The following is a 60948-nucleotide window of genomic DNA, read 5'->3' on the forward strand; positions in this document are numbered from 1 at the left end:
ATAAGCTTCCATCTCCTCCCTTCTAATTGTTGTTTACATGTGTTTCATTTCTTTTCTTCAGTGTTACATGTTGAGCAGGATGAAAAAGCTAATCACTCTAATTTAGTACTCTTAACCGGAAGAAACGGTCAAAGTTGACCTCTGTTTTTGCTAAGGTTGTGTTGCTCGCCTTATTGGGGTAAGAATCTGGACCATCACGCCATAATTAAGCTTTTGGTCTCAAGCTTTAAAGTTCAACCAAAACATTTTACTTTTTTTTTTTTTTGGCTCAGTTGGATCACAGTACTTAATTGACTTTTAAGTTTTCATTTTCTCCTACTCAGGCCTGTTATAAACCAGAACTTGTTCTACACCGGGATGAATTATACTACAGCAACTTTCTCAAGTATACTACAGCAACTTCCTGCGTTTGCATTTTCAATGGCTTGGATTTTACGGTAATTCTCTTTAGTCCCATTGACGTTTGTGAATGCATACATGATGTATTAAATATACGGAGTGCTTCAAATATTTCTGAATGCTTTTGTAGTCTTGAGAAAGTAAATATTAGAAGAAGGCGTGGCCAGGCAAAGGTATTGGGGACCATATTCACGGTTGGGAGAGCCATTCTTAAAGGAATTATGTTGAATCTGCCATGGACAAATGAAAATGCCCATCAAGTATCTACTAATGCAGCAAATAAGCAAGATGTAATCAAGGGTGCTCTCATGATACTAGCAGGTTCGGTTGGCTGGTCTGGTTTCATTATTCTTCAAGTAAGAGTCTAATCGGCACTAATTTAATTTGCAATTTCAGTTAAAAAAGAGCACACGCACACGCAAGTAATTTTTAAATATTTTTAGAGTACGGAAAATGTTATTCTCTTCTCTCACATTCATGATTGAGCTCACTCATTAAATTCATGGTAAGGTCATCCTGAATATTAGAAAAGGAAGTACCATTTCTCCATGCTCCAAGAATACTTAAAAAATTCTCATAAAAAAAAAAAAGAATACTTAAAAATTTTCCCGCAGGAACAAGTTGATCAGGTTAGTTATCATTGGAAAATTTAATTTAAACCCAAACAGTCATGTAGGGGATTAATTGAATAAAATATGCATGTTCCAAACAGATATTCCAACACAGGATTTCAATCATAGTTATAACGTACCAAATTTAAAGCAATTGTTTGTTCGTTTAGACCCTTTAAACCAAATTGTTTAACCTAATATATTAACCAAGTGATTACTTAGATTAATTATTTAAATCTAGGTTAAACACAAATAAATCATATCATACAAAATAACGGAAAATAAATAACACCACGATATGATGACCTAGGAAAACCGATGAAACGAACCGTTTCAAGGTAAAAACTTGGGGAGGATTTGACCTAGCTATCCTTAAGGTAAAGTAAATCCACTATAAGAGAATTGAAATTTTTACAATTAGATTTAACTCTAAATCTATTACTACCTCATGTAGTAATTTACTAACATGACCACGTGCAAGCTCCGAATCCCCAAACTCTTTCTCTTCTCGGATTTACACCAATACAAGCACCCTTACTTGTGACTTTGAGATCCCACTAAAAGCTTTAGACACACAAACTCTCCAGTTTGTGACTCCAAGACCACTCTTGAAGGTTTAGATCATTAGCAATTGTTGATCTTGTTGCAGCAACTTCAAATCTACCGGATCTAATAATATGAGAATGATTTTTGGCGGCGACTTTGATAGAGGAAGGCACAATACCTTTTTGATCTCACAAGAGCACCTCCAAAGTCTCTTAAAAGCTCTGAAAACATAATTAGGGTTTTCCTTTATATACTATAAGTGTTTCACTTGAAACCTAAAATGTTTAAGTAGAGTTTGGGCTTAAATAGAATTCTGTAGAAATTTTCGATCGGTCAGATCTAATTTTCGATCAGTCAGATTTCATTGAATTCAAATTATTCTTTCTGCAGCTTGTATGTTCTTGTGTTTAGACTTGTAACACCTTGAGCATTGTCTAATAAACTCTATAGATCTAGGAATCTATATTTAGACAAGTTTGTGCTCACAGTTTGCTAATTGTTCTAAACTTTTAGAACCTAATAGCAATAATATCATACCCAAATAGTCATGTAGTTGATAATGAAATGGAAAACAAATAAATAAACTATTCGAAAGAAAAATCCGCTAAAAGAAATAGTTACAATCAATTAGGACATACAAAACCTTTGTAACCTAGACACTCGATCTATGCAATCACAGCAAATATCACGCTCCTGTTTCCATTGTTGTGGTTTCAAAACCTCTGGAATTCTTCTACACGAATGAACCTTTTTTACAACTCGAAACTCTAGAAACCAGCATCAACGACTCAAACAGAAACATTTGCAACCATCTTTGACGCAAGTTTTGTCACATAACATTTGTCAACATCTAAAATGTTATAGTAATCAACTTCATTATTGTTGTAGCCAAAATTATTGTGAATTTTTTTCCTGGAGTTTACTTCCAAATCAATTTGTAGGAATATTTCTCCAGCCCAGTATGTGGACGATTCAAAAGATAATTATTGTACTTTTAGTCATATGACTTTTTTAATGAATTATATGATTTGTTTATATTATTTAATGAGTCATGCAATCTAACACATATGAATGGTTTTATAAATTGGCACATAAATTTGGGAGAAAACTCTATTCATTTTTTTTTATAATAAACAAAATTAGAGTATGATACGTGAATCCCATTTTAATGTTTGTTAGATTTTTTTCCTTTTGGTTTTATATTTTGATAGTTACAATCGTACGTTTTTAGACCCCTTAAAACAACCAGTTTAACCTAGTTATTTAACCAAGTTATTAACATAGGTAAATTATACAAATCTAGGTTAACACAAATATATCATATCAAGCAAAGCAGCGGAAATATAAAGAACACAATGATATGATGACCCAGGAAAACCAAACCGGTAAAAAACCTGGGAGGATTTAACCTAGCTATCCTCAAGGTAAAACTGAATCCACTATGAAAGAATTGAAATTTACACAATAGCAACTTAGACCACTAACATCCTATTGCTACCTCGAGTAGGAAACTTACTATCACGACCACGTGACAGCTTCGAGTCCACGAACTACTTCTTTCTTGGATTTCCAGCAAGCACAAGCACTCCCACTTGTATATCTTTAAGCTCTTAATGCAGCAACTGAATGATCATCAAGTTCTTGACATAATCTTGATCCTTGATAACCCTAAGTATGTATGAAGGCAAACACCTCTAGATCTTACAGAAGATTCACACACATAGTATCAACAACCTCTAAAAACGTGGCCAGGGTTTTTCCTTTTATACCTAGGGCAAAACATAAAACCCTACACGTAAAACGGGCTTGGTCTGAGTTGGAAAATTCTGCAGAAAAAACAATCTGCACAACTTTTGATCGGTTGAGTCTAATTCTCGATCGATCGAGCCAGGTAAAATTGCACAGTAAATTATGCAGCAACTCGATTCCAACTTTACATAAAAGACACATACTTTGAGCAGTCTAAACAAGACTAAAATGTTTTGATCATGGTTTGTCAATATTACAAATTAGTGTTCTAATACATTTAAACCTAAAGGTCTTATAACCTAATAAACTCCCCCTTTGGCAATTCGTGACAAAACACAAACATAACAAAATGCTCAAAGTTTACATATAAATAGCTCATTACAAAAACATAGCCCAACATAACAAATTTAACCTAACTACTATCCATCAGTTGCAAGTGTAGACAGCAACATGACTGAATCAACCTGTATATTCTTGTAACACTTAACAAACACATAAACGCATGTGTGAAAAATACAAGTAAAACAACATAACTTCTTGATTTCACATAAACATAAACTAAAAGACATATATCATGAATAAACTTATCACTATAGATCAATAAACAATGTAGCACAATGTGAAACAAGAAACAGATAAACAAAACAAAATATATCTCCCCCTATCATGGAAAATCCAACACAAACATCATGAGCCAAAAAGATACATACAAAGTGAAGCACCTAGATACAATCTAAAAACTCCACAGCTCCAAACACCTCAAAAATCTCCCCCTAACTACAAATACTCCTCTCTACACCATATATGCACTCCCCCTTTTTGTGACGAATTGCCAAAGGGCACTCACTCATTAGCAAAAGGAGGTAGCGGTCTAATACTCTCCAAATCTGCTCGCAAGGCACAAAGCTCAACAAAAATGTCCACCAAAAGCTGACCATGAGCTGCCTGAACGGTCATGACAGTCTCCAACATACGTCGAATGTCTGAATCATTCGAAGTAGAAGGCGAAGGAACATCAGCAGCAGCAGCAGGATCGTCAAACACCTCAGTAGAAGTATCACCTGTTGAGGAGGGAGGAGGAGGAGGTACAACATCAAAAGAGTCAACCCTAGGACGTTTAGAGCTTGCTCTTAACTAAGCAGCCCTCTGCCTAAGAAAGGTGGCACCTATAGGAGCGATAATATGAACAGGCTCAGACGTGAGAAACTCCTCTAAACCAAGATGTAAGAGAATCTAGTGAATAAAAACAGGGAAAAAAAGAGCGTGAGCAGTAGAACTACTCCAATGAACCTTGTTCAAAGAACGAATAAATATATGAGGAAAACTGATAGGAGCATCAGTAACAAGGGCATACAGAAACACACATCGCTCAATAGGGATAGTGTGCAAATGAGAAATAAACCACAAGGAATGGCAAGCAATTCGAAAGAAAAGATAGTGAACCTTAGAGAGCTCAGCAGTAGTGATTCGAGGATTAGAACCCCACTAGATAGAAGACCCAGTGATGTAAGACATGATGTCGTCTAGGGGAGGAGACTCATCATAAGGATAGACAGGATGCTGAATAAAAGGCACCTCAAGAGCAGCAGCCACTACTGAAGGGGTAATGGTGTACTCATCACCACGAATCCAATTCCTCACAAGAGTGCCAGAATCATTGGAGTGGATAGAGAGGTTCAAGTAGAACTCTTTGATCAAGGTAGTGAAAGGGGGGTGAGAAATATCTAACAAAGGCAACCAACCCCTACGCTCAAAGTTCCTCCTAATCTCGGGATCTAGCTCATCTAAAAGAACCTTTCTCTCAGCCCAAATGTTCCTCTTAAGATTAAGTGTCTCAAAGGTCTCTTGGTGCTTGGCACTCAAGAATCTCTCACTCTCAAAGGATGGAGTAGAAGAAGAGGAGGATGTCTTATTGACTCTAATTTTCCTAGGCATGATGCGAAGGAAAGAACAGACAAATAAAAAAGAACCAAAAAAGAAAACAAGAGAAAACTAGGGGCAGACTGCAAGTTAGCACAAAACAATATAGAAAATAACAAATCTATATGATGCATGAACAATGTAATCAAATGATGCATGCCCTAATGCAGTGAGAATAAGTTCAATGTAACTTTAAAATCACAAAATTGGTTTAAGCATAGAGTTTATAACAAAATCCCCAAAATTTTGAAAAACCACTTGTACAATTTTCAAGAAATTGACCAATTGATCATTACACAAGATAGATAACACATTAAAATGATCAAATTAATCAATCCAACAAGCCAATTTCATTAAATTAAACTGAATTGAAAAAAATCCCTAATTTAGGTAATTTCAAGCCCTAGAATTTCAATTTTTTTCACAAAACTCCAAATTGATCAAATTAAATCACCAAGACCCGTTGTATATCAACCCACAACAACTACCCATTGATCCATTGTGAAAGAAATAGCCTAAAACAGCAAAAGCCCAAAAAATTCTTAGGTTCGAAATTCCCCTCTAAATGCATGACTTAATGCATGAAAAATGAAAATAAATGAAAAAGGAAGGGTAGAATGATCTTACCGGCCTTAGAAGATAAAAACCTTGCAAAAGAATCGGAGGAAAACAACAAAAAATAGCTTTAACCCTTAGACCGGTTGAAAAGAGAGAGAAAATGTTTGAAATTTTTTGAAAAGTGATGAACACGTGAAACTCAAAGCTTTTTTAAAAAACTTCCTGTGCGATTTTCGATCGGTCGAAAATTAGGTTCGATCAATCGAAAATGCCTTCGATTGATCCAACAACGATTGAGTATCGATCGAAATAGACAAAAGTTGACCAAAAATTTAATCGCAATTTCGACCGGTTGAGAAATAGTTTCGATCGATCGAAATTCTTGAAAAAACAGATTTTTGAAAACCAAAACATTTTTTATGCAGAAACTCCTCAAAGCAAAGAATTTTAAGAATAAAATGCATGAGTATGAGATGAAATGCTTTTGCAAAACACATGATTTAAGCCCATATTTCCCAAAAATTAAGATTTTCACTCAATTCACCTTAAAGTCTCAAACTTCAAAACACATTTTGCATTTAAACTCAAGGAAGTTTCAATCTTGGATGGCCAACACTAAATCACACACAATAACATGTACAAAGTTTAGCAAAGAGAAACTTGTGTAGTGTGTGCAACTAGCAAAAGCTTGAGAGACATGTGAGGTGATATGTGAATAGTAATTAAGCACACTTTCTACAAAATCCATCTCATACATTTAAAAGAGACTATATTCCTCAAAGAGTTACATCATATAACTCTCACATCTCCTAGAATAAAAACTTGCAATCATGTAAGTTTCTTGATTTACCTCATAATGTACACACTGATTTTATTTTATCAGAAACTTGTTAAGAATAAGCCGGGATAATGTACACGTCAATTTTAATTGATAGAAATTATTCTAGTTCAATAATGTACACCAAATTTAGCATTTAAACCGAGGCTACACTTTATGTTCTTTTTGTGCATGTGCTATACTTTCTCGAGTACAAAATCTTACGATATGCACTAAGGTATTCATGATTGGCTAATAAACAGTGGTGAGATGGTTATTTATGCCTTTCTCATTAAGTTCAAGTCTGACAATCAAAGACATATGACTTCAAGATTAAGATCATATGATCAAAAACTATAAACATCTTCCCACACAACATGCACTACAAAGTTCAAACTAGTAAAGTGCAATAAAATAAGCTCATCCAAGCTAAACAAGGTACATAAACATGTTATGAAAAAAAATATGGCCAACCTTGATTCCAAATCCAAGACAAAAATGCAAAACACATTTTGCTTCCTTTTCCTTTATTTTATTTTATTTTATATATTTTGGATGAAAATAACAAAAACAACTTAGAATGAAATGCATGAATGTTATGCAATGCAAATCCTAGAAAAAACAAAGAAAACAGCAAAACAACATCCAAACAAAAAGGTCACCAAGAGTAGAGCAATGAAGCGCAAGGACCATGTCAAAAAGACTCACTTAGATTGAGCATTTTGCATCCAAAGCTTTTTAGATGTACCTTGAGCATTGGAGTTCTTATTTACATTAGAATGATTTCCAACTCCAGAATTGGAATAAAGGTTTAAAGCCTTTACCAACTCACCAATAGGTACCATAGGATCATGTGCTTGAGGCACATATACTTTTGATTTATTTGCTCGCTTAGCAGCTTGCAACTTGAAACAGTTTGGATGAATGTGTCCAGACTTTCCACAAAAATGACAAACCTATGCATGTCTATCATGCAACTTGCCCTTAGAAGGATTAAAAGTCTTAGTTTTAGACTTTTGAAGATCAACCCTAATCTTTCTCGGAGGTATGACTTCTACAGGTTTGATAACCTCACAGACAGGGGACTCAGAAGAAGGAACAAAGTTTGTGGAGTGTGTTTAAAAAACAGCGATGCTTTCTACAAAACCTAACCCAGTTTTGTCTGAAGGAGGCTTTTGAACACTCAGCATATGATCAAGTTTGGAACTAGCAGACCTATTAGTTTGTTCTCTAGCAACAGATAAATTATGTTCCAAATTTTTAACTTTATCAAGTAAAAGCATGTTCTCAGTCTTCACATTATTCAACAGTTCATTAGCATCAAACAATTTCACAAGCAAAATTTTCTTTTCAAGCTCAAGAGATGCAATTTTCTTGAAGCCTAGATCAACATTCATAGCATCCTTTACAGCAACTTTGCTAAGTTTATTGTAGGCTTCTTGAAGATCTGTATCCTCAAAGAGTTCCCCATCAGAAGGGTTCTCCTCAACAACAACATTTTCATCAACTACAGCAGTAGCAGTGAAAACAATGAAGTTTCCGTCCTCGTCACACCCAGACTCATCATCAGAAACTTCATCATCACTAAGGGTTACAGCCATAACTTTACTCTTAGACTTCAAGTATGTAGGACATTCAGATTTCATATGACCATACCCTTGACACCCAAAACATTGTTGTCCCATAAAATTATTAGAAGGTTGACCTACTTTTCTTTAGGTTTATCAGTGTTATTAACCTTAGTGGGATCATTCCTCCTAAAATTTCTAGGTTCAACAGTGTTCTTACCTCTTGCCCTTCTGTTATTGTTCCTATGAAAGTTTTTAAAGTTCTTGGCAAGATATGCAATCTCTGTAGCAGAGAGTTCATCATCAAATCCACTCACATCAACATCATCAACAAACTTAAGAGCCATTGATTTGGATTTGCTAGTCTTAGGTAGGTCCAACTCATAGGACTGAAGAGATCCTACAAGTTCATCAATAGGGATGGAGTCCACATCCTTGCTTTCAGTGATGGCAGTCACTTTGGGTCTAAAGTCCTCAGTCAAGGATCTAAGAATCTTCCTAACAATTTTAGGTTGATCATAGATTTCACCCAGATTGTATGCAGAATTAATAGTGTCATTAAATTTAACATAGAATTCATCAAAAGATTCATCATCAGACATCCTAATGCTTTGTAGTTAATTTCTGCAACTTATTAATTTTAACTGCCTTTGTGCCTTCATGCACAGTCTGGAAGATATTCCAAGCAGTATGAGCAACCTCAGCATTAGAGATTCTCTTAAATTCCTCCATAGAAACAGCATTAAAGATAGCATTCATGGCTTTGCTATTGAAAGTTGCTGCTTTTTTCTGAGAAGTTTGCCACTCACTCACAAGAGTAGTGGGCTTCTCCCATCCGTATTCAACGGAGTTCCAGACTCTCTCATTAATAGATTTCAGGAATGCTTTCATCCTGACTTTCCAATAAGCATAATTATTTCCATCAAAGTGATGAGGAATAACAAGAGAGTGTCCGTGTTCCATGACAACTGGGGTCAAGGATCAACTCAGAGATCAAAAGATCTTCAACAATAGAGTTACCCGCTTTGATACCACTCGTACATTTTTAGACCCCTTAAAACAACCAGTTTAACTAATTATTTAGCCAAGTTATTAATTTAGGTAAATTATGCAGATATAGGTTAACACAAATATATCATATCAAGCAATGCAGCAGAAATATAAAGAACACAATGATATGATAACTCAAGAAAACCAAACCAGCAAAAAACCTAGGGAGGATTTAACCTAGGGAGGATTTAACCTAGCTATCCTTAAGGTAAAACTGAATCCACTATGAAAGAATTGAAGTTTACACAATAGCGACTTAGACCACTAACATCCTATTGCTATCTCGAGTAGGAAACTTACTACCACGACCACGTGACAACTCTGAGTCCACAGACTACTTCTTTCTTGGATTCCCAATAAGCACAAGCACTCCCACTTGTATATCTTTAAGCTCTTAATGCAGCAACTGAATGATTATCAAGTTCTTGACATAATCTTGATCCTTGATAACCTTAAGTATGTGTGAAGCCAAACACCTCTAGATCTTACAGAAGATTCACACACACAACATCAACAACCTCTAAAAACGTGGCTAGGGTTTTCCCTTTTATACCTAGGGTAACACATAAAACCCTACACGTAAAACGGGCTTGGGTTGAGTTGGAAAATTCTGCAGAAAAAACAATCTGCACGACTTTCGATCGGTCGAGTCTAATTCTTGATCGATCAAGCCAGGTAGAATTGCATAGTAAATTCTGCAGCAACTCAATTCCAACTTTACATAAAAAAACACATACTTTGAGCAGTCTAAACAAGACTAAAACGTTTTGATCATGGTTTGACAATATTACAAATTAGTGTTCTAATACATTTAAACCTAAAGGTCTTAAATTCCCTAAGAGAACCAAAGAGGCTAAAAGCTCATTATTTTCTTCAAATCATACACTACAATCTCCTACATATATCAACAAGCATAACTCCCTTAAATAATTAAGTGAAAGACTCGTGGATCAAGAAGTCGAGCATTTCCTTTCCATAGAAGAAATCTGTCATCACGCCACTTGAAAGAGGTTGTGCATGCAGTGTTAGGACATATGTGATTCATGTTAGGACCATATGTCATTTAGAATTAGCTAATCTTTTGACAAAACGCACTTTACTTGTATTTGAGTTGATCTAGAATGTGTTTAATACTTCAAAGAACAAGAGTTCAAGTCTAGTATTGAAGCCATGTAAATCTATCCAAGAAACAAGTGAAGAAGTGCCGATTCATTAAAGCTCAACAGCTGCTCAACAAATACTATCTATCGAGGCTCGACAGATAGCTCGAGAGCTATATCTATCGAGAATTACGAAATTAGAATTTTCAGATCTGATCTTCGGCCTATGCTGACATGTATGTGTAAGGTTTGTTTTCTCACAATCCTAAACATATATAAGGTTTATTTTAAAGACCGTCACATATGAGAATACAAGGAGAACACATGCAAAAGGTGACCGATGCCTTATTCTCTCTGAAAGAAGTTATTGCATCTTTGCGCCTTAGAGTTTTGTAACCAAGTGTTTCTTGATCTTCATTGTTGATGAAGTGAAGAACTTTGTAGCCAACATCTTCTTCAAGTTGTTGAGTTAGTCATGTACTGGGAGCTGTGCATCATTGGTTAGTCACGAACTAGGATCCGTGCAAAAGGGTGGCATTCATATATTGAAGAGTTCAGAGGTTCTGAAACGATAGAAGGTTTCTGCTGTAAATTCATCTACGGGGATTGTAGAGTCTAGGGACAAAAGTTTTGTACTAGATCTGAAACTTCTCTTTACTATAGTGAATTGCTTTTTGAGAAGGTTTCCCCCCCAGGTTTTTTACCGTAAAACTAGTTTGTTTCATTGGTTTCCCTAGGTCATCATATTTTGTCTTATTTACTTTTCCGCTTTGCATGATATTGATTTTTGTTTATTTTAACAAGGTTTATTCATAATAAACCTAATTAACAACTTGGGTTTAAAAGTTGTTAATTTTATCAACTGGGGTCTAAATTTTCTAACAAGTGGTATCAGAGCGGGTACACTCTGATTGGATTAATTTTTTGAGTGTGATTCTTGACCCCCGTTGCCATGGATCGTGGACAATCTCATTTGATTCCTCCTTTATTTTCTGACACTAATTATGCGTACTGGAAAGTACATATAAAAGTTTTTTTGCAAGCTCTAGGTGAAAAAGTATGGCAAGTTGTTGAAGTCGGCTGAATTAAGCCAAAGGAAGTACCGGTGAATTGGGATGAAGCAACAATCATAGTGACAAATTTCAACAGTAGGGTCTTGAATGCTTCGTTTTGTAGGGTGACCAATGAGGAATTCAAGAAAATATCATCCACGAAAGTTGCCAAAGAAGCATGGACCATTCTTGAGACCACCTATGAAGGTACCAAGGCAGTAAAAACTGTGAAGTTTCAAAGACTCACTAGTAGTTTTAGAAGAAATAAGGATAGAGGAGGATGAGACATTTGATGAGTTCTATGCTAAACTCAAGGATATTGTGAATTCTACCTTTAACCTTGGAGAATCTATAGCAGAATCCAAAATTGTTAGAAAAATCCTTAGGTTCTTACCTGAAAGATTCTATGCTAAGATCACTGTCATTGAAGAAGTGATGGACATTGATCAAATTTCTTTGATTGAGCTTGTAGGGAACCTTCAAACCTATGAGATGAGATTAGGTTTAATGGGAAAAGATGGAAAGAGTAAAGACTTAGCTCTTAAGGGTATAGAGGAAGAGATTGATGACTATAAAGATGAAGATGAAAATGAGGATCTAACCTTCATAGCTGATGAGATTATCAAGCTTCTTCAATTTAGGAAAAATGATAAGGACAAATCTCCTAGGAAATCTAAATCCTCTAGGAAGTCTAAATCCTCTAGGAAGGGTAAGAATGAGAAACCTCTTATCTAGTGCCATGAGTGCAAAGGTTTTGGTCATATGAGGATAGAGTGCCCAAACTATCTTATGAAGGAAAAGACCAAGAATTCAAAAGATAAAGGGTTGGTTGCTACCTGGAGTGATACTGAGAATGACTCTTCTGATGAGTATGTGGATGAATATGGTCATTTTATGGTTTTTGTTGCCACAACCGATAAGGTGATTATGGAGAGTGCTAGTGACAGTAAGGATTCTTCTAATGATAAAGTACCCAAAAAGATGACACTTCAAGAAGCCTATGATAAGCTATGCACTAAATTTGTAAAATTTGAAAAGACTTTTCATCATTGTAGAAAAGAGCTTAATGAGGTAAAAATTGAAAAAACTGAATTGTTAGTCAAACTAGATGAGACTACAAGGTTAGTTGAGACTCTTGTTGTGGAGAACACCTCATTAGAAGAGAATGTCAAGGATCTCAAGGTTGAGCTTAGTCAAGCTAGAACTCAAATAGAAAGGATGTCTAGTGCAAAGCTTGATGAGGTATTAAGTGCTCAAAAGCCTAGTTCTGATAAGACTGGCTTAGGATATGTTCTCTTAGGAAAATAATGAGCTTTTAGCCTCTTTACTCAAGAATTGAAAGTTGTCCAAGTGAGGTTTTCAGTCTTCAAATTCAAAACTCCAACACCCCTGGTTTCTTTAAGGTATGATTTTTGTTTCCCTTTGTGTTTTGTGTTAAAAGTTGGGATTTTGTTCTTTTTTTGTTAGAGTCAATGAATAACTTATGTTGTTGTGGTGGTGGTTGTTGTTGTTTTGCTGTCTTTGTTTAATAAATTTGAGCACCAATGTTTCTGCTTTTATTATTTATTTTTATGTAGGATACTGTTTTATATTTTATGTTAGTGTTTTATGTTTTATGTAGAATACTATTATCTGGATTCAAACATCAAAGATTTTCCTTTTTGGTTTGTTTGATTATTATTATTAATTGTTGTTGTTCTAGTTTGCTGATTTCTATATTTGATTTTTTTAGGTCAAGGATTCCTACACTACACAAGTTGATGGTTCTACCGCTATACAAGCTGATGGTTCTACTACCACCCAAGCTGATGGTACTACTACCACTGCCACCGAAGAGGTTGCTGCTGCAACCCAAGCTGAAGCTACTGATGGTGAGTTGCCCTTAGTTCCACATAGTGTAGTAAGTAAGACTGATACTGGTAATGGTAGAAAAAAGTCTTTAGCTTGGAATCATTTTGAAAAAGTAAAGGTCGATGAGGGTCACTATGGCTGTATGTAATTATTGTAAAAAATCATATCATGCTGATAGTAAGAGTTGTGGTACCAGTAATTTATTAGCTCATGTGACAATCTGTCCCAAGAACCCTAATAGAGAAGATAAAGGGCGGAAAACCTTAGCTTTTGAACCCAAAAATAATGGAGATGAAGGGTTCAAACTTGTCTCAACAACTTTTTCTGTTGAGGCTTCTAGAAAGGCACTAGCTAAAATGATTGTAATTAATGAGTTGCTTTTAGGTGTGTTAAGGGGTGTGGGTTTAAGAAATATGTAACTACCTTACAACTTAAGCTTCGTCTAAAGGATATTCCATCTCGTCAAACTGTGGCTAGAGATGTGATTGGTATTTATAATAGTAAGAGGGAGAAGCTAAGGAAATCCTTGAAGGGTTGTAGGGTGTGTCTTACTATGAATACATGGACTTTTGTACAAAATTTGAATTATATGTGTCTCACATGTCACTTTATTGATGATGCTTGGAAGTTGCATAAGAGAATTTTAAATTTTTGTCAAGTTGAAGATCATAAGGGGGAGACTATAGGTACAAAGATTGAGATGTCTTTGCGTGAATGGGGTATTGATGGCATATTCACTTTGACAGTGGATAATGGTAACTGCAATTTAACCACAATTAAATTTTTGCAAAGGGTAACAAAAGATTGGAATGGGACAGTTTTAGAAAATGAGTTCATGCACATGAGGTGTTGTGCCCATATCCTAAATCTCAATGTTAGGGAGGGTTTGAAAGAAATTGATGCATCTGTTGCTAGGGTGCGGGAAGCTGTGAGGTATGTGAAGTCCTTGCTCAATAAAAATCAAAATTTTAGGAATTTTATGGAGAGGTTAGGTATGGAGTCCAAGAGTCTTCTTTGTCTAGATGTACCTACTAGGTGGAACTCAACTTACCTTATGCTAGAAACTGCTAAAAAATTCGAGAAAGTATTCCTTAGGATGGACTTTGAAGGTGATGGTTATTCATCATACTTTAGGAGCAAGAAAGATAGTGGTGGTTTGGGATTTCCTTGTATAAGTGATTTCCAAAATTGTAGGGCATTTGTGACTTTCTTGAGGTTTTTTTACAATGCAACAAAGAAGTTCTCCAGCTCTTTGTATGTTACTTTAAATGTCTTTTTTGATGAGATCTTTGTTATTCAGGAGAGTATTTCTCATTAGTTAAATCCCAAAACACCCTCTTGAAAAACACAGCCACAAACATGCAAACTAAATTTGAGAAGTATTAGGGGGAATGTGATAAAATTAATCCTCTTTTGTTTCTTTTTCTGAAATTTATGGGAATGAAGTGGGAAAAGTGAAAGTTGATAAGGTGAAAGATCTTTTGATGAAGTTGTATACTTTTTACTATTCTGTTAATTCCCCAAATGTGCAAGAACCAAGTGGGAGTGAGAGGACACAAATGGTAGGTGATGCTAGTGATCCATATGTGATGGTTCACTCTCAATATGAGCTTTTCTTAGAAGCTAAGTAATCTGTAGGTTGTAGTAATGAGGTTCAAAAGTATTTGGCTGAAAATTGTGATGGTAGAAGGGATATGAATTTTGAGGTATTGGGGTGGTAGAAGGACAATTCTAGTAGGTACCCAATGTTGTCCAAAATGGCTAAGGATGTGTTGGCTGTACCAGTTTCGACCATTGCATCTGAGTCAGCATTTAGCATTGAAAGCTGCATTGTTGATCCATTTCGAAGTTCTCTCTCTCCTCTCATGGTTCAAAACCTTGTATGTGCACAAAATTGGCTTCAAGCCACAATACTAATTTCTTATCGCCAATCAAGGGATGAGGTTGAGGCATTGGAGGAGGAATTTCATGATTTAGGTAATATGTTTAAATTCTGGAACTTTTAGTCTTTTAATTATTATTGAATGTCTATGTTGTATTTATTTCCTTTTCTTTTCTAGTTTTAAATCAACAATCATCATCAAGTGCATCAGCAAGTACCAGCTCCAAATTGGGTTCTAGCTCGAGCAAATGACCCTTAATTAGTGTTGAAGATTGATAACTGACGTGATATGTTACTGCCTTTGGCCTCTTACTATTATAAACTTGTTGCCCTTTATATTTGGTCTTGTATTTGGTAGTAATGTATTATTTGTTAAATATTTTTTTGTCTTTTGTAGGCGGAATCATTTATTTTGTAAAGGAGGCAACCTTTTGGGAACATCTTGGAAGCTTTTTTTTGTAAATTTCTTTTTTAACAATACTAGTCTTAATGCTTATAAAAAAGAAATCCTAGGAATCATATAAGTTTTCTTTTCTATTAGTTATAAGCTTGAGTATTTGACATTTAATGCTTGGGAAAAGCTTTTTTTTTTTTTTTTGGAAATACTTGTGGTATTTTATAATTGTAATTAATTATATTGCTGGGAACATTGTATAGCCAGCAAGGTTACTACCTTCTTATGATTTACTGCCTTATAAACTTGCAGTAAATTTCCTTCTCAGCCTATATGACTTACCTATTATATATCCATTTATATATATGTATATGTATATAGATGGAAGTATTGCAATATAAATCTATAGCTTATGCTTGTTGTGGTTGGCTTATCTGTTGTTGTTGTGTGGTTGTTGGAAATACACATGTTTTGTGTATTGTTTTGCTATTTTGTCTAGGTTATTTGTTGTGTTAATTTTTGGGTAGTCAATGTGGCTGTTTAACCAATCACAGGTGGTGAAAATAGGAAGTTTTCCTAGTAGTCAATGTGGCTTTTTGAGGTTTTATTTCTAGGAAGTTTTTGTATAGAAGGCCTAATATATTTATAAGTGAAGTAGTTTAATTTAAGTTTACCTAAAGGCCCATTTAAAAAAAGAAAAAGAAAAAAAGGAAAACAGAGGCCCAATCTGTTTTATATGGAAAGTTAAAAAAAAATATGACACCCAAATAATTTTTTAAATTGCCAAACTCCTTAATTTGGGCTAAAAGGGCTGAAAAAATTGAAACAAAAAAAACTGGGCCTATTAATGGCCCAAACCCGCCTAACCGACAATTCCGACATGTCCATCTGGTGGCCCGAATCACCGGATCCGACCCGATTATTCGGTCAAATACAGGTCTAATATCCAACCACCCGACTCAAACGGGTCGAGTTCGATTCAGGCCCTGACTCGAACCGACCTGACCCATGGACAGGCCTAAAGGGAGTGATGTTATTAGGTCCATTTTTTCCCCTCATTTTTTGTATTTTTTTTAATTGTTGACTGGGAAACTATTTTCCAATGAGATTAGGCCATGCGGCATGAAAAAGGAAAAATTATCCAATGAGATTAGATCACCTGGGGTGATAGTAAAAAAAATAAAAAATAAAAAATAAAAAAAATTCTTTGAATAATTGACAAGAATCATGAATTGCTAATGTGGTTTTGCTCTATATTGGGTGGAAGATAAGAGGTCTCCATACCATGATGTGATCATTTAATATTCAGAAAGTTTTGAACATTCCCATATACATTCTAAACAAAACTAGGGGCGTCTTGAACAAGTGCCCGGCCCTTAGCCTACACCTAGCAAAGACAATTTTTTTTTCATTTCTTTTTGCGAGTGGAGGGGTCTCTTTCGTCTTCTTTTTCCCCCCTTTTGGCTATTAGTTATGTTGAAATTTTTCGTCTTGAATAGTGGGAATGATTTATTTTGATAGTTATTCATCAAATTTGATGCAATTTCCGATTTGGCTTTTGAGAATTATTATTTGATTGGTGGTGGATTTAGATAGTAAATGGTACCAATTAAGTTTTAATAAGTTGAGTGGAACCACCATTACCATATATAATGTTTTCAAGTTTTTGATTAATCTTATTTTGAATCTTATCCAGAATTAGGGTCATTGAAACTTTTTTTTTTTAATTTATATATAAAAAAAAAGAGTGTATTATACAAATGGGAATTTGAAAGGGAAAAAAAAAAAAAACCTTTGAGCATATATATATTAGGTGGTGAATCCCAACACATCCCGTTGTGCCCACAAGAGTGATTCAAATGATTGTTTAGTGGTAATTAGCATGTTTTTTTTTTATGATGTCTTACCTCCTACGTCTATAGTTCAAAATCCACCTCCTCCTCCTCTCCATCACCCCACTATCTAGCTATATCAAAAAGGAAAGAAAAAAAACATGCAACAAATGCGAACATGCTGTGAAGACATTGCTTTAAGTATGAGATGGATGGCATTTTCATTCAACAAAGACAGTTAAACAAAACTATTATCACCACTAGTTAAAAAAAGGCTGCAGATGATGGCTTGGCCTCTTCCGATGCTTTAATTAATTAGTGCCACTAATATATAATCGGCAAACTCAATATTAGATTCCAGAAATGAAGCTTTATAGATCTTGTAATATTTTGAGGTACTCAAACTCTTACAGGTAATGATTGAAAATTAAAAGCAAAAATAATGTCTTGCATCAATAATTAAATTGAATCTGATTCATCCTCGATTACATTTAGGCAAATTCATCCAATCCCTCACATTGCATATGGACACATTTTCTTGGTGCACTGAGTCCTTGCTCCTCACCTTGGTCAGCGCTGAGTCACAGTGCTTAGCATGGTATGAGGAAAAGATTGCAGGTTTACTATGGGGAGTGTCAAGATTCGTAACACTTTAAGAAATTTATAAACAATGATATGAAATGGATAGAGTACACTAATACAGGGGCGGCGGTACAAGCACATTTGAACCCTCTTACCTGATTTCTTTTTTTAATATATAAATATAAAGTATACTTACTAGTTTAATTTACCTATAAAAATATATTTTCATACCCTGAATTAAATCTTGCACACCCTAATCTCAAATCAGTTCAACCTAAAATCAAACAATAAAAAATATTAGGGAATTTCAAAACCATATAACAACGCATATCAATTAATCCGAAAACCAAATAACCAGGCAAAGCACAAAGATCTCTCTCTCTCTCTCTCTCTCTCATGAATGTGTGTGTATAGTATAAATATATTATAAATTTATATAATTTAATAATTAGGAAATACAAAGGCTTTGTTAAATTTGTGTATATTATTATCACGTTATAATAAATTTTTGTTATAAAGTTAGTGATTCAAGGAAAAAAAAGAGATAAAGTTAGTGATCGTTGAAGCATTTGGTTGGTTAAGTAGTTATTTAATATATTGTTTTTGTATGGTTGAGTATGGTTGTGTAGGTCAATAATTAATATAGTGCAAGTGAGCTGAATTTTGTCATTTAATTAACAATTTTTTTATAAAAAATAATGACAAATTTCTATGAAAATTACAAAATAAAATTGTAACATCTATTCACATTGACAATAAATAACAACTGATAATAAATTATCATATAACGATTTTAAAATATGAAAATTCATTGAATGAATTTGTAAAAATTTATATATTTACGTTTTTTTATTTAGTCGATAACTTGATAAATTCAAGTTTTCTTTTTGTTAAATTTTTTTTAAATTTAAATTTCTTAAGGACCGGTACCCCTTGAAAAAAATTCAAGGAACTGCCATTGATAGAATAGAAAAAAAAAAAAAAAGAAAAAAAAAAAAAAAGAATAGAATGTAAAGTAACCATATTTGAGATTTGAGTGGAAAAAATATTTATGACATTATTCTTATTATTATCATCGTCATCATCATTATGTCATTTCTTTAACAAAAAATATTATAAAACATATTTCTTTCCATCATTTCCTCCAAATTTTGGAGGGATTAAAAAAGACTTATGACAAAAAGAAATAGCAAAAAGGTTTTATTTTTTCTCCCCTATTAAACTCTCAGGAATGAAAATAATTTTTTATTTCTTTAATTAATTTTTACATTCCATTCCCCCTTTTAATCTCCCTCTCCCAAACAAGTTATAAAGGTGGAAATGTTATGATTGATTTTTATCCAAGAGAAAAAAAATAATAATAAGGGTCAGTTTATATATAGTGAACTTCATACTTCATTTTGTTTGAACCTGTTCACATTTGAGAGATAGAAAGAAAAATTTAGCTTAACATGTCTATGGAGTCTAGGACTCAATTGTATAAGAAGGTGAAGCCATCTGTGGCAATAATTTTAGTGCAACTTGGCCATGCAGGGATGTCCATAATTGGTAAGCTTGCTCTAAACTAGGGAATGAATCCACGTGTGTTCATAGCCTAATAATAAAAAAATTATCTAAAATGTGGTTTTACTCTTTATTAGGTGGCAGATAAAGAGGTTTCCATATACATTATAAACAAAACTAGGGGTGTGTTGAACAAGTGCCCCTTAGCCTACACCCGGCAAAGACAAATTTTTTATTTTTTCCTTTCTTTTTGTGAGTGGAGGGGTCTCTTTCGTCTTCTTTTCCCCCCTTTTGGCTATTAGTTATGTTGAAATTTGTCATCTTGAATAGTGGGATTGATTTATTTTGATAGGTATTCATCAAATTTGATGCAATTTTCAATCTGGCTTTTGAGAATTATTGTTTGATTGAAAGGAGCAATAATCAACTTCTTGTTTTATCAAGAGGGTTGACATTGCTACTTTCTTATTTATTTTCAATAACTGTGGATTTAGGTAGTAAATGGTAGCAATTAATTTTTAATAAGTTGAGTGGAACCACATTTAGCATTCATATTGTTTTCAAGTTTTTGATTAATCTCGTTTTGAAACTTATCCAAAATTAGGGAGTCATTGAAACTTTTTCTTTTTAATTTATAAAAAAAGAGGGGTATTACACAAATGGGAATTTGAAGGAAAAAAAAAAAAAAAAACCTTTGAGCATATATATATTAGGTGGCGACTCCCAACACACCCCGTTGTGCCCACAAGCATGATTAAAATGATCGTTTCGTGGAAATTAGCATTTTTTTTTATAATGTCTTACCTCCTATGTCTATAGTTCAAAATCCTCCTCCTCCTCCCCCCACCCCACTATCTAGCTATATCAAAAAGGAAAGAAAAAAAATATGCAACAAATGCGAACTCGCCGTGAAGACATTTTTTTTTTTTTTTGAAGACATTGCTTTAAGTATGAGATGGATGGCATTTTCATTCAACAAAGACAGTTAGACAAAACTATTATCACCACTAGTTAAAAAAAGGTTGTAGAGCATGGCTTGGCCTCTTCCAATGCTTTAATTAGTGCCACTAATATATAATCGGCAAACTCAACATTAGATTCCAGAAATGAAGCTTTATAGGTCTTATAATATCTTGAGGTACTCAAACTCTTAAGAGTAAAGTTTGAAAATTAAAAGCAAAAATAATGTCTTGCATCAATAATTAAACTCAATTTTGATTCATCCTCAGTTACATTTAGGCAAATTCAACCAATTCCCCACATTGCATATGGACACGTTTCTTGGTGCACTGAGTCCTCGCTCCTCACCTTGGTTAGCGCTGAGTCACAGTGTATTGCATAGTATGAGGAAAAGATTGCAAGTTTACTACGTGGAGTGTTAAGATTCTTAACACTTTTAAGAAATTTATAAACAATGATATGAAATTGATAGAATACACTAATACAGGGGCGGCGCTACAAGCACGTTTGAACCCTCTTACCGGAAATAAAAAATTTATATATATTTATACATATAAAAGATACTTTACTAATTTAATTAACCTATAAAAATATTTTTGCACACCTTGAATTAGTTAAATCTCGTACACCCTAATCTCAAATCAGTTCACCTAAAATCAAACAATAAAAAACATTAGCAAATTCCAAAACCATATAACAACACATATCAGTTAATCCCAGAACCAAATAACAACACAAAGCACAAAGATCTCTCTCTCATCATGAATGTGTGTGTATATAGTATAAATATAATGTAAATTTATAATTATATAATTTAATAATTAGAGAATACAAAAGGTTTGTTAAAATTGTGTGTATTATCATCACGTTATAGTAAATTTTTGTTATAAAGTTAATGATTTGAGAAAAAAGAAGAAGTAAAGTTAGTGATCGTTCAAGCATTGATTTGTTAAGTAGCTACTTAGTGTATTGTTTATGTATGGTTGAGTGTGCTTGTATAGGTCAATAATTAATACAGTGCAAGTGGGTTGAATTTTATCATTTAGTTTACAATATTTTTATAAACACAATGACAAATAGATATGATAACTGCAAAATAAAATTGTAACACCTACTCACATTGATAATAGATAATGACAACTAATAATGAATTATCATATAACGGTTTCAAAATATGAAGAAAAAAATTTGAATGAAATTATAAAAATTTATATATTTACTTTTTTTATTTGGTCGATAACTCAATATATTCAAGTATTCTTTTTATTAAATTTGATTTAATTTAAATTTCTTAATAACCCATTAAAAAAGGTTTCAAAGAACTGCCATTGATAGAATATGGGGGGGGGGGGGGGGGGGTGGGGGGGGACATACAAGAATTACATATTTACCTTTCTTTTGTTTAAATGTTTGAAAATAATTGAATAGAATGTAAAGTAACCACATTTGAGATTTGAGGGGAAAAAAATAATAATTTATGACATTATTCTTATTATTATTATCATCATCATTATTATTATCATCGTCATCATCATTATGTCAATTCTTTAACAATAAATATTGTAAAACATATTTCTTTCCATCATTTCCTCCAGATTTTGGAGGGATTAAAGAAGGACTTATGACAATAATAAATAGCAAAAAGGTTTTTTTTTTTTTTTTTTTTTTTTCTCTCTGCTATTAAACTCTCAGGAATGGAAATAATTTTTTATTTTTAAATAATTTTTTACATTCCATTCTCCCTTTTAATTCCCCTCTACCAAACAAGTTATAAAGGTGGAAGTATTATGATTGATTTTTATCCATGAGAAAAAGAAAAAAGGAAAAAAAAAAAAAAGGAACTATATATAGCGAACTTCATACTTCATTTTGCTTGAACCTTTTCACATTAGAGAGAGAAAGAAAGATTCAGCTTAACATGTCTATGGAGTCTAGGACTCAATTGTATAAGAAGGTGAAGCCATTTGTGGCAATAATTTTAGTGCAACTTGGCCATGCAGGGATGTCCATAATCGGTAAGCTTGCTCTAAACAAGGGAATGAATCCACGTGTGTTCATAGCCTACCGGTATGCCGTTGCCACTGTGATCATTGCCCCTTTTGCTATTGTCTACGATAGGTCTCCACCTCTTCGCTTCTTTTTAAATTTACAAGATTTTCTACTCTTTTCTTCAATTACATGTAGATGAAAAAGCTAATCACATTAATTTAATGCTCTTAACAGGAAGAAAAGGGCAAAGTTGACCTACTCTATCTTTGCCAAGATTATGTTGCTTGCCTTACTGGGGTAAGAATTTAAGCTTTTGGTTCAACCAAAACATTTTACATATATATATATATTGCCCCGTTGGATTACACTTGAACTTTCATTTTTTACTTCTCAGGCCTGTAGCATACCAGAACTTGTACTACGAGGGGATGAAGCTTACCACGGCAACTTATTCAAGAGCATTGTTCAATGTTGTTCCTGCGTTTACATTTGCAATGGCTTGGATTTTACGGTAATTCTCTTTAGTCCCATTCACGTACGTTTATGCATGCATATATACACATGATGTATTAAATATACGGGGTGCTTCAAATATTTGTGAATGCTTTTGTAGTCTTGAGAAAGTAAATATTAGGAGACGGGGTAGCCAGGCAAAGGTATTGGGGACCATTGTCACGATTGGAGGAGCTATGCTTATGACTCTGGTTAAAGGTCCTTCGTGGATTTGGCCATGGACATATAAACATGGCTATCAAGAATCTACTAGTGCAGGAAATAAGCAAGATGTCATCAAGGGTGCTCTCATGATGCTAGCGGGTTTTTTCTGCTGGTCTGGTTACGTTAATCTTCAAGTAAGAGTCTAATGATCAGCGTTAATTAATTTAATTTAATTTGCAATTTCAGTAGTTTAAAGTGAGCATGCTTGAAGAAGTGGACCAGGTTAGTGGCCATTGGGAAATTTAATTTAAACCCCAAACACTCATGTAGTGGATTAATTGAATAAATTATGCATGTTCCAAATAGATATTCCAACAAAGGAGGAATTCAATCATTGGTATAACATACCAAATCTAAAGAAATAATATTGAAAGTAGTAAACAAAAAAAACAAAAAAGATAACAGAGTCGAAAACCAGTTAAGAAATTATTCAAAAGGATAATTACTTTGGTACAAACCCTGAAGAACATCCACCAAAAGAAACTGTCACAATCTGTTAGAACGTACAAAACCTTTGTAACATAAACACTATGCAATCTCAACAAAAGCCCTGCTTGCTTTCCACCGTAGTGGTTCCAAAAGTTTTGGAATTCTTCTACACGAATTTCCTCCACAAATGAACCTTTTTTGCAATGACTAAAACACAAAAATTTGGAATCCTCTTTCACGCAAGTTTTGTCGCATGACCTTTGTCAACATCTAGCTAAAACATTATAGTAATCAACATCATTATTGTTGTTTCCAAAATTATTATTATTATTATTATTTTCCTAGAGATTACCTCCAAACCAGTTTGGAGGAACATTTATCCAATCCATTACATGAACAATTCAGAAGACAATCATTGTATTTCAGTCACTTGACATATTTAATGAATTAACACATGGATGGTTTTATAAATTACTACAAAAATTTGGAAAAAAAAACTCTATCCATGTTTTTTTTTTTTTTTTCCCTTTTGATTTTATAGTTTGATTGTTACAACGATGGGGAATAGGGGATTGTAAACTCTAGACGTCTCCTTAAGAAACACTAAAAATTTCCAATTAAACTACAATGCTCTTAGCATTCCAAAAAAGTTTTAGTTAGACTTAATTAGTAATGAGATATAATTATTATTGTTGCTATGTAGGCAATTACACTGAAATCATACCCTGCAGAGCTTTCTCTAGCAGCTTTAATAAGTCTGATGGGCACAATGGAAAGTTTTATAGTGGCTCTCGCAATGGAATGGAGGAACCCCAAGGCTTGGTCATTGCGCTTAAATATTATGCTCTTGCCTGTTGTATATGCTTTGAGAAACTCTACATTCAATTACATTGTCTTTTGATGTGCTTTTCTCTTCACAGTGCTTCTTTCAAAAATATTTTGAAGCTCTTGCTATGTCTAAGAATTGCATTTATACTCTCAACTGAAATTTTACGCAGGGCATAGTAACTACAGCATTCAGCATTTACATTCATGGAATGGTAATAAAGGAAAAAGGACCTGTTTTTATGACTGCTTTTAATCCACTAAGCATGATTCTAGTCGCAATTATAGGCTCCTTCGTTTTGGTTGAGGCAATGTTCTTAGGAAGGTACGCATTGATTTTTCTATCCTACTAGGCCTACTAATAAGTATAGCAACACAACATTTTTTACAATTATTAATATGGTCTGTTGTGATTAGTGCATAATAAAAGTAGTATCAATGATGAATCTAGATGAAACTAATGTTACTCCATTCATAATATGCCATATTAACAGTTGTAAAAAAAAGTGGTCCCTAGCATTACAATTATGCATAGAGAAAAAAAGTGTTTGGAATTTTGATTCAAAATCTTTTGTTTTGATTTGGGACATTCATCAAAACACACATTATTTAATTATTGTAGTTTTTTTTTTTTTTTTGCATGAGATTGTTTAATTATTGTAGTTGATACGCTTTACTTGATTAAAGAAAATTGTTGGAAAAAGATTTGGAATCGTAAACATTGTATGACTATGCACTAACTTAGGTTATTGAACTATTTTAGCGTTATTGGAGCAATTGTGATTATTGTTGGCCTATGTATGTTTTTATGGGGCAAGAGCCAGGATCAACCATTGAATTCAGGCGCTGAAAAGGTTGTAACGACTGCCCAAAATATGGCTACTGCGGATGAGCGGATGATGACTTCAAATCAAGAATTTATGGCCATCAATGTGACAAGTGCAAAATCTACTGATGGAACTGCATGAAAATAGCGGATATGATATATTATTATATGCTTATTGTTGTAATTGGTGTCTTCTATATGAAAAATGTTCCATTCATTGTGAAATCATATTCTAAATATATATAATAAAATTTGGATTTTAATAGTAGTGGTTGCACTAAGTGGCTATTTTTTCTTTGAGTAATATTACAGTCATAAATTATTTTATAACATTTTTACAAACTGTTGATGTGTCCAGCTTCTTATTAGTTTTCATTTTTTTTTTTTAGAATACTAAATATTTTTAACACACACACAGGAAGATGGGAGAAAGTTTTTTAAAGAAACTTACAGTGATGTATATCCAAAAGGGCCTAACTTTTGGATACACAGCACAGACTTTAAACCTCTTAAACTCACACTCATTTTCCAATGTGGAATTAACCCACTGTTTTTTCTTTTGAGAATACTAAGTATTTTTAGCACACACATATGGGAAGAGGGGAGAAGATTTTTTTAAAGAAACTGTACGTTTTTAGACCCCTTAAAACACAATTGGATTAACCTAGTTAACAAGCCAAGTTATTACTTAGTCCAAATTTCAGATCTAGGTTAAAACAAAACAATCATATCATGCAAAGTAACGGAAATATAAAGAACACAATGATTAACCCAGCACAGACTTTAAGCCTCTTAAACTCACACTCATTTTCCAATGTGGGATTAACCCACTGTTTTTCTTTTGAAAATACAAAGTATTTTTAGCACACACATACAGGGAGAGGGGAGAAGATTTTTTTAAAGAAACTGTACGTTTTTAGACCCCTTAAAACACAATTGGATTAACCTAGTTAACAAGCCAAGTTATTACTTAATCCAAATTTCAGATCTAAGTTAAAACAAAACAATCATATCATGCAAAGTAACGGAAATATAAAGAACACAATGATATGATGACCCAGGAAAACCAAACTGATAAAAAACCTGGGGAGGATTTAACTTAGCTATCCTCAAGGTAAAATTGAATTCACTATGAAATAATCGAAGTTTGTACAATAGCGACTTAGACCACTAACATCCTATTGCTACCCACCAGTAGAAAACTTACTGACACGACCATGTGCAAGCTCCGAGACCGCAGACTCCTTCTTTCTTGGATTCTCCAGCAAGTACAAACACTCCCGCTTGTGTATTTTTAAGCTCTTATGGCAGCAACTTAATGATCACCAAGTTCTTGACATCAATCAATATCTTGATAACCCTTAGTGTGTGTGAAGGCAAACACCTCTAGATCTTACAAGAGATTCACACATACAGCATAAACAAAAAAAAAAAAAAAAAAAGACTCTAGAGAGCTTTTGGGTACAAGCCCTAGATACAAAAAGAGGCACACTCTTCTCTCTCTTAGAAGCCTTTAAAAACGTGCTTAGGGTTTCCTTTATATAATGGGAGAAGTAGATCAGAAACTCTAATCCTTAATGGGCTTGAGCTGAGTTGGAAAAATTTGTAGAAAAACAATCTGCATGACTTTCGATCGGTTGAGTCTAATTCTCGATTGATCGAGCCAGGCAAAATTGTATAATAAATTCTGCAGCAACTCGATTCCAACTTTACATAAAAGACACATACTTTAAGCAGTCTAAACAAGACTAAAACGTTTTGATCATGGTTTGCCAACATTACAAATTAGAGTTTTAATACATTTAAACCTAAAGGTCTTAGAACCTAACAGAAACTTACAGTGGTGTATATCCAAAATGACCTAACTTTTAGATACACAGCACAAGCTTTAAACCTTTTAAACTCGCACTCATTTTCCAATGTGGGATTAACCTATTGTTTTTTCTTTTGAGTATACTAAGTATTTTTAACACACACACACACGGGGAGAGGGGAGAAGATTTTTTTAAATAAACTTACAGTAGTGTATATCCAAAATGGTCTAACTTTTGGATATACAGCACAGACTTTAAATCTCTTAAACCCACACTCATTTTCCAATGTAGGATTAACCCACTATTTTTTCTTTTGAGAATACTAAGTATTTTTGGATATACACCACTGTAAGTTTCTTTAAAAAAAATCTTCTCCCCTCTCCCCGTGTGTGTATATGTTAAAAATACTTAAAATTCTCAACAAAAAAAAAAAAAAGTGAGTTAATCCCACATTGAAAAATGAGTGTGAGTTTAAGAGGTTTAAAGTTTGTGCTGTGTATCTAAAAGTTAGGCCCTTTTGGATATACACCACTGTAAGTTCTTTAAAAAAAAAAAAACTTATCTCCTCTTCCCGTGTGCGTGTGCTAAAAATACTTAGTATCTAAAAAAAAAAAAAACAGTGGGTTAATCCTACATTGGAAAATGAGTATGAGTTTAAGAGGTTTAATATCTATGCTGTGTATCTAAAAGTTAGGCCATTTTGGATATACACCACTATAAGTTTCTTTAAAAAAACCTTCTCCCCTCTCCGCTTGTGTGTGTGTGTGTGTCAAAAATACTTAGTATTCTCAAAAGAAAAAACAGTGGGTTAATCCCACTGTAGACGACTAAATTTCTTAGTTCGAAATAAATCAAACAAGTGAAATAGTTTCACAAATGCGAATTTGTATTGATGAATATGTGATACAATTCTCTGTAATTATAAAAGAGTGATCCTCTAATTTGATCTCCTTGAAAGATTTGTTGATTGAAATTGTGGTAATGTGATTTTGATTCGAACACAAGATATCCTTCAATTTGGCTGAGGAATGGATCGAAGATCTTTAAAACGGAATTACAATGAATCTCTGGCTATGAGCTTGTTAGAAATTCTTTGTTCTTTGTGTTCTTCGCGTTCTTCGTGTTCTTGGCGTTCTTCGACATTGAAGGTTTGTGGTGGAAGTTCTTCGGTGCTTTAGAGGCTTGATTCCGTAGAATTTCGTTGATTTATGGTGTGTTGAGGTTCCTGGAGGCTTTTGAGCTTGATTCCAGTGAACTTTGAGATTTAGGAATATGATTTAGATGATTCCTCTTCGATTGTTCTTCGTATTTGAAGGTTTGTGGTGGAAGTTCTTCGGGGCTTTGGAGGCTTGAATCCGTAGAGCTTCACCAATTTGTGGTTTATTGAGGTTTCTAGAGGCTTTTGAGCTTGATTCCAGTGACCTTTGAGATCTAGACAAGTAGTTTGGATGACTTTGCTTCGAATGTTATCTGTATTCGAGATTGAAGTTCTTGAAATTCCTAGAGGCTTCGGGGTTTGATTCCAGCAGAGCTTCTGGATTTCTGAACTCAAGATCTCTTTTTTCTGTCTGTCCCCTTAAATGTCTTGGGAAGGCTTCTATTTATAGGAGTTTAGGGGTGGGTGAGCGACACGTGGCGGAGTCTGATTGGTGACACGTGGCGGATTCTGATTGGTCCGCTTATGTCATCGCTTACACGTGCTGGATTGCTTGTGTCATCGCTTACACGTGCTGGATTGCTTGTGTCATCGCTTACACGTGTTAATGCGGTTTCATGCCTTTATTTCAATGACACTTGGCAAATTTCTATTGGTTTCTGAATAGTGATGGCAAAACCTAGCAGCAGTACGTGGCACTTTGTAATTGGTTGTATTTTGTGGACTTGGTAGTATGATGTGTCAGCTTGTGATAGGTTGGGAATTTTCCCTCTCTACACCCACATTGAAAAATGAGTGTGAGTTTAAGAGGTTTAAAGTCTGTGCTTGGTATCCAAAAGTTAGGCCCTTTTGGATATACACCATTGTAAGTTTCTTTAAAAAAATCTTCTCCCCTCTGTATGTGTGTGTGTGTGTTAAAAATATTGGTTTTTATCTAGACCTACTATTAACATCATTTTTTTTATTTACCAATAACTACGTACCATATTAGTAGTTTGTAAATTTTTTTGTAAAAAAATTTGTATCTCTTGCATTATTTTTTGAATAATGCTACAGTCACAAACTATTTTACAATATTTTTACAAACTACTGATATTACCAACTTTTTATTGGTTTTCATCTAAGCCCACCATTAATATCACTTTTTCATTCACCAATAATCATTATTTTTATTCTTTTTCTCTGTAAAAAGTGGTTACACTTTCATTAATTGTTAAATTTGTTTATCTCATTAATTGTTAGGGTAGTTTAATTTAGCTAAAAATATATTACCTAATAAGTTTCAAGAAATTAGAAATTCTTCCCTAACTATAAATTTCTATTTCTTAAAATTTTAAGATATTAAAACTAAAATTTTATTTTATTTTAATTATCTATCATAATCCCCTATTTAATATAATAAAACTTGCACACTACATGTTGTAATTGGGTCAAATGAGTATGTAGTAGGGTAGTTAATTTAGTTTCAAGTGACTCACTAATTATTATAATAATAATTTTGATAATATTTGTAAAATATTTTTTTGCATAAAAGTTTTAATTAATCAGTCACACGAGCATGCTATTTGTATGATTGTATCTCTTGTAATACTTTGTTTTTGCACTTCTAGTGTTATATATATGGCTTGAATTTTAAGGTATGTGCACGAATTGCATCTCCATTTATACCAAAAGATTATTGCATCTCCATTATTTGGTTTTGTCCGTTACTTTCTCGGCATTGATTTCACGCCTTACGTTTCACTAATTCTTTAGCCAAGGAATGAAGGAAAGTACACATGATTTGTTGACTAAAAATCACGCGTAGGATGCTAAGCTCGTGTAATATGTTTGTTTATAGGTATTTTTTAAATAAAAAAAAAAGAAAAAAGAAAAAAAAAGGACTGGACAGAATCTGAAGAGAGTGATTTTTGATTGAGTTCGTTTGGTTAAGGTGAAATGGGGGTAAATAAAAAATCAAGGGAAAAAAAAAGCATGAGGTTTTTAAGTTTTCCTTTGTTTGGTTAGATTGAAAAAATAGATGAAAGAAAAGAGGGGGTAATTGGGAGTTTTTCTTGAGCCCATCAAGATGTATTTATCCAAATCGGAAAGAAAAAGAGAGTAAAAAACTACTAGATTGGGAAAAATTAGACCCAAACTCATTAACCCTACTGAATTTGAAGGAATAATATAGATATTGTAAAGTTTTAGACCTCTTAACACAATATGTTTAATCTAGTTATTTAGCCAAGTGATTACTTAGATAAATTATTCAGTTCTAGGTTAACACATATAAATCATATCATGTAAATAATGAGGAAATATAAAGAACACAACGATATGATAATTCAGGAAAACCTAACCGGTAAAAAACCTGAGGAGGATTTAACCTAACTATCTTCAAAGTAAAAACAGATTCATTATGAAATAATTGAATTTTTTACAATAAAACTTAGACTACTAACATCTTATTGCTATCTTGTGTAGAAAACTTATTACCACGACCACGTGACAATTCCGAATCCACAAACTACTTCTTTCTTTGATCTGCTGCAACCACAAGTTCTCCTACTTGTGATTTTGAGACTCCACTCAAAGGTTTCAAATCTTCTTTAAATTCTTTAAGTAGCAACTAAAGCGATCATCAAGCTCTTGATACGAATTTTGATCTTGATAATCCTATGTGTGTGTATGAAGATAAACACCTCAAGATCTCACAAAAGATTCACCACACAACACTCAAAAGGCCTTCTAAAATGTAGCTAGGGTTTTTCCTTTTATATGTGAAGTAAGACATAAAACCCTACCCGACAAATGGGCTTGGGTTGAATTGAAAATTCTACGGAAAATTAAATCTGCACGAGTTTCAATCGATCGAGTCTAATTTTTGATCGATCAAGCCTTGCAGATTTTGTCCAATAATTTTTACAATAACTCGATTCAAATTTTACAATTAAACATACTTTGAGCAAGCCTAAACCTAGACTCTATGTTTTGATCATGGTTTTTCAACACATTATATATTGAAGTTGATAGGCCAAAAATGTATTGACTTCTTATGATGAATTAATTGATTAATTACCCAAGTTTATTGATTAATCAAATTAACATGCAATGTACGTGGCAGCACAAATAAATCACCAACTAAAATATAATGCGGCGAAAATAAAGTTGACACGGTGATTTGTTTATGAATGGGGAAAACCTTCGAGGAAAAAACTCTACCGGGTGATTTTAAGGTCACCACTCCTGAGAATTCACTATTATCACAACAAGCAGTTATAAATAAAGGAATCCAGTACCTTATACCAACCTACAGTTGAACCCTTACCCCAATACACAATTGGACTTGTTCTGTAGTGACAATCTCTCCTTGTATTGCATGGCTCCTAGTACGTGACTAACCAAAAGATGTGCGGATCTCAGTACGCGACTTGATCACCAACTTGAGAAAGATGTTAGCTGCATCTTCAGTTCATCAAACGGTGAAGATCACGAAGCTGCTTGGTCACAAAACCCTGTGGTGTACAAATATAGCAACTTCTTCAAGATGAATTAGGGCAAACTAGGTTTCCAGTCACAATTTGCATGAACTACTCTTTGCTTCACACTTGTGCAACTTGAGCAACCTATGACAGCCCTTAAAACAATCCTTATATATGTTTAGGGTTGTGAGAAAAGAATGCCCAAACATACATTCACGGATTAGAATGAAATCAGATTTGAAAATTTGATTTTCTTAAATCTCGATAGATACCCTATATGTTGAGCTGCTGTCGAGTTTCGTGCTTAGACAACTTTTTAAATCTCGATAGATACTAGCTATCGAGCTAGCTGTCGAGTTTTAATGAACAACACTTCTTTACTTGTTTCTTGGACAGACTTTCATGGCTTTAACACTTGAACTTGAAACCTTGTTCTTTGAAATATTAAACACATCCTAGATTTACCCAAATACAAGTAAAGTGCGTTTTGTCAAAGGATTAGTCAATTACATAAAAGATTGACATATATTCCTAACATGATTTACATATGTCCTAACAAAATTTCTAATACATTAGTCCCTAAGGTCTTAGAATTTAACAGATATATAGATAGAGAGTTTTGGACCTGTGAACAAAAATAGGTCATCCTATACCCAAACCACTAAAATGGCTAGTTGGGTTAAGTTGCAGGTCACATGAGTTGAAACTTTTCTAGAGCATTTTTTTTTTCCTCTAATGCATGATTGGCTACCTAAACTAAAATCATCATAACATTTTACACCCTTCCATCTGTTTTGGGGTTAAGTCTCTAATGAAATTGAGCATTAAAAGACCATTTTACTCCTCCCTCCAAATAGATGGTTGAGGGTAAATTGATCTTTTAATGCTACATTTCATTGGATTTAATTAAGAAAGTGACAAGAGGGAGTAAAGTGTTGCAAGTCACATGAGTTGAAACTTTTCCAAAGCAATTTTTTTTTTCTCTCTATAATGCATGATCGGCTCCTTAAATTAAAATTAGCACAGCATTTTACCCCCTTCCATTTGTTTTGGGGTTAAGTCTAATGAAATTGAGCATTAAAGATCAATTTACCTCTCCCTCCAAAATAGATGATTGAGGGTAAATTGATCTTTTAATACTACCTTTCGTTAGATTTAATTGAGAAAGTGACAAGAGGGAGTAAAGCATTGCACGAGTTTTAGTTTAGAGGCTAATTGTACATTTTTATTTTTTAAGAGGCAAGTATAGAATGCGGTATTGTTTAAGATGAAAAAAATGTATTTTTCCATAAATAAATAATAATAAAATATTGCAACAAATGCAAATACACCATGAAAACACTACTTAATCCTTTAACTATGAGATGGATTGCATTTTTTTTGCTAAACATGAGATGGATTGCATTGTCATTACAAATGAACAAACCTATTATCACCTTTAACTAAAAAAAAAGGCAAGATAGAGATGGCATGGCCTCTCTTCTCTCTATTGCTTTAAGTGTGCTATTGCAATCGATTATAAGTTAGTTTTTTTTGTTTAAATTATCCATTTTTTGTTGGTCTCATACTACCTTTTGTCTTAATTTTATTTCAGATAATAAAAGTAGAGCCACTAAATAAATAATTTTCAAACATGTACTTAATTAGAGCCACTAATATATATATATATATATATATAGACACACATATATACATGTTTTTAAAAACCGAACCGAGAACCGAACCTTTTTTTTTCAAAATTCCCTGTTCAACTCAGTTTTTGACTCGTTTTCACCGGTTTTAGGGTTTTTTACCAGACCGAACTGGCTCCCGATTCCCAGTTGAACCAATCGGACCGGCCGGTCTAGTTTTTAAAATAATGTGTGTGTGTGTGTGTGTGTGTGTGTGTATCTTTTTTTAGAAGGAAGTTTGAACTTTCATTCAATCGAATACAAGCTAAATCAGATGAAACAAAAAAAAATCAATTTTTGGGGGAACATCCTCCACATTCAGACTAAATATCAAAACAAAAAGCCCTCCGTGCAAGCACAAGATCTACTGCATTTCCTTTTTTCCCTACATGCTTGAAGCTACAAACCTTCACATCTTGAGCTAACACCATGGCATCATCAATAATCTTCCAAAACTGTGTAAATAAAGCTGACCCTTTTTGCAATGCTGGAACAATGAAGAATTGCCTTCAAAAATTACTTTTGACAGTCCGATCTCCCTATAAAACAAAATGGCACGACTTTGCCGCAAGAGCTTCCACAACATCCACATAGTGAGGTAGAGGGATTTTTTGAGTGAGTGCAGCAATAACTAGACCTTCGTGATTGTGGATGATGACCCTAATGCCTGTCATGTTGGACACTTCAAATGTAACTCCATCAAAATTAATTTTGAAATGCCCCTCTACCGGAGCAATCCATTTCACATAACTTGGATGAGAAGGAACCACTTGAGAGCACATAATGTGAACTTGGAACTCCAGAAGCCGCTTTTGAGCTTCCTTCATTGGTACCACAGCCTTATTGTGTATAATATTGTAAGGTTGAATTTTTTCAACCATTTGTTGGCTTTATTCCGTGCCAAATTTACTTGTAATTTAGCAATTAGATACCCTGTATTTAGGTGGAAATCATGTAAGGGTTGTGTGTGAGAGAGTGTGAAGAATTCAAGTGTGTGTGCAATCAAGAGGATTCTCACGACTAGATCTCGCGAGTGGCGACTCGCCAGAAGTGCCACATGTGTGAAGCATGCAAGAAGCTGAAGGGTAATGACAGCTGGAGCACTACAAGACAAAAGTACAATCTAGCCAATTAGTTATTTCACGACTGAAACTTGCGACTAGTCCCAGTCGCGAGTCAGAACCCCCTGTTATGCAGAAAAATGACATTTCACATTCCTTCTCATACCCTACTATAAATACCCATATACCCACGAAATGTAGAGAGCTACTAGAGAGAATTTTGAGAGAGAAACCTTAGAGAAAAACAAGATTGACTCATCCACAACCTTATACCTTTGATTCTCAAATTCCTCTACCCTCACCCTCTCCAGTGACTTACCCTTGAGAGAACCTTTAGCCAAATCCTTATTTCACCATATCCATATCAGTGAGAAGGTTATTTGGTGCCTGGGAAGCAGTTTAGAGAGGACTAATTCATTTGGTTGATGCAATGGGCTTATTGCGGGATCCGGTAAGCTAGAGAAGATAAGGTTAGACTTGACCATGTTGGAGCAAGAAGCTTAGAGGGCTTAGGTGCATCGGGTAGATTAGGCTTGGAGGGTCTATTACTATTCATGTATCCTAACTGATTTTCTAGTGGATCATTTTACCGCTTGGAGATCTGCGGAGAGGTTTTTCGCCGAGTTCTTCAGTTTTCTCTTCAATAACACGTGCTAATATTATCTTGTGTTTGCATCTTTCTAACTCTTACTCTTTGCTTTTAATTACTGCTGTATTGTGATTAAATTATGGCTTAGAGTAGTTTTCTTATTTGGGTATAGCTTATATTTATTATTCTGCACATACATTGTTTGAATATAAGCTTGTGTTGGTATTTTGAAATTGGAGGTCTAAACATTCACTTGTGTTTTACACACCAAGTGAACTTTCAAATATAATTGGCAAACTCTTAAATAGAGGTCAGGAATGGAGCTTTTACATGCAAAATGTTTGGCTCCAAATATGTTTAGAGTCTTGGATTTTAACGACTAATAAGAAAATTACATTTATTCTTGACTCACTTAACCCAAAATTTTATTGGTAAAGGTCAAAAATTAAAAGGACATAGATATCTTTATATTGTAGACACACAAAAAATGATAAATGTTATGAAAATATTGTAAAAATATTATAAAAATGTTATGAATGTAACACTTTTTTTTTTACAAAATGTGGTAATTAAATAGCTAAATAATATCTAATTTTTACAAATGTGTACTGTTTATTATCACTTTTTGTGTCTTTACAAGTACGTCTTTACAAGTACAATGTAAAAGCAGAATTTCCCACCAAATTAAGAAGATAAATAAAAAAGTTCCGTCCTTCATTAAATGCAGTCTGATTCATCCTCCAGTTACGTTTAGGCAAACCAATCAGCCCCTCATATTGTGGACACGTTTTCTTAGTGGACACTAAGTGTACTGAGTCCCCCGCTCCTTAGCTATGATAGTGCTCAATATTCTATACGCAAAAGATAGATGGTTTATAGCGAGAATCTTATAATATGTTTGATAACAGTTTTTATTTTTTATTTTTAAAAATTTATTTTTAAAAATATAAAGAAAAAATAATTTTTTGAAGAAAAAAATAGAAAATACTAAAATATGTTGTTATTAGGATTTGAATTCTAATGCTAACTCATTAAATGAGACAGATTTATTAAATCAAATACATGTATTTATTAACTTTTAAAAACTAGAAACTGAAAACAGCATTTTACATGTTTTCAGTGTCCTTCACAAATTGAGTTTTGAAAACAGTTTTTGTTTTCTGTCTATTTTGGTTTGCCAAACAAGTTTTTTAGTCTTAAAAATAAAAAATTGTTTTTAAAAACAGAAAATAAAGAGAAAAAACAGTTACCAAACATACCATTAACCTTGGAAGCTTATAAAAAATGAAATGATAGGTAAAGTAGAAAAAAAAATGTAAATAAACATAAAGACTTAAATATTTATCTCTCTCTTGTTCAAATGTTTTAAAGTAAATGACGTGAATGTAAATATAATCATGTTTGGAATTTGAATAGAAAAAAATAATTTTAACCCATCATCATCATCATTATTAATATTATGCCATTTCTTTTTTTTTTTTAAAATAGCTATGCGTTTAAGTGAAAAATTTTATCATAAAATCTTCAGTACAATTTCATAAAACATTTTTCATTTCATTTAATTCCTCCTAATTTTGGAGAGAGAGAAAAAAATGGACTTATGATAGAAAGAAATGGATTTTTTTTTTCTTCTCCCAATAGACAAGTGTAAAGAATATTATTTAAAATTATTTTCTTTACATTCCATTCCCCCGTTCTCTTCTCCCAAACAGGTTAAAAAGGTAGAAGTGTTTTGATTGATTTTTAATTGTAAAAAGTCTAGTCACAATTTTTTTTTTTTTTTGTAATTGTTAATATATCCAATCGCAATGAAGACGTTTTGTAGTTGTTAATCCAAGTCTAGTCCCAATAAAGATTTCTTATAATTGTTAATTTCTCAAAACCCAAATCAATCATGATCTCTCCCACTTAAGTTCTCATAGTCTATATGGGGTTACCAAATTGGGTTTGGTATAGTTTGTAATGGCTCATAAAAAGCACTAATCACATAAGCGTTATACCCCTAAAGTGCTAGTTTAGTTGCAATTGGGGCTCTTCGAAATCTCTTATAAATTCAAGATCCACTAATAACACTTGATGTGAGACTCAACACACACTTAAACAATCCAATTTGTGGTATCACAATAATTTTGATGTCCTAGATTAATTGGATATTGATAAACTGTTTGTTAAGTAGGTGTATGATGAGTCACATATCAGTTTTATACTAGATTGATAATAGCTACATTAACAACTACAAGAAAGCTCAATTTTGAGTTTATAACTAAATTAGTCATTTTGGAATATAACGCAAATGTGGCTAATGTTGTGTATGTATAAAATAGACTCCATGTGCTTCCTTTTGCTTGAAGCTTACATTAGAGAGAAATAAGAGAAATTTAGCTTCACTTGCCCATGGAGTCCAAGAATCAATTGTATAACAAGGTGAAACCGTTTTTGGCAGTAATTTTATTGCAATTTGGCTTTGCATGGCGGTCCATAATAGGTAAGTTTGCTCTAAACAAGGGGATGAGTCAACATGTGTTCATAGTCTACCAGAATGCCATCGCCACTGTTGTCATTGCTCCTTTTGCTATTGTCTTCGATAGGTCTCCATCTCCTCCCTTCTTATTATTGTTTATGATAAGCCAAGAATGTATTGACCCCTTGTGATGAATTAACAAATTAATTAGCCAAGTTGATTAATTAATCAGATTAACATACAATATGCGTGGCAGCACAAATAAATCACCAACTAAAATAAAATGCAGTGGAAAATAAAGTTGACATGGTGATTTGTTTACGAAAGGGGAAAACCTTCAAGGTAAAAACCCCATTGGGTGATTTTTAGTCCCGAGAACTCACTATTATCACAACAAGCGGTTACAAGTAAATAAATCCTAGTACCATATACCAACCTACAGTTGAACCCTTACCCCAATACCCATTAATAGATGCGCAGATCCCAGTACGCGACTTAATTACCAACTTAAGAAGGATGTTGGCTGCAAAGTTCTTTAGTGTCACACGATGAAGATCACGAAGCTGCTTGGTCACAAAACCTAACGGCGTACAAATGCAGTAGCTTCTTTAGCAGAAAGAAGAACTAGGGTAAATTCTGTCTCCGATCACAATTTGCATGAATAACACTTTGCTCTACACTCGTGCAACTGTGCAACCTCTGACGGCTCTTAAAATAATCCTTATATATGTTTAGGGTTGTGAGAAAAGAAAGTATAAACATGTACATACGGATTGGAGTAAAATCAGATTTGAAAAACTAATTTTCATAATTCTCGATAGATACCCTATCTATCGAGCATCGGGCTAAAGCTGCCTTTTAAGTTTCGATAGATGCAATCTGTCGAGCTAGCTGTAGAGTTTTAAAATCTAGTACTTCATCACTTGTTTCTTGGACAAATTTGCATGGCTTTAACACTTGGACTTGAAACCTTATTCCTTGAAGTATTAAACACATCCTAGATCAACCCAATTTACTTGTGTGTTTTGTCAAAGGATTAGTCAATTCTATATTGACATATGTTCCTAACATGATTCATATATGTCCTAACAGTTTACATGTGTTTCAACTCTTTTCTTCAGTGTTACATTTTAAGTGAGATGAAAAAGCTAATCACTCTAATTTAATACTCTTAGGGTTCGTTTGGAATTTGCTTATTTTACTGAAATTGAAAACTTTTTGCTGAAAGTACTGTAAATAAAGGTAAAAGTTAACTGAAATAGTATAGTGAGACTCATGAATAGTACCAAAAAGTATAGTGAGACTCATGAATAGTAGCAAAAATAAGCTGAATAGTAAAATAAGTTGGAAAAAATAATTTTTGCTAAGCGAACACTTAGGATCTGTTTGGGATCCGCTTATTTTGCTGAAACTGAAAACTTTTTGCTGAAAGTACTGTAGATAAAGGTAAAAGTTAGCTAAAATAGTATAGTGAGACCCATGAATAGTACAAAAAAATACAGTGAGATCTATGAATAATAGCAAAAATAAGCTGAATAGTAAAATAAGTTGACAAAAATCAATCATGTCAAACAGATACTTAACAGCAAAAAAGAGACCGCCAAAGTTGACCTTCTCTGTCTTTGTTGTGGTTGTGCTGCTCGCCTTATTAGGGTAAGAATCTGGACCATCACGCCATAATTAAGCTTTTTTGCCAAAGTTGACCTTCTCTGCCTTTGCTAAGGTTGTGTTGCTCGCCTTATTGGGGTAAGAATCTAGACCATCACGCCATAATTAAGCTTTTTGTCTTAAGCTTCAAAGTTCAACCAAAACATTTTACTCTTTATTTTTTGGCTCGGTTGGATCACACTTAACTGACTTAAGTTTTCATTTTCTCCTACTCAGGTCTGTTATAAACCAGAACTTGTTCTACCCCGAGATGAAGTATACTACAGCAACTTTCTCAAGAGCCATGTGCAATGTTCTTCCCGCTTTTGCATTTTCAATGGCTTGGATTTTAGGGTAATTCTCTTTAGTCCCATTCACATTTGTGCATGCATATACATGTATTAAAAATACGGAGTGCTTCAAATATTTGTGAATGCTTTTGTAGTCTTGAGAAAGTAAATATTAGGAGACGGCGTGGCCAGGCAAAGGTATTGGGGACCATAGTCACGGTTGGGGGAGCCATGGTTATGACACTGGTTAAAACTGAAAGGACCTATGTTGAATCTGCCATGGAAAAATGAAAATGGTCATCAAGAATCTACTAATGCGGCAAATAAGCAAGATGTCATCATAGGTGCTCTCAGGATTCTAGCAGGTTCGGTCGGCTGGTCTGGTTTGATTATTCTTCAAGTAAGAGTCTAATCGGCGATAATTTAATTTGCAATTTAAGTTTAAAATGAGCACACGCACGAACAAGTGGATCAGGTTAGTTGTCATCGGAAAATTTAATTTAAACCTCAAACAGTAGTCATGCAGTGGATTAATAGAATAAAATATGCATGTTCCAAATAGATATTCCAAAACAGGAATTCAATTATAGTTATAACGTACCAAATCTAAAGCAATAATAACGTATCCAAACAGTCATGCAGTTGATAATTATGAAATGGAAAACAAATAAGTAAACTATTCAAAAGAAAAATCACACCAGGTGATCAAACCCTAAAGAAAATCTGCTAAAAGAAATAGTTATAATCAATTAGAACATACAAACTGTTAGGTTCATATTTTTATATAATTGGTATATCCTATGACAAAACACACTTTACTTGTATTTGGGTAAATCGAAGTAGGTTTAAGATGATCTTACAAGTGATTACATCGAAGACATGAAGATTACTCAAGAACTGTTCAAGAAAAACTGAAAATTAGCAGGTTCCGATACTTCCTCAATACCTGTCGATCTATTGAAATTTATTAAAGCTCAATACCAGTCTCGATATATCTCGATCTATCGAGCTTACGAGATTTCTAATATAGTCTGCAACGTTTTGATTCTTAAAGGCTATTTGTTTATAGGTTTGCATAATCCTTATAGGACTAGAAAAGCCCAAGGTTTGTGTAAACCTAATTGGAATAAGAGAATTTATTTAAAAGGCCCATTAAGCTCCTATTTAAATAAGGAGGTGGAGAAAGAAAACCCTAATCCTAGAAAGCTTCATAAGTTTTTCTTTTTGAAACCCCAGCCTCCTCCTACAGAAGAAAGAGTTTTTGTTATGTTTCTTGTCATCTTTGGGTTCTATAATCAAGCAAATTATCTAGCACAAACATTGAAGATCTTATTGGTGTTTCTATTTGAAACTGTTGCAAATCAACTACAACAATCAAAGGGTTGTTGTATAGTTAGTCACGTACTAGAATCTATCCATGCAAAGAAGTTAGTCACAGATTGGAGATTTGTGTAAAACAAAGGAAAGAAGTTTGCTACAAGATCAAGTCCAATTGGATATTGGAGCAAATGTTCAACTGTAGGTAGGTATTTTGGGATAGGCTAACGTAGTGGTGACCTTAAATTCACCTAGTGGGATTTTTGACTTCCGAAAGGTTTTTCCCATTTTTCAACAAATCACCGCGTCAATTTAATTTTCGCTGCATTTAGTTTATTTGTTGATTTTTTTGTGCCTCCACGATTTGCATGTAATTTGACCTAATTAATCTACTTAAGTAATTGAATTAATTAACCGGAGTCAAGTTATCTTAACCCAACTAAAACCTTTATAACCTAGACACTCTATGCAATCTCAGCAAATATCACACTCCACTTTCCATTGTATTGGTTCCAAAACCATTGGAATTCTTCTACACAAATTTCCTCCCCGAATGAACCTTTTTTGCAACTCGAGACTCTAGAAACCAACATCAATGACTTAAACAAAAAAATTTGCAATCATCTTTGACGGAAGTTTTGTCACATAAAATTTGTCAACATCTAAAATGTTATAATAGTAATCAACATCATTATTGTTGTCACTGATAGACTAAAAATGTATTGACCCCTTGTGATGAATTAATCAATAAATTAGACAAGTGAATTAATTAAGTTCAATTACATACAATGAGCGTGACAGCACAAACAAATCACCAAATAATTAAATATGCAGTAGAAATTAAATGACTCGTTGATTTGTTTACGAATGGGGAAAGCCTACACGGCAAAAACCTCACCGGGAGATTTTAAGGTCACCACTCCCAAGAATCCACTACTATCAAAACAAGCGGTTACAAGTAAAGGAATCTCAGTACTTTATACCAACCTACAGTTGAACTCTTATCCCAATACCCAATAGGACTTGTTCTATAGTAACAATCTCTCATTGTATTGCACGGCTCCTAGTACGTGACTAACCAAAAGATGCGTGAATCCTAGTATGCAACTTATCACCAACTTGAGAAGGATGTTGGCTGCAAAGTTTTTTAGTTCATTACACAATGAAGATCATGAAGTTGCTTGGTCACAAAACCCTATGGTGTACAAACACAACAGCTAGTTCAAGATGAACTAGGGCAAATATTGTTTCCGATCACAATTTGCATGAACAAGACTTTGCTCAATACTTGCGCCAACTTAGACTACCCTTAAAATAATCCTTATATATGTTTAGGGTTGTGAGAAAAGAAAGCCCAAACACATAATCACGGATTAGATGAAAATTAGAACTAAAAATCTGTTTTTCATAAATCTCGATAGATACCCTAGCTGTCGAGCTGTTGTCGAGCCTCAGGCTGAACAGCCCTTTTAAACCTCGATAGATACTAGCTGTTTAGCTTTAATGAACAACATTTCTCCATTTTTTTCTTAGACAGACTTGCATGGCTTTAACACTTGAACTTGAAATCTTATTTCTTAAAGCATTAAACATATCCTAGATTTACCCAATTACAAGTAAAGTGCGTTTTGTCAAAAGATTAGCCAATACATAAAATGTTGACATATGCTCCTAACATCTAATCACATATGTCCTAACAGTCACCAAAATTATTATGACTTTTTTTTTTCCTAAGATTTACTTCCAAAAACCAGTTTGGAGGAATATTCTCTAACTCATTACGTGGATGATTCAAAAGATAATCATCGTACTTTTAGTCATATGACCTATTTAATGAGTTATGTGATTTGATTAAATAATTTATTGAGTCATGCAATTTAACATATATGAATGGTTCTATAAATCAGCACATAAATTTGGAAGAAAAATCTATAAATATGTTTTTATAATAAAAAAAATTAGAGCATGATACATGAATCCCATTTTAATGTTTGTTAATTTTTTTCCTTTTGATTTTATATTTTGATAGTTACAACAATGAGCAATGAGGATTTGAACTCTAAATGCCTTTATTATAAAGACTAGAAAGTGACAATTGAACTACAAGGTTTTAAGCATTCCAAAAATGTTTTAGTTAGACTTAATTAGTGATGATGTATAATTGTTGCTTTGTAGGCAATTACACGGAGATCATACCCCACAGAGTTTTCCCTAACAGTTTTAATATGTTTGATGGGCACACTGGAAAGTACCATAATGGCACTTGCAATGGAATGGGGGAACCTCACGGCCTGGTCAATACACTTAGATATTAAGCTCTTAGTCGTTGTATATGCTGTGAGAAACTCTACATTTTATGTCATTTTCTATTCACAGTGCTTCTTACAAAAATATTGTGAGGCTAGCTATGTCTAAGACTTGCATTTATACTCACAAGTGAAATTACGCAGGGCATGGTAAATTCAGGGCTCACCATTTGCCTTCAAGGACTAATAATAAGGAAAAAATACTTGTTTTTGTGACTGCTTTTAGTCCACTAAGCGCAGTTCTAGTCACAATTATCGGCTCCTTTATTTTGTGTGAGGCTATGTGCTTAGGAAGGTGCACATTGATTTTTCAATCCGACTAGGCCTACTATTAAGTCTAGCAATACTATATCTTTCACAACTATTAACATGACATCTTGTGATTAGTATATAATAAAAGTGGAATCAATGATAAATCTAGATGAAAGTAATGTTGCTTTAATCACAATATGTCATGTGAATGGTTGTAAAACATTTTGTCCCTAGCAATACTATCATGCACAAAGAAAAAACAAGGTGTTTGGAATGTCTATTTAGAATCTTTTGTTTCATTTGGGACACTCATCTAATACCACAAATTAAGTATTGGTGTTGATATTTTTCATTTGGTTAAAAAAAATTGTTGGAATAAAATTTGGAATCATGAACATTGTATGACCATGGGCTAACTTAAACAACTGAACTATTTTTAGCGTTATTGGAGCAATTGTCATTATTGCTGGCATATATATGGTTTTGTTGGGCAAGCGAGGATCAATCAGGATCAAAGTCAGGCGGTGAAAAGGTTATACCAACTACCCAAAATATGGCTACTATGAATGAGGGGATAATGGCTTCAAATTAAGAAGTTGTGGCCGTCAATGTGACAACTATAAAATCTACAAATTGAATTGCATGAAAATAATGGATATGGTATTTATGCTTATTGTTGTAATTGGTGTCTTCTACATTGAAAAGTACCATTTCATGTGAAATCATATTCTATAGAATAAAATTTGGGTTCTAAAAGTTGTAATTGCACCAAATGACAAAATCATATCTGTGAATTTTTTTCAAAGTCGAAATGACATTTACAAATGAAAAAAAATTATTGATTAGATAACTACCCAATGAAATTTACGAAATTTTTTGTTTTTTTAATTAATATATGTATGTTTTTAGACCCCTTAAAATGCAAGTTGTTTAACCTAATTAATTAACCAAGTAAATACTTAGGTTTATTATTCAAATCTAAATTAACACAAACAAATCATATCATGTAAAGCAGTGCGGAAATATAAAGAACACATGATATGATAACTCAGGAAAACCAAACCAGTAAAAAACCTGGGGAAGATTTAACTTAACTATTCTCAAGGTAAAACAAATCCACTATGAAATAATTGAAGTTTTACAATAAAACTTAGACCACTAACATCCTATTACTACCTCGAGTAAAAAACTTACTACCACGACCACGTGACAGCTCCGAGTCCACAGACTACTTCTTTCTTAGATCCACTGCAGCCACAAGTTCTCCTACTTGTGTTTTTCTTTAAGCTCTTGAAATAGCAACTGAAGATATCACCAAGTTCTCGACATCAATCTTGATCTTGATAACCTTAAGTATGTATAAAGGTAAACACCTCTAGATCTTACAGAATTTGTGGCCATTGATGTTACAAGTATAAAATCTACTCATGGAACTACTTGACGATAGCAGATATTGTGTGTGTGTTTGTGTCTATATATATATATTAAAAAATATGGAAGACGAATTCCAATCAATATGTAGTATCTAGTGTAATATTTTTGTTCAAAGTTTAAACACTTCTAGTGTTAGATGTGGCTTGGTTTTAAACGAGCTGCACGAGTCTCCATTACTTGGTTGCCACTTATTCTTTGAGCAAGGAAATTAAGTATATGTTCATTGACAAACATTGACTACAAACTTAATTTGTAACCAATGGTTACAACTTCACTCAATATCTTATTATTGAGTATAAATTTTGATAAATCCACTATTGCACTATATATTTTTTATATCCTCTATGCTTACAATTTTTTTTTAAAAATTAAATATTAATAACTATGTTATCAAACAAATATTTAATTTCAAATTTATAGTCTAAAATTATTTATATAACTTATGGATCAAATAGTAAATAATATCTTATTAGCACGAATTTCACATGCATGTTAAAAATATAAAGAATATGCAATCCTGTGGTTACAATTTTGAAATATGTAGCCGTATTAATTTTTTTAGTGGGAGTGATAGCCAAAGTTTGTCTATAGATGACAATTTTTTTTACAAACTTAGTTGTAGTCTAAGGTTATAGATCTCACTAAAAAATTAAACATGACTATATATTTTGAAAATTTAACTATTGAATTGCATTATGCTTATTTTTTTAACATACATGTCAAATGTTGTGCAAATTAGGTGTTATTTCTTATTTTATTCTTAAATTTGTTTTTTATGCATAATTTTAAATTACAAAAACTTAAAATTCAAACTTATGATTGATGATATAACTATTTGTTCAATTTTTAGACCCCTTAAACACAAACGAATTAACTTAGTTATTTAGCCAAGTGATTACTTAGGTAAATTATTCAAAACTAGGTTAACACAATCAAATCATATCATTGAAATAATGTGAAAAATAAAGAATAGAACGATATGATAACTCAAGAAAACCAAAACGGTAAAAAACTGGGGAGGATTTAACCTAGCTATCCTCAAGGTAAAACAGATTCACTAGGAAAGAATTGAAGTTTTACAATAGCAACTTAGACCACTAACATCCTATTGCTACCTCAAGTAGAAAACTTACTACCACAACCACGTAACAGCTCCGAGTCCATGGACTACTTCTTTCTCAGATCCACAGCATCCACAAGTATACCACTTGTATTTCTTTAAGCTCTTTATGCAGCAACTGAAACAATCACCAAGCTCTCGACATAAATCTTGATCTTGATAACCCTAAGTGTGTATGAAAGCAAACACCTTTAGATCTCACAAGAGATTCATACACACAACATAAACAAAAAGACTCTAGAGAGCTTTTGGGTACAAAATCCTAGATCTACAAAAGAGGCACAAGATGCACTCTAATATCTCTAAAAACTCTGAAAAACCTCTTTAGGGTTAGCTTATAATGTCCTTTAAATATTGGAAAAAAACGGCTGGTGATTTGGGCTTCAAACGGTCAAGTTATGGCCTTTTTACGTTTGCTGATTTTTGTTGATCTGCGACTTTCGATCGATCGAGCCTTGCAGAAATTGAATAGTAATTTTCTGTAATTACTCGATTCCAAACTTAATTTAAACCAAACTTTGAGCAAGTTTAAACCTAGACTAAATGCTTTGATCATGGTTTGCCAACACATTATGCATTAAAGTTCTAATACATTAGTCCCTAAGGTTTTAGAACCTAACACTATTGATTTTCGATCTTCTAAAAATATTGCAAGTATGGAGAATAAAATAAGAAAATGTAATTCAACAATAGATTTGTCAAAATTCACACTCACTAAAAAAAAATATTGAGTGGAATCGTAGCGTTAGGCTTCAACAAAGTTTGTTGCTAAACTTTGACTATATATATATATATATATATATATATATATATATATAGAGAGAGAGAGAGAGAGAGAGAGAGAGAGAGAGAGAGAGAATATCATAGTAGTTTCTACTTAAAATTGGTTCATTATAATTGTGCCTTTTGAAACAACAAAACAAATGGGGTTCAAATGATAGCCCAGTGATGTAATATCACATGTTGTAATTTAAACTCCACGTCCCTCTCCTCCTCTCTGTTGTTGTTGTTGGAAGTAAAATATTTGAACCTTAAATATCTTTTTCTCCTTTACTATCTACATACCTATTTCAAATAAATAAGAATAAAACAACGCAACAAATGTGAACACACCATGAAAAGACTGCTTTAAGTATGAGATGGATCGCATTGCCATTCGACAAAGACAATTAAACCAAATCAATCACCATTAACAAAAAGAAAGGTTGGAGAGAGATGGCATCAGCATGGCCTTTCTTCCCTCTGTTGCTTTAATTAGAGGCGCTAATATATATAATCGGCAAACTTTACAGATGAGGTCAGGAATGGAGCTTCTAAAAATTAAAAATTTTAAAAATTAATACTCTCTCCAACCTTATTTGTGGCCATTGATGAATTGAAACTCTTATTGGCAAAGTTTAAAAATTAAAAAGTCAAATAAAAATTCCCATCCTTAAATTAATTAAACCCAACCAAAACCCCGCATTGTGGACACCTTCTCTTAGTGCACTGAGTCCCCATCTCCTTAGTCAGCTATGATAGTGCTTAACATTCTATAGGGAAAAGACAGCTGGTTTACAGTGGAGTCTCAATAGTCTTAACCTTGGAAGTTTATAGAGAATGAAATGATATGGTTAAAGTAGAAAAAAAAATGTAAAAAAACATAAAAGACTTAAATATTTCTCTCTATTTTGTTCAAATGTTTGAAAGGAAGTGATTTTTTTGAAGAAAAAGGAAATGAATTGCATGTAAATATATTCATGTTTGGGATCTGAATAGAAAAAAAAATCATTTTAAAATAACATTATTATTATTATTATTATTATTATTATTATTATTATTATTATATGCCATTTCTCTGGGAAATAATAAATAGCCGTTATTTAAGAGGGAAAAATTAAAAGAGTATTATTAGAACTTTAGTAAGAATTCATAAAACATTTTTAATTCATTTCATTTTCTTTCTCCTCTTTTGGAGAGATTAAAAAATGGACTTATGATAGAAAGAAATGAAAAAAAAAAGTTTTATTTTATATTTTCTCTCCATGAAAAGAATATTCTTTAAAAGTTCTTTGCTTTACCTTCCATTCCCCTTATTCTCTTCTCCCAAACAAGTTATAAAGGTAGACGTGTTGTAATTGATTTTTAACTCCACTTAAATCCTAGACGCTGTAGACAGGGCCCACTTTGTGGGTTACTATCTCTAAAGTTACATGTGGTTATTAGGTTGGCTTCGATACCATTTGTAATGATTCGAGAAAAAATACTAGTTACATCTATATTATACTAAAAAATGACTAGTTTGGTCATAATTGTAGTAGTAGAGTGTGCATATATTAAATATCCGATGTGAGATTTAATACACATTTAGACAACCCAATTTGTAGTAGAGTGTGCATATATTGTGTGAATGTGTCATGAGTTCCACATCAAGCATGTACTAAGTTGATCAGAGTTTTATTTACACACACAAATATATATATATATATATATATATATATATATATGTGTGTGTGTGTGTGTGTATAAAGAGCCTCAATGGTCCATTTGAGATATAATACAAATGTGGTTCCGTTAAAAAAACAATACTGTGTATATAAATATAGTGAACTCCATGCTTCATTTGAGAGAAATTTTGCTTAACATGTCTATGGAGTCCAAGAATCAATTTTATAACAAGGTGAAACCATTTCTGGCAGTAATTTCAGTGCAAGTTGGCTATGCAGGGCTGTCCATTATCAGTAAGTTTGCTCTAAACAAGGGGATGAGTCCACATGTGTTCATAGTCTACCGGTATGCCATTGCCACTGTTGTCATTGCTCCTTTGGCTATTGTCTTGGATAGGTCTCCATCTCCTACCTTCTCATTATTGTTTACATGTGTTTCAACTCTTTTATTCAGTGTTACATGTTTAGTGAGATGAAAAAGCTAATCACTTTAATTTAATACTCTTAACAGGAATAGACGGCCAAAGTTGACCTACTCTGTCTTTGCCAAGATTGTGTTGCTCGCCTTATTGGGGTAAGAATCTGGATCATCACGCCATAATTAAGCTTTTGGTCCTAAGCTTCAAACAGAACTTTTTTAATTTTTATTTTTGGTAAGTTGGATCACACTTAAGCTTTCATTTTCTCTTACTCAGGATTGTAATATGCCAGAACTTGCTCTACACTGGGATGAGGTATACTACAGCAGCTTTTTCAAGAGCCATAGACAATGTTATTCCTGCGTTTGCATTTTCAATGGCTTGGATTTTAGGGTAATTCTCTTTAGTCCCATTCACGTTTGTTCATGCATACATGATGTATTAAATATATTTGTGAATGCTTTTGTAGTCTTGAGAAAGTAAAAATTAGGAGTTGGCGTGGCCAGGCAAAGGTATTGGGGACCATAGTCACGGTTGGGGGGGCCATGCTTATGACACTGGTTAAAGGACCTATGTTGAATCTGCCATGGACAAATGGAAATGACCATCAAGAATCTACTAGTGCAGCAAATAAGCACGATGTCATCAAGGGTGCTCTCATGATGCTAGCAGGTTCTGTCAGCTGGTCTGGTTTCGTTATTCTTCAAGTAAGAGTCTAATCGGGTTAATTTAATTTGCAATTTCAGTTTAAAATGAGTACACGCACGAACAAGTAGATCAGGCTAGTGGTCACTGGAAAATTTATTTAAACCACAAATACTCATGCATGCATGTTCCAACTTCCAAACAGATATTCCAACACAGGAATTCAATCATAGTTATATTATTAACACACCAAATCTAGAACAACAATAATGAAAGTAGTAAACAAAAAAAAACAAAAAATTGATAACCACGTGGAAAACTAATAAAGTAACTATAAAAGAAAAATCACTCCGAGGAATCAAACCTCAAAGAAAATCCACTAAAAGAAAACGTCGCAATCAATTGGAACCAAGGACGGAGGGAGTCATGGAATTGGGGAGAAAAAATATAAGTATATACACAGTTATTAATTTTAACAATTTTGTTTTATAAAACTACACTTTACTACCTTTAATAATATCATTAGTTATTTTAAGTGAATGCTATAGTCATAAACTTTTTTACAACATTCTTACAAACTGTTGAGGTAACAATTACTCTTATTGGTTTGCATCTGAGCCCACCATTCACATCACTTTTTTTATTTACCAAAAACTATTCACTACATTAGCAATTTATAAAAAAGTTTATAGTTCTAGCATTTTTCTCCTTTTAAAGGCCATAAAAAATTTATAGATTTGAAAGCTCGGATTTGTGATAAAACACAAGAGCTTGTTTAGACCTCAAATTAAAAAAATTACAGCTCGGTTGATTTTACTCTAACTTATACTAAGTGCAGAATAGAGTAAATGCGAACGAACAACCAAAAGACTACTCTAAGCCATAATCATAGCAACACAGCAATATAATGAAATGTAAAAGAGTAGGGAAAAGAGATGCAAATACAAGATAACACGCCGATGTGTTATCAAAGAGGAAACCGAAGAACTCGGCGAAAAACCTCTCCGCCGCCCTCCAAGCGGTAATCGATCCACTAGACAATTAGTTGGGATACATGAGTTAGCAAGAGACTCTCCAAGCCTAATCTACCCGATGTACCTAAGCCCTCCAAGCTCCTACTCCAACAAGACTACTTGGAACCGTGTCTTGTCTAGCTCTTCGGATCCCGCAATAAGCCCGATTGCATCCAGCAAAGTTTGGCTTCTTCCAATACTTCCCAGTAGCACCAAAAACTCACTGGACACTCAGTATGGGTGTGATGTGTTTGGGCTATCAACTCTCGAAGACTTAAAAATGGAGAGGTAAGAGTAAAGGAAAACCACAATAGATTGTGTGAAGAATTGTAGGTATGACAATCTCACACTCTCAAGGGTTAAGGTTAGGGTTTTCTCTTCTAAAAAACTCTCTACTCAATATGTAAGTAATGATGGTATATATAGTATAGTTGATAATGTAGTGGAGCAGATAACAAGGTTTTCAGACTTGGACCGTTCAATGAACAGAAAAAAAGATAGGTTCAAGGTTTTTAAGGTCGAACCGAGGTTGAACTGTGATAATGTCATAATTAATTTAATAAATATATTAAATTAGAAATAATAGAAAATTTGACTAATAAGAAAATATTTAAGTACCAAAAACATAATTTTATTAAAATAAATTTTTTTTTTATGAAGCCTACGTCTAAGCCCATGCCTTAGGCACAAATTAAACCAAGCCCATGCCTTGATGCTCAAGCCCATTAGAATGGTCAACTGTCCAATGAAATTTAGAAGTGGAAAAGAAAAACGATAAAGGACTTAAAAAGCAGAACCTAGAAGTCTACTCATTAAATAATAGCCTAAATACAAAACAAAGCCCAAGAATAAAGTGGTTGGTCAGTGAGTAGATGACAGCCAAGCATTTCTTCACCATTTCTTCACCGTCTCCATCGTCCGCAAAGCAACTCTAGAGTCCTCAGTCCAAACACAGAAACTGAAACGGCAAAAAGGCAAAAAATGCAGAAAAATTAGAGAGAAAGCGTGACTGAGACAAAAAAGAAGAAGAGAGGCGATGCGATGCGATCTAAAGGTCTAATAGCATCTCATGGTGGTTTGAAGCATCAACAATGGTGGTAAGTACCAAAAATAAAATCCAGATCTGAACTGCAAGACTCGTCAACGGTTCTCAAACTCGCGAGGTTTGACCGCGGTTTGGACGGTTCACTGCTTTTCTTGTATAGGCCGGTTCTTGAGAGTTAAAAACCCATATTGATGAACGGTTTCCAGGTAATACGGTCGGACCGTACGGTCCGGTCCGGATTTCACAACCTTGGCAGATAGGACAAAATAACAAAACTGGCTGTTTCGCGGGTGTCTCGCTGGAAGGCCTTACTCGCGAGATACTCGCGAAAACCAGCTGTCATCATCTGTCATGACTCTTCGCATTTCAGTCATATGCAGGGCACATGTATCATTTCGTGGGATGCTTAGTCGCAAGATACCCGCGAGAATTCTTCTGCCTTCAAAAGTTTGAGTCTTCACATTCTCTCTCTCTCTAACACACAACCTTTACAATAAAATCCCACATAAAATACAAGGTATAAAATATTAAATGAAATTACAATCAAATTCGGCATAGAATTAAAGTCAATACAAAATAGTTGTAAATCACAACTTTACAATATTTAAAATCTAAAACAAAATATACAAGCTCAAAAAAATTAGCTCAACTACAAAAATTACTAACAATAAAGCTAAAAAAAAATAAGCCCAACCAACCTATTTTTACCCAAAACAAACAACCCGACCCTTATCCAAAAATTAAGCCCAACCTATTTTTAACCAAAAATTTTTAAACAAAATAATTTTAGCCTTACCCAGCAACAAATGCAATCAACCAAAAAAAACCCTCAACGGTTAAGCAGCAAAGTCAAAGGCCGAAGCCGCTGCATGCAGCCAGTAGCAGAACCGCCCCCTAACTTCAAGTCATGGCTCCGTCCCTAATTAGAACATACAAAACCTTCTTAACCTAGACACTCTATTTAATCTCAGCAAATGTCGTGCTTGTCTTTTCACTTGTAGTTGTTCCAAAACCTCAAGAATTCTTCTACAAAAATTTCCTCCACAAATGAACCCTTTCTGTGACTCAAAACTCCATAAACTAGCAACAACTCAAACACAAAAATTTGCAACCATCTTTCACGCAAATTTTGTTACATAACCTTTGTTAACATCTAAAACATCATAATAATCAACATCATTATTGTTGTCACCAAAATTATTATGGCTTTTTTTTTTTTTAGAGTTTACTTCCAAACCAGTTTAAAGGAACATTTCTCCAATCCATTACGCAGATGCTTCAAAAGACAATCATTGCACTTTAAATCACATGACTTATTTAATGAGTCATTTAACACATGGATGGTTTTGCACATAAATTTAGATGAAAACTCTATCTTTTATTTATTTATATAAATAATTAGAGTATAATACGAATTTGATTTTAATGTTTTTTTTTTCCTTTTGATTTTATAATTTGATAATTAGGACAATGGGTGAATGGAGATTTGAACTATATACTTCTCTATTAGTAATATTAGAAAGTGCTAATTGAACTATAAGCTCTTAGCATTCCAAAAATGTTTTAGTTAGACTTAATTAGTGATGAGATATGATTGTTGATTTGTAGGCAATTACGCTGGAATCTTACCCAACAGAGCTTTCCCTAACAGTTTTGATATGTTTGATGGGCACATTAGAAAGTACCATGGTGGCCCTTGCAATGGAATGGGGAAACCTCATGGCCTGGTCAATACACTTAGATATTAAGCTCTTTGCTGTTGTATACGCTGTGAGAAACTCTACATTCAGTTACATTTTCTTTTGATGTCCTTTTTCAAAAATAATTTGAGGCTAGCTATGTCTAAGACTTGCATTTATACTCACAAGTGAAATTTTACGCAGGGCATAGTAACTTCAGCGTTCCCTATTTACATTCAAGGATTGGTAATGAAGGACAAAGGACCTGTTTTTGTGACTGCTTTTAGTCCACTAAGCACAGTTCTAGTCGCAATTATAGGCCCCTTCATTCTGTACGAGACAATGTGCTTAGGAAGGTGAGCATTGATTTTTCTAGCTATCCTATTAGGGCTTCTAATAAGTTTAGAGGCACAATATTTTTCACAACTATTTGCATGACTTATTGTGATTAGTGTATAGTAATTGTGGTATCAATGGTGAATCTAGATAAAAGTAATGTTGAACCAATCACAATATATCATGTTAATTAAAGTTGTTCCTAGCATTACTATTATGCATTGAGAAAAAAAATAAGTGTTTGGAATGTTGCTCAAATCACAATATGCCATGTTAATAGTTGCAAAAAACGTTATACTTAGCATTATTATAGAGAAAAAAAAAAAAGTGTTTGGAATGTTGATTCAGAATCTTTTTTTTTCATATGGGGCATTCATTGAATAACACAATATTTAATTATTGTAGCTGATATGCTTCATTTGGTTAAAGAAACTCTCAAAAAAATTTTGGTTAAAGAAAATTGCTGGAAAAATATATGAAATAGTAAACGTTGTATGACTATGGTCTAACTTAGGCTTCTGAACTATTTTTAGTGTTATTGGAGCAATAGTCATTGTTGCTGGCATATATCTAGTTTTATGGGGCAAGAGCCAAGATCAACTAGGATTGAAGTCCGGCGGCGACAATGTAGTACCAACTGCCCAAAATGTGGCTACTATGAATGGAAGGATTACTACTTCAAATCAAGAATTTCTAGCCATCAATGTGACAATTATGAAATCAACAGAGGGAAATGCATGAAAATTGTGGATATGCTTATCGCAGTAATATTTGGTGTCTTCTATATAACTAAAATTTTATTCCTTGTTCTATTTCTATTGGAGAGTTAATGATGCATATCTTTTTGCGCATGCATCCCCTTGACGATGAATTAACAAATTAAAAGATGCACATAAACTTTCCAATTCCTTTCTCATTTGTTGTGTTAACTTTTATTTTAATTTTACTTTTATTTACGATTTTAATTTTAATTTGATCATTATATCATTTTTCACCTCTAATTTATCAAATTCTCAATTTAAAAAAAAAAAAAAAGCTTTATCCCTTTCTAATCTCTTTTGAAACTTGGCAATGACTATACTCCTTGCAGAATAAGATCCAAGGAGAAAATAAAATTAAACTCTTTCCCATCCAAATAACATCTTAAAGGAGTTAACTTAGGCATGCTCCTTGTAATGTAATTGTTATTGTTTTATTAGTTACAGTTATTGTTTAATTTACTTAATTCTTCATATGGTTTATTATTTCTTGTATGACATGTGATTTAGTTTTAAGCCACCATACCATAAAAACTACCACTTGTTTGAGTTGATGAAATAAATTCGAATAATAAAGTGTTGATTAAGTAATTAATGAAACATCAAATAACCCTTTCTTACTTAGTAGATACTGATAGACATATCAAGCGAGTGTGCAAGGATGGAGGGAGACTTGGATGTTGGGGGGCAATGCACCCCCCCCCCCCCCCCTTGATTTTTTTTTTTTTTTTTGAAAAAAATATTATTATATACATATGTACCAATTTTAGTAATTTTGTTCCATATAAAATTATACTTAACCCCCACTTAACAATATCATTGATTCTTTTAAGAGTAATATTATAGCCACAAACGTTTTTACAAATTGTTGAGGTAGTAAATTTTTATTGGTTTGCATTTGAGCCCACCACTTATATTACTTTTTTACTTACTAATAACCACTTACCACATTAGTAATTTGTAAGAAAATTTGTAACTTTAGCATTTTTCTCCTTTCAAAAGACCATAAAAAATGTATAGATCTAAAATCTAAAACAAAATATATAATCCCAAAAAAATTAATCCAACAACAAAAATTTCTAATAGTAAACTAAAAACAATTAAGCTTAATTAACCAATTTTACCTAAAACGAACAACCTAGCCCTTTAAAAAAATTTTAAACAAAATAATTTTGTCTTTACCAAGGAGTAGGTGCACACACTGTTTTAAAAACCGGGCCGGACCGACCGGTTCAACCGGAAAAACCGGTGCAGTCCGGTCCGGTTATATGTCTCAAAACCGGTCAATAACCGGAAATTTTGAAAAAAAACGGTTTTATTTACGGTTCGGTTTTTAAAACCATGGGTGCACACATCAAAAACACAAATAAATAAATAAAATTCCTTTAGCAATTAAGTAGCACTTGAGGCTAGAGCCGCCACACACAATTTAAAGCAAAGCCGCCCCCTAACTTCAAGTTTTGGCACCGTCTCTGTGTGTGGGTGCCTTGCACCTTATCATCATGTAATCAGATCCTGAACTATACTTGGTAAAACGTAAACCAATTTTTATCCACAGAATTATTTTAAATAAGAAGGGGTTCATTTCTTATTTTATTTTTCCTTTAAAAAAAAAAACTTAAAATAAGTGGCAGCTTCTTCATTTTTCAAAACACATGATTCGATACAAAATTTCAATACCAATCTTTTTCTTTTTTCCTAAAAATCCATCTGAATGGGCATCATGTGGCGGCATCCACACCATCATAGTTTTATATTTTAATATAATAAAACTTTCAACTATATACTGTTACTGCATCAAGTGGCTCAAATGTTATGTGTGTGCCGTAGATTGGTTAATTTATAATTACAGGTGGCTCATTAATCATCATGATAAGTTCGATAATCTGTAAAATATATATTTTTACATAAAACTCTTAATTAATCAATCGCACAAACATACTACTCTTATTGTGTATCTCATGTAATACTTTTGTTTTTGCACTTCCAGTGTTATATATGGCTTGAATTTAAAGGAGCACCCACGAAGGGTATTTCCATTATTTACTAGCTAGTATATAATCCATGTATATGCATAGTATAATTAAAAAAATTTATAATTACACATATATATAGGTTCAAATTATACTTAGTGTAAAAGTTACAAATTTTTTAAGTTATAGATGAGTTTTACTCTCTCTCTCTCTTTTATTTTTTTTAATTTTATTTTTATTTTTGGATATACACATAGGTCAAAGAATTGCATTTTTACTCACAAGTAAAATTTTAAACAAGGCATTGTAACTTCAGGATTCACCATTCACATTCAAGGACTAATAATGAAGGAAAAAAGATCCGTTTTTGTGACTACTTTTAGTCCACTATGTGCGGTTCTAGTCGCAATTATAGGCTCCTTCATTTGGTACAAGGCGTGCATTGATTTTTTATCCTACTTGGCCTACTAATAAGTCTAGTAGTACATCATTTTTTACAACTATTAACATGATATGTTGCAATTAGAACATAATAAAAGTAGTATTAATGGTAAATTTAAATGAAAATAATGTTGCTCCAATCACAATATGCTATGTAAAAAAAAAAAAATTGTCCCTAGAAATACTATAATGCACACAGGGAAGTGCTTAGAATGTCAATTCAAAAAATTTTGTTTCATGTGGGGCATTCATCGAATAACACAATATTTTATTATTGTAGTTGTTACGCTTCATTTGGTTAAAGAGGTTTGTTGGAAAAAGATTTGGAATTATAATAGTGTATGACTATGGGCTAACTAAGGCGCATCTGAACTATTTTTAACGTTTTTGATGCAATTGTCATTGTTGCCGGCCTATATCTAGTTTTATGGGGTAAGAGCCAGGATCAACCAGCTGGATCAAAGTCAGGTGGTGAAAAGGTTATACCAACTGCCCAAAATATGGCTACTATGAATGAGGGGATAATGACTTCAAATCAAGTAGTTGTGGCCATCAATGTGACTAGTACAAAATTTTTGGATGGAACTGCATCAAAATAGCGGATATGATATATATAATTATTGTTGTAATTGGTGTCTTCTACATGAAAACGTATCATTCCATATGAAATCATATCCTATAGAATAAAAGGTGGGTTGTAGAAGTCGTAGTTGCATGCACCAAATGAAAAGGCCATATATCCCGTGAATTTTTTTCAAAGTCGAAGAAATGCCATCTACAAATGAAAAAAATTTATTGATTAAATAACTACCCAGTAAAATTTACGTAAATTTTTGTTGTTTTGATTAATATCAAATTATAATAATTAGACTCATAATGGTGCTAAGGTCTTAAACATGATAAGCATTGCCTAAAAAAAACACAGATGCACGCATCTAACCACACTGCTCCAGTGAGCAACAGATGCATATATGTCCAATATTGTATGCTGAGTTGCTGACAACATGATGCACTTCATTTTGTGCTTGGTGAGTAGTGGATCTTGCTAGTGTGGCTGCGCAAAAAGTTTTTGGACATGTCTCACAGATTGATAGCCGAACATGCACAACTGAGCTCTTTTAGAGTTATTGGAGCAGTTGGCGTTTGACTTATATACGGTTTTATGGGGTAATAGTAAGAGATGGATGAAGATCAGATAGTGATAAGGTAGTACCAACCCATTGCCGACGATCACGTACTGCACAGATTATTTAAGTAAATCATGATAACATTGTTTTAATGATTGGATTAGATAAACCACTCGAAATGGGAATGGTTTTTGGTTTTATAATCCGACTGGATTCAACCGTCGGTCGGACTATATATTGATGTCATAAAAAATTATTAAATTATTAATAAATAAAATAAATTTATAATATTGTAACAATGTTTATAGCAAAAATATTATACAAAAAAATTAAACAGTCGTTATTAAGTTTTCAAAAGTTATCTAAGAAATATTCTCAAAAAAAAAAAAAGTTATCTAAAAAAATTCCATAAAAAATGTTTTCTAAAAAATAGAAACACGATAAATTATTATTATTATTATTATTATTATTATTATTATTATATAATGTAGATTGTAAAATGTGTAATTAAATTTTCCTTGAAAAAGAATAAAAGAAATAAAGAGAATTTTTTAATTAAAAATCTTTTTTTTAGTGGGTTGCTTTAGTGGGCCTTAGGCCCTGCTTGATACAAGAGACGACAAGCTTGCTCGAGCTGGGTCGAGTGAAGGATCAAGCGGAACAAGTTCGATTAAAAATAATATGCGGATGACATGAGTGGTCAAACGAAGGCTAATAGGCATCTTCTCGAGGGCTCGCCTGAAAGTCACTCAAGGGGTTCATTAAGGCCTGCTCGAGCAAGCCCTGGGTGGAAACAGTTTATACAGAATTTTGCAAAATTTCGAAGAAACTTGTATCAAACGGCTAGTAAGAGCTATGAATTGCTTTTTAATTAATGCTTGAATCAACTTGGGTGACTTCGCTTGGTACTGACTTCAAGCAAACCTAAAGTGTTGACACTTAATTAGGTTCCTATCCTTTAATTGTCTTTTTTCCTATTTGAAAAAAATTATTGATGTAATAAAAGTTTGACTTCTATGTTAGTGCTTTCCTTTCAAGGGTTATTTTCATTTTTTCAATTTTTCAATTTTCAATGGGTTTTGTTTCTAAGATTTTTTGCTATAGTTTGAAAGTACCATTTTTTAGTGATTTCCTGTCATCATTAGCTTTATGATAGGTGCTTATCAAATTCATGCATTTTTTTTTTTTTAATCTGGGTTTAAGGATTATTTCTTAATTGGTGGATGTAGTTGGTAAATGGTACCACTTATATGCTAAAGCTGGCATTCTGATTTTAAATTGGAACCACCATTAGTGTTGATAATGTTTTCCAGTTTTTGTTTAATTTAATTTTCACTCTTGTTATAAAAACAGAGTTAGAAAGTGGGGGGAGGGGGGGGGGGGGGGACAGAGGAAAGCATACTGCACAAATGGAAATTGGGATGAGATTACGACACACATATACATACTAGCCTCATTATACGCACACAACAAAGCTATTTTTTTAGTTTAGTGTCATAATTTTTCATTCATCTCAACTTGAGACGTTTCTCTCTTCTATCCAATTAAACCACACACACAGTGATTTTTATTTTGAACATAGAAAAGACATTCATTAAAAGGTAAAAAAAATAAAAAAATAAAAAAGCAATACAAACAAATGTGAATAGAAAACAATTCAAACACCAACATAAATAAATAAATCATTAAAAAGAAAAAAGGGAGTACATTAAAAATATATTTTTTTAATAATTCAAAAACAAAGAAGAAGAGATTTGAAAAAAAAAAAAAAACAAAAACCAAAAAAAAAAAAAACGTGGGTTTAGAATTTAGAAGAAAGGAAACGGAAAAGAAGAAGAGAGAAACATTTAAGTCTTGATAAAGGGGAAAAAATGAGAAGAAAAAAAAAGTGAAAACATTGGATTTAGTGGTTCTATTTTATAACCCAAAAAAAAAAAAAAAAACCTGTGTCTTTATTTTTTATATATAATTTTTATTTTGAAAATTTAATTTATAAATGGATAAAGCAATTTGAAAATCAATAAAAAAAAATAACCCTAATTTTTAGGCAATATTTTAGTGGGAGTTAGAATTGTATGTTTACTGAATTATCATTTAGTTTTATCTCTACTTAAACATAGGGATGTAAGAGCATTTTTGAAAAAAAAATGAAGATTTTAAACAGGGGAAGCCTCTTATATAGCAGTTTAGAATATATATATATATATATATATATATATATATATATATATATATATATATAGAGAGAGAGAGAGAGAGAGAGAGAGAGAGAGAGAGAGAGAAACATATATAACTCTAAAAAGTTATATTTTTTAAATAATTAGATTTAAGTAGATCCAATGGTCAGAAAAAGACCCTCATTAATGTTAATATTTAGATTAGGATCTCACTAATTATCCATCATTTATTATATTTTATATTTATCTCTAAACCCAAAAAAAAAGTGTTATATTTGACTCTCTCTCTCTCTCTCTCTCTCTCTCTCTCTCTCTCTCTCTCTCTCTCTCTCTCTCTCTCTCTCTCTCTCTCTCTCTCTCTCTTCGTTTCTCTCTCTATCTCTTTCTCCTCCACCGTTGTTCCACCTCCATATATACATTGCCGACAGAAGAAGGAAAAAAAATAAATAAATAACTGCGAAACACTGACGTTACAGGTTTGTGAGAAAGAAAACAAGAACGAAAACAAAAAGAAAGAGATAGAGAAGGAAAACAAGTAAATGCAAACAAAAAGCAAGAACTTGCATTAATCAATAGAAAAGTTTCACCAAAAAAAAAAAGATGGAACAATTTTATGATGTAGGTATTCTTTTACACGAGTGTATATATATATACTGGAGCACCATATCATTGTGCCCAAATGTTCTTTAGTAATCTTTTGGGTTGGAATGTGGACTGGAGGGGACAGAATTGTTTTAGGAGGGAAAGAAATATCATTACAATTTTAATTTGCATGCCAATGCTTTCATTCAATTTTCCATGTTCATTGCCAGCTTTTTCGTCCCCTACTATCACAATTTTTTTAACAACAATGGGTTAGACCAGATAGACATTAGCACACATCCGGGCTAACAAGAGATTAACTATTCATACAGTACATAAAAGAACTCAAAACAAAAAACAAAAAAAAAAAAATTTCTTAACTATTTTGATTTGTCAAACTGTCATAACAATACCAAATTTCCACATGATTTTCTGATCATGATTAGATAACATCGATATTCAAATGAAATCCCCATTTGAGAATTCCTAGTAAATGTTGTCTATTCTTAACTTTAAAATTGGCCTACCAAAGAAAGGCACGTCTATAATGGAGATGCATCTCTTGATATTTCTCTAGATACTAGAT

At 33.1% G+C, this 60948-nt stretch overlaps 2 protein-coding genes and 2 pseudogenes across 3 annotated transcripts; all 4 read left to right on the forward strand.

Annotated features, from left to right (window-relative positions):
- LOC142640094 (WAT1-related protein At2g39510-like) overlaps positions 1–767 on the forward strand; it is a 964-nt pseudogene extending 197 nt beyond the window's left edge.
- A 21514-nt stretch (positions 768–22281) lies between these two features.
- LOC142637895 (WAT1-related protein At2g39510-like) lies at positions 22282–25345 on the forward strand. 2 transcript variants are annotated; one of them, XM_075811859.1, is made up of 7 exons: positions 22282–22492; positions 22598–22660; positions 22758–22874; positions 22977–23214; positions 24213–24401; positions 24508–24659; positions 25098–25345. In XM_075811859.1, the coding sequence occupies exons 1-7, from the start codon at positions 22293–22295 to the stop codon at positions 25300–25302; spliced, it is 1164 nt and encodes a 387-aa protein (XP_075667974.1). In that variant the 5' UTR covers positions 22282–22292; the 3' UTR covers positions 25303–25345. The 2 variants fall into 2 exon arrangements, with proteins under 2 accessions (XP_075667974.1, XP_075667973.1); XM_075811858.1 differs by lacking the exon at positions 24213–24401.
- An 11963-nt stretch (positions 25346–37308) lies between these two features.
- Positions 37309–44628, forward strand: LOC142638070 (WAT1-related protein At2g39510-like; annotated as a pseudogene).
- Positions 44629–48364: 3736 nt separating this feature from the next.
- LOC142637985 (WAT1-related protein At2g39510-like) lies at positions 48365–54045 on the forward strand. Its single transcript, XM_075811971.1, has 7 exons — positions 48365–48564; positions 48679–48741; positions 48863–48979; positions 49056–49293; positions 52898–53059; positions 53173–53324; positions 53838–54045. The coding sequence occupies exons 1-7, from the start codon at positions 48365–48367 to the stop codon at positions 54043–54045; spliced, it is 1140 nt and encodes a 379-aa protein (XP_075668086.1).
- The last annotated feature ends 6903 nt before the right edge of the window (positions 54046–60948 follow it).

This window comes from Castanea sativa, chromosome 6 (assembly GCF_040712315.1).
Source record: "Castanea sativa cultivar Marrone di Chiusa Pesio chromosome 6, ASM4071231v1".
Classification (NCBI taxonomy): Eukaryota; Viridiplantae; Streptophyta; class Magnoliopsida; order Fagales; family Fagaceae; genus Castanea; species Castanea sativa.

Bases quoted from the DNA above. Each gene is read 5' to 3' on its own strand.
- LOC142637895 (XM_075811859.1), top strand. From the start codon at position 22,293: ATGTCTATGGAGTCTAGGACTCAATTGTATAAGAAGGTGAAGCCATTT. The intron at 22,661-22,757 runs GTAAGAATTTAA...TTTACTTCTCAG, and splicing joins ATGTTGCTTGCCTTACTGGG to GCCTGTAGCATACCAGAACT. The intron at 22,875-22,976 runs GTAATTCTCTTT...ATGCTTTTGTAG, and splicing joins GCAATGGCTTGGATTTTACG to TCTTGAGAAAGTAAATATTA.
- LOC142637985 (XM_075811971.1), top strand. From the start codon at position 48,365: ATGTCTATGGAGTCCAAGAATCAATTTTATAACAAGGTGAAACCATTT. The intron at 48,742-48,862 runs GTAAGAATCTGG...TCTCTTACTCAG, and splicing joins GTGTTGCTCGCCTTATTGGG to GATTGTAATATGCCAGAACT. The intron at 53,060-53,172 runs GTGAGAAACTCT...AATTTTACGCAG, and splicing joins TCTTTGCTGTTGTATACGCT to GGCATAGTAACTTCAGCGTT.